This window comes from Arachis stenosperma, chromosome 1, assembly GCF_014773155.1.
Source record: "Arachis stenosperma cultivar V10309 chromosome 1, arast.V10309.gnm1.PFL2, whole genome shotgun sequence".
Taxonomy (NCBI): Eukaryota; Viridiplantae; Streptophyta; class Magnoliopsida; order Fabales; family Fabaceae; genus Arachis; species Arachis stenosperma.
In genome coordinates, this window is record NC_080377.1 from 110,280,289 (window position 1) to 110,352,377 (window position 72,089).

At 36.7% G+C, this 72,089-nt stretch overlaps 1 protein-coding gene and 1 non-coding gene across 2 annotated transcripts; one reads left to right on the forward strand and one right to left on the reverse strand.

Moving 5' to 3' along the window:
• The first annotated feature begins 9,667 nt into the window (after positions 1–9,667).
• LOC130982817 (uncharacterized) lies at positions 9,668–11,406 on the forward strand. The gene is made up of 3 exons (XM_057906960.1): positions 9,668–10,206; positions 10,326–10,468; positions 10,982–11,406. The coding sequence occupies exons 1-3, from the start codon at positions 9,903–9,905 to the stop codon at positions 11,114–11,116; spliced, it is 582 nt and encodes a 193-aa protein (XP_057762943.1). The 5' UTR covers positions 9,668–9,902; the 3' UTR covers positions 11,117–11,406.
• A 5,915-nt stretch (positions 11,407–17,321) lies between these two features.
• Positions 17,322–17,405, reverse strand: TRNAY-GUA (transfer RNA tyrosine (anticodon GUA)). Its single transcript is given in 2 exon segments — positions 17,322–17,357; positions 17,369–17,405. It is a non-coding gene; the product is annotated as a tRNA-Tyr (tRNA).
• Positions 17,406–72,089: the final 54,684 nt, after the last annotated feature.

Here is a 72,089-nt window from a genome sequence, read left to right on the forward strand (position 1 = left end):
GGCCACCGAAAATTGGTGTTGAATAGTAACACTCTCTTCTCCTCTCTTCTCACTTGCAGCTGTGTGTATGTTGTTTTGTGTAGTGACTGAGCTGAATGGGTTCATTTTAAGTGTATTTATATGTTGGGCTTGAGCCCAACTTGGGCCTGATCCGACTCGTTAACGTTTTTGGCCTATTTGTCCCAAAGTTGGGCCAAACCTTTAAAATTAGCGCCTGGTTTTTAACTTTAATTATTTTCCTAAGTTTTCCTACTATTTTTATTTGTTTTGAATAGTACCGGACAGATTGAAGCCGATATTGTCGGCTAACTTACCGGTACGCATTTTTACGCAATTTTCTGTAGAAAATTTCATTTTTCAACTCAGAAAAATATATTGAGTTCAAATATCATATTCAAATTTTCTAATTAACATTATAAATTTTTGGATCCTATTTTTGGCAATTAATTTAATTAATTAGGCGGTTAATTAGTTGCGATTCTTACAAATGGTTAATTTTTATTTTTTATTTAAATTTATTTTTCACACAATTAATGGTCAATTCATAAATAATAGAAATTTATTATTCAAAATAAATATTACAATATTCAAATAAATTAAAATTCAAGTACATCAAATAAATACAATGAACCAATAAAATGAAACACTAATAACCATAGATCCAGGTAGTCCTTATCGTCGTCATCATCAGTCTTGCGGCCCTGAGTCAACGGCACAAAAGGCGGTGTTGTCCATGTACCACTAGCAGGGTTGGTGCCAACGGTGCGCATCTGGGCCTGGTATACCTCCGTCTAAGCCTCCACATGCCGAAGCCAGTCCAACGACTCCCTCCACTCCAGCCTGAGCTCATCTGTAGATGTCGCATGGGTGAGGATCTCCTGATACCTCTCCCGATAATCGTTCACCTCCAGAGTTTAGTTCCTGAGCCTACTGGTGAAGGCTACGCTGGAGCTCCTACACATGCAGCCTTAAATCGATGCCTTCCTTGGGCTCGACATCTCGACCAGTGGCAGAGCCTGACGATGGTCTCAACGTGGAGGTGCGAAGGCTGCTGGCGAAGAACGAGCCCAGTCCGTATACGCAATTCTTATACGGTGCTAAAGCGGTCTCACGCCAAACCGCATCGGGATCGACAACTGAAGCTGCAAAACCATCGGCGGCGTCCTCTCACTTTGTTGAGACTATTGAGTTGCGGCTTCTAGTCTCTGTATAACACAAGTTATTATAATTAGTACGACAGATATACAGTTAATCTCTAATAATTTTATAGCAGAAGATTAGATGTATGTTAACTCACATAATGGTCCTGAGACCATTGATAATAAAATATCTATTTGTTCTTCTTCAGCGTGTGAGTATAGTTGAACGTCTTTGCCAATGTCGCATCTCGATCCAACAACTTTGACTACACATGTTGCATTGAAACAATATTATTAGGATGCCTAGTAATGATATGTAAAAAATATAACTAAGTTATTAACAAAATTAGAGATACTATATACCATCTTGGTCTTAGTCTTCATGAAGGTCGATGAGCCGCCGATATACTTGGATGACTTGGCCGATGCCATGTTAGCTCTGTTGGTAAGGCACTGATACCTAAACCCCTCGTTGGACTCCCAATGAACTAACAGAGCCTTCTTTATATTTGGTCTGAGCCAGGTCATCTAGTGGTCCCATCCATGACGAACATCATCCAGTATTTACTGGAGCCGCTGACCCATTCTATGGTCGAATATTTTCCTAATTGTAAGATTGTGCTCAATGTCCCATAGAAAGTGCAGCTGCATAAAGAAAGAACAAAGTTAGTTACTGAAAATAGAGGATATAATTAAACTAGCTAAAATGGTTTGAAACTTAAAAAATAAAAAACAAATTTAATTACCGCCCATAACTCAAACCATCACTGTCTGGTCTTAGCGGGGATCTTCTTGTAGCTGGGCCAGGGGTGGTTGTACATCAGCTTGATGACGTTAGTCATCTTCTGAGTACATGCGTTGTTGTTCAGCGCGAACCTATCAATAATCCACAGAAAATCCATAATATATAAAGATTTTTATGGATATTTTGGCAGAGTTTTATCTATAACTGGAATAAGCCATAATCAATGAAATAGGAAACATATTTAGGCAATGAAACCTAAATCTACTAAATAAGAATCAATAACCAGGAACTGAACTTTCAGCAATTGGACACTCAACGAAATAGGAAACACATTCAGGAAATCATACCTAATTCCACTAAACAACAATCAATAACCAGGAACTGAACTTTCAGCAATTCCACAATCAATGAAATAGGAAACACATTTAGGCAATGAAACCAAAAGCCACTGAACAAGAATCAATAACTAGGAATTAAACTTTCAGTAATTCCATAATTGGGAAATAGGAAACACTTTCAGGCAATCAAACTTAAATCCACTAAATAAGAATCAATAACCAGGAATTGAACTTTTAGCAATAACAATAATTAAGAAATATATAAGACTCAAAATGATACTTATCCCATGCTACCATCAGGACAAATAGTCAACTGTATGATGGGAGAGTGTGGAGAGGCATTAACTGCTTCACTTTCATGAGAGGACTCTGGGGCCGCAGCTTCTGTCGCTAAAGGCAGCATCGCCGTGGCAGCGGGCTGCCAAGCGGATGGAGGTGGCATTGCTGCCATAGATGGAGGCACATAGTTGGGGTTAGGGATCATGATGAACGGCTGGTCTACTAAATCCGCAACCTGTGACGTCACCAGAGTGGTCAAAGTAAAGGGAGAGGATCCAGAATTCCTCGGGGTACTGAAAGAAACCCTCCCTCTACTATAACCACAACTACGACCACGACTGGAAGCTTGATCTGGCAGAGCTCTACCGGTCGTCATATCTGAAAATAGTATACTAATTAACAAAAATTTAGAACAACAAATGAAGAATAAATTATAATAATACCAATACAGAAATTCATATCATCAAACATTTGGTGTGCAGAAACATGAAAAATATAAAATAGCACTAACAACCATATAATATTTATAAATATTAATCTTAAATAATAGCAAGCTATTTATTTTTTGTTTCTTAAACAATTTTTTTCGGTCTATTGCATTTATAACAAGATATAATTCATAAGAGAAAGTATAACTTGTTCTTAAAATGGTATGTAAGTCATTATATATTATAATAACACCAACACAGAAATTCATATCATCGAACACTTGGCGTGAAAAAATATAAGCAACACAAAATAGCACTCACAAGCATTCGTTTAACATCAACTCGTAAAATTCAGCATCAACATCACAAAATTTAGTATTATATTGCAGTGTTTAGCAGAATATCAGTCAATGAACCCTAAACAAATTCAAAATTACAAATCCAAGAATCACAATAGCATGCTTAATTACCTATGAATCAAGAGAAATCCTAGTAAAAAATTATAATTTTACTCTAAATCAACCTAACAGCAAAAAGGAGTTTAACTAAATTAAATTACTAACAAAAAATTAAAATCTAATTAAACCCTAATGAATTTAAAGCAGAGAAGATTAATAGAAAAATTCACAAAATTCCAAAGCCAACTTCAAAGCAAAAAGAGTGTAACGACAGTAGAGGTGGAGGTTCCAGCGATGGAGGTGGCTTGCCGGAGTGCACCTCGCAGGAGAGAGCGAAGGACGTCGCGGTGGTAGAGGCGTGGCTCGCGGTGGAGGTTCTGCTTCCCCGTATCCACGTGGAGCATTGAGTGCAACTAGTGGCAGAGGTTCTAGCTTGTCAAAAATAGTGGAGCGGTGGCGGTGGGAAGGGCAAAGAACGGAGGTGGAGGCAGTGATGAGAGAGAGAGAGGGTGGTGATGAAGAGAGAGAAAGGAGAAATTCGAAATGGGGGGAGACAGCAGTCGTGCTTTGATTAAGGACATAGTTACCATTGGATTTATTGTCTGAAACCTCCAATGGTTACATTTTCCGTGTGCCTAAAATGACGTTTCACTAAACAAGGTTACCGTCGGATTTACCCACCGGTAAATCCGACGATAGTGAGTGCATCAAAATTTTTTTCCTCCAAATATTACCATGGACGTTAGCATCGAAACATTAATTCTGACGGTAATATTTTAGGGTGACGAATTTATTGCCAAATCCAATGGTAAATTTGATGAAAAACTCGCCGTTAATGTCCGATGCTAAATCTGACAGTACTTAGCATTTTTTTTTGTGGTGAAATTTCATCTTCAATTCTCAAGAACAGAAGTCCTTATCTCAAGAAATTAACCCAACTAAACAACTCCTCTCATCTTTATCTTCATTCTCATATCAAAATCCTCAAGATTAGTGAAGAGAATTTTTCTTTTCTTTCCTTCATCAAATTCGATTATCCGTGCATATCTATTGCAAAATCATGTTTGTTTCTTTTCTTGTATAGAAAGTTATCTCTAGAGCTTCTAAAAGAGTAAGAGAGAATGTCACTTCAAGTTCAAGGTGAGAAGAATTTCTTCTTCTCTTCTTCTTTCTATTTGGTTGTAACTTCTTGTAAAACAAGAAATTATTGTTGATAATGTTTGTTCATAATATACGTCTTAGGAAATTCTAAAAAATTTCACATTAAACTCTAAGCTTTAAGGGTGAGAAATCTCTTCTTTTCTCTTCTATGACAATTCAGTCATAAGGTCTAACAATGATTAAAAGTTGTTTTAAATTTTGATTTAGGATATTTTGGTAATCACAAGGATTAAAGAAGTGATTTGAAAGGTCTAATAAGAAAGGTAAGGGTTAGAATAGTTTACAATGACTCATGTATGTTAATATGCTCTTATTGATACTTGATGATGATTGATGACTATGAATGTTTATATTGATGATTTAATGATGAATGAGCCATTTATATGATTTATAAATGCTTGATATGAATTTTGGATGGATATAAATGTATGTCGATGAAGATTGAATGTAAAAGGGTTCTTAGGGCTAAAATATAATTTTATAAAAGTTAAAAATGAAGTAAAAGAACTCATAGAATGATGTTTATTAAAGTTACGTATGTAAAAATTTGAAAGATTTCAAGAAAAGTGAGTAAAGAGCTTGAAAAGTGTCATAAATAAAAGTTTGAAGAATATGAAATTTGTATGATGCACCAAAATATGAGAATTAAGTAATTTAGAGTAAAAAGTGAATCAAAGTGTAAATAATAAAAGATTAGAATAAAAAATATGAACATAGAATGCTTAAGGGTAAAAATATAATTACATAAAAGATTCCGGATAAAAATATAATTATGATAAATTTTCAGGCATAAATAATAATTTTAGTGAAATTTAAGGATAAAATTATAAATTTAAAATACTAAAATAAGGATGAAAGAATAAGAGCAAAATAATAATTATGATTAACAAAGAGTAAAATAGCCATTAAAAATATTAAAGATAAATTCATAACTTAAAAGTTATAAGGGATAAAATTGTTATTTTAATAAAGGATAAAGTTAAAATATGTGAACATGACAACTTAGGGGTAAATGGTCATTTTGAAAAAATAATTCAGTAAGAATTAAATGTTAAAGGACAAAACTATCATATTATGGAGAATTGAAGGTAAAAAGGTAATTATGAGAAAGAGGAACATAAAAGTTCTTTTAAAAAAATTAAAAGATAAAATAGTAATTAAAATTTAAAACCAAGGGTAAAAATAATTTTAAGAGACTAAGAACATAAAAGTTATTATGTGAAAAAATAATATTAAAAGGATAAATTAAAAGGTTAAGGGACATAATAGTCATTTTGAAAGATTAAAAGATACACAGGTTAACTTAAAAGAGCATAAAGATATAATAGTTAATATGTAAAAAGACTAAGGACAAAAAGGTTCTTTAGAGAAAGAAGGTCAAATGGTTAATATGTAAAAGATCAAGGACAAAAGAGACCTTTAAAAGATAAGAGGACATAACGGTTAATATGAAAAAAGACCAAAGATAAAAGAGTAACTCACAAACAAAGAGAGAATTCATTGTAAAACTATCATGTTATAAGTTAGACAGAAATAGTGAATAAAATTTGTTTGGAATGTACACTTTATTTTGAGTATAGGCCTAGTAATGGTAGTGGTTCGGTCCTACTTGTTCAGTGCAATGAAGTGGGGACGGCCACTTATGTGATATTATGTTTCTCAACTGAGAGCATATTATAGTATAAAACTTTGTGATGATTGCTGAGTGTACATGGTTCTGCCTATGAGACACGTATGCTAAATGTATGCAGTTTAGAAACCATATCTGGGCTTGGTCTCGGGTAACGTCAGGTTGCAGGTAGTCAACCAATGCGTGAGCTCATGGTCTGTGTAGGACAGACATGCATCATATTATTTGTTATCTTTTCTCTGTGTTTATGCTTTGTGCATATTTTTTGTGATTATATTTTATGCATGTTTTATTTTTTTCTGTGTTCTGTGATAAATTTGTGCTTGTTTTTCATTATTGTTGCTTGGTTACTGATATAGATTGTGGTATAGTTAATGAAAGACTAATATTGTGCCAAATGAGTCATGCCTAAGATTTTGAACCTAGGGTTAACATGATAAAACACATGACTATCTAAAACACTAGAGCTTAGGCCCGATATACGAATCGTTTCTTTTGTTACTATCCTACTGAGAATCGTAGGTTTTCACCCTCATTTCCTTCATTGTTTCTACAGATAGAGCTGATAGTGATGTTCGTTGGTATGGGAGTGTTGTTCTTTGAGGTACTGATGCTATATACTTATGAGGACCCAATATTGGAGAGTACTATCATCTGGGGAGAGCCTTGTACACAGATGTACATATTTTGCAATCATCCTTTTTTGTAACCGCTTTATAGCCCATACTTCGACCCAAATAACCCCTATGACTTTCTGTTTATTGTCTTGCACCCTAGAGGCACTCACCATGACTTTCCACCACAGTATTATTAGGAAGAATTTCATCTTGCGAAACCTCAGCCTGACCCTCAACCAGATGCACCATTAGAGCCTCAGTTGGATCTCCATCCTATTGATCCATTGGTAGCACAATTCGACCTCTTAACGCACTTGCCTTAATGATGACCAACGGATTTCTAACCATCTCATTTGAGGAAGAGGACCCTAAGAAGGACCCTGGTTAGGAGGCCCAGACAGCAGTAGAGGTGACTTTCGATTCTTCATCTAGAAGTGGAGCTTCAGAAGGTGAGACAGTGATATGTCTAACGGCCCTTCATGGTGTGGCAGCAGACAGAATCTCCTTTTTTATGATACCCGATAATGAGGGTATTTTTTGAATTTGTTCTCCTCTCTTTTGATAGTATTTTTCTAAGGGTAGGATTTTACTATCTCTAGTCTAGTATAGGTTTCAGATTAGGAGCTCCTATGTGAGCCAGGTCTTGGAGTGTCGTATGTATTATATTATATGTATATAAGTCTATTCTATACTAACTGTTGAGATGTATGTATATAGGTCTGAGTATTTTTTATGATTTGCATTTTTTATGTTGATGTTCAAACTGAGCTCTTGAAGCGCTTATGTATGATATATATTCTTTCGTATGAATGTATGATTTGATTCATATCTGTTTTCAATTTTAAATACAAAATTATAAAATTTGGCTAACTTACGCAATTCCGATAAGTGCAACAACCTCATATCTATATCCGTAATATAGATTCTAGAGTCTCATAGGCCGACAAAATGGTAACGCCTGACGATTAGTATTTGTCATGACATACTGAGAATTGGATCATTACATCTTACAACCTACTTCCAAGATGGTTCATGGGAGTTCATATGTATATGTCTGGTAGAAAAGTTTTACATAATTTTATTTATTTGTTCTAGAAATTTGTGAGATGAATATAATATATTTTCGAAGGGAATGGTGATAATGCCCTAAATAATCAACTTTAATTTCTTGTTGTTCAATTCTATTGGACAGACGTGATTGATTTCCAAAATGGCAATGAAGTTCGCTGTTTGGATGATACCACAATTCTTCGCTTACACCATAAATTTTCTAATCTAGAAGTTTGTACCTATACAAAATAAGATCGTAGTAATGGTATGGATAATGGCGGGACAAATTTCTTTAAATGATCTTATTTATTTATTTATTTGACAAAAATTTTTATTTACAGAATAGTCAAATGATAGTTACTAATTGTAGAAAATATTGGTTCTACTTTAAAAAAAAAAGATAAATATCCTCTATGTTGAATTATAAACTGAGAGGACCCATAATATTCTATTGCAAAGATTCTTAATGAGTAGAAATAGAGATAAATCTAAGTCTCTTTTATTTCTAAAACTACACAGATGTGTTGCAAGTCACTAGAATACATTTTTTTTTTGTCAGATAAATCTAAACACTTTTATACTATAAAATATTTCTATGGACAAAAAGCTCTCCTTAAAGTATCTTTTTTTTTCTAGATATGGAGAGTTTGTTCTATTAAATATAAACACATAAAAAAATTATTATACTACAAAAGGAGAGAAATTAACTACAAAGGGAGCTATTAATATATATCTAAATTTCAAAAGAAAAATCAAAAATAAAAATAATTAATCAAAGAAAGAAATAGGGGAAGAAGGAAAAAATAAGAGAAAGGAAAGAGTAAGCGAAAAACAAGAGAAAAGAAGGCATATGAAAGGAATGAGTAGTTGAAAAAATGAGTGAGAGAGGGTGGCTGCTACCTTAAACGATCCAGCAAATTCATTCTCTTTTTTATTGAAAGATAATTCTTTTGTCTTTATCTTTGTATTTTCACATCGAAAATTCTCTGTGATAGGATCAACATATCCTAACATGTTGCTGCTAGAAGTAAAATCCCGTATTTTTTTAAAAAATTTCTTAATTATTCAGAATAACTAAAAAAAATATTTTTTAACTAAAAAAAATTCACTTCAAATGTAGGATGTATATTCAAAAATTTTTATAACTCAATTATGTAGGATGAAATTATTAAAAATTTGACTTTTTTAAAGTCCGTAATTTTTTCTCATACTCAAGAAACAAAAAGATGAATATGAATGAGATATTCAACAATAACAAAAAATTAAATAGAAAAACCTCAACATTTTTAGAGATTTCAGATGTATCCATATAACAATAACTTATTAACAACAACTCTTCACCTAAACTTTGAAAAAGAAAAGAAAAATTGAATAAATACGTACTTTTTTGAGGGGATAAGCTCCATATGTTCTCTGGTTGTATATATTTTGTTATAAGGATGTGTCACTTCATATTTTTACCATTTATTTTGATTGATTTAGTATATGATCTAAAATTTAGTGAATTGCCAATCCCCTTTATTTTTCCTTGAAGAACAATTTTCTTGGTAAGGTCCCCCCTTTATTTTGGTCATGTTTCCTCAACCCCCCAATCCGTAGCTTCCACGTGTCCCCATGTTGGATAACACTCGCCCATTACCCTACTAGTCACCCTTGTCTTTCATCTTTACCTGTCTTGGTCTAAACTGGCGCACCCCTGTTGGGTTCCATTTACCATTACCATTACCATATCTTTTTGCACACAAAAATGTTCCTTTCTATACTCCTCCCTTTTTCAATTCCACAAAATTATTTACTTTGGTACCATAAAGTTATTTTTACGTTAACAAATAATTATAATAAACCACTGCCTATCTACTATATATATAATATGCCCCTTCCCTTCCATTTGTCCACACAGTCCATTCCGTATAGGATTATATATTTTTACATGTAAGTGTGCGCACATCACCTGTTTGTGTTTTTGCCCCTTTGAAAAACAAACAACTAGTGGTTGTATTCAGTGGCTATTATGCTATATATATTGTAGTAAGGTCTTCAACATTCCCTTCTCAGCTTCTTCCTCGTTATTATCCTCTTACCCTGTTCTTGCTGTGTGTGAGAGAGAGATCAAGATCATGGGGAATTGCCAAGCCATTGATACAGCAACACTAGTGATACAGCAACCAAATGGGAAAGTAGAAAGGTTATATTGGCCTGTGAGTGCTAGTGAAGTGATGAAGGGTAACCCTGGTCACTATGTTGCTCTTCTCATCTCTTCCACCACATTGTGCACTTCCAAAGACAACAATAACAATAACCAAAATGCCCCAAACAACAATAACAACAACAACCACCCTGTTAGGTTAACACGGATCAAGCTTCTCAAGCCAACAGATACCCTTGTTCTTGGACAAGTTTATAGACTCATCTCAGCTCAAGGTTTCACCTTGACCCTTTTCTTTTTCTTTTCTTATGTTGGTCATATAAGGTTTTATGCTTTAATTTGTTCCAAAATTTAAGCCTTTTTATTTTTGTCCTTCTTGGGTTTTTCTCTTCAGAGGTTATGAAGGGTCTGTGGGCAAAGAAACAAGCAAAGATGAAGAAAAACTTACTATCAGAATCAGATCAAGTGGTGAAGTTGAAACCTGGGTTTGACATGAACAAGGCAGCAAGGAGCCTTGTTGAGCAGGAGGACAAACAAGTAAATAAACCTCACTTAAAATTTTATTTATTTTACTTTTGTTCCTATAAGTTTTGTTTTCGGCCACAGGATTAAATCTTAATCTTACTACAAGAGTAGCTTGATTGATTCTATCTACTTATTATATATATGTATGAACAGGAAATTTAATTATTGAACTATTATATATATATATAAGATTATCGATTCTGCATATTGATTTAGATTTAGTTGTACTACTAGTAGTACTAATTAATAATTAGCATGCTTTTTTTGAGAACTCGCTGCCTTCATAAATTTTCCTTTTCTTGACCCAATCGCCCTCCAGAAACATGCATCAGAAAACCTCACATGAACTAAAATACTAAATACTTTTTTAGGTTTTTCAATCTAATATAAACTAAAGGAACTATATATAGGATCCTGGATTAGGATTTAATTTCTTTACAAAATTAGTTATTGTTATCTGTAATATGTGATTTTGAAATAACCATTTAATTCTGATTTTTTAATATATTTATATAATATTTTCAGGAAAGTAATAAAGGTGAAAGACATGGGTCAAGGACAACAACATCAAGTAGTAATGGTGGTAGTGGCACAACAACAGCTAAGTCATCAAGAACATGGCAACCCTCTTTACAAAGCATCTCTGAGGCAACAACCTGATCTATCTGTTCTTTGAATCTTGCTCACATGCAGTGAGGGACAGACAGAGGAGCAATTTCAGGACTCAAACCAACCAAAGAGACAAATCTTGTTTAGTACCTCCATGATTGCTTAGATCTGTTCATAATTTAAATATATAGTACATTCAGGGAGAGGAGGGTCCAAGAATCAACTCAGAGATAATGCGAAATTCTCTTGCTCTTGGTTCATGCACAATAATATTAATATTAATATTAATATTAATGATGATAATAATTGTGTATAATAAAGGTTGACATATGGAACATCAATTAGTGTATTCAGATATATATATTAATCTTTGGTGAATTCAGGCTTCATCACCATTAATTCACCCTTTAATTTATTATTCTGATGTCACATTTTTTCTTTTTATGGCTCACAATTATTAAAGCATTGACATCATCAGAGATATAATTTACCAAAGATATCGAAAGTATATGTATGGTCATGAATTGATCAAACTGAAAATTGTATATTTATGAGAACACTGTGACACAAGAGACTTTTAATCATGTATACTAAAGATATTTGCAGCTTTTTAAGAAAAATATTATATAGGCCTTAAAAACCGGAACAAGAAATGGTGGTTTTCTCAAGAACTGTGTGAGGTGGGTCTTAGTTATTTATTTCAAGAAGACAACAAGTTGCATAGCAGAATAGAACAGAATGTAAGATCAATTTTCAAATGCAAATCATTTGGTTGTGTTTTTTCAGATCTACGATCCGTTAAATATATATTAAAAAACTAAAAACCTGAGACATTAAAAATTAAAGCACAAATTATGGCATTTGTATATCACATCATAATCATTTTAGAGGAATGCTAGGGGGCCAGCATTTTTTATGTTTTTTAACCATCAAGTAGCCATCAAGAGTGTTTTTAATGGTGTGAGATTAAATCCAATGGTGTGGGATCATTCAATTTTCTCTTGATGGTTAAATACTGGCCAACTTTTCAAAAAACTGCTGGCCCCCAAGACTTTCCCATCATTTTACGCTACCAACAACTAATTATATTTGATTTTGTTGGTGTATGATATGATATTTGCAGTAGTGATTATCTATAGTTTTTCACTAAAACAAAAAAGAAAATGTTGTTTTAATTTCCAAGTAATAAATACTAGGTTTATTATAACGATGGTATAAGCGGCCTTGTTTATTTATTGTGGTCAAAGGATACTATTCTTTCCTAAGGTGCAGACAAAGTTATTCAAACCATTTTTGTCAAATAATAATAGTAAATAATATTTCAAACATATTATGTGAAAAATATTACATAATTCCTTTAGTTGAATCATTGTTGTACTACAAGGTTATATATATATAAAGAAAATTCCACTACTGAAACAGTAATAATTAGCGTATCAACAAATAATTTAGAGAGGCCAAGGTATATTAACAAGTTGTCCTAGAATATTTGTGTATTTGTAGAGAATGAGTATGAAGAAGCAAGTGGGTAAGATATAAAAAGAATAATAATAATAAAAAAAGGATTAATGAGAAGGAATTGAAGATGGGACAGAAGGGGCATAGTAGTTACTTTAAACACAAAATGCAATCAATGGGTTTTTATCACTTTAGACATGCATGACACCCTACGGATACATTTTGTTGCATTAGAAGCAGAAGAATTTTCATCCATGGCCCATGCAATTATTCCTTCCCTCCCTCTCTCACTACTTTCTTTCTGTCTTTCTCCCCTTTCCTCTCTTCTATTTTCTGTTATTTTTTATTTCTCCACTGGCAGATAATTAATAATTTCATCATTCAGATTCAACTTGAGACACATACTTACAATAAAGTTTGGATATTGATAATAACAAATTAATAAAATTCGATCCAGTTGGTACATAATTGAATTGAATATTATATATAATCATCTAACGTACGAATTTGATTCTTGAAAGTGTATATATATAATTGAGAAAAACAACATTTTGTTAACAAAGACATATCTATTTTAAATTTTAATAAAGCCTAGATTACAAAAAGTAATAAAGTTACAAAATATTTTAGATATTTAATTAGAGATTTTCAATTCAAGTTACATAAATGGAAAAAAAGGTTATGAAAAATCGAAAAGGAGAATTAGAAGCTTAAAATTTTAAAGATTCAATAGAAATTTATTTGAAATTGAATAAGATATAATAAAAAAATATATTTATATATAAAATATATCTTTTAAAATATAATTTATTTTATTTTATTATGTTAAACTGATTAACTACAAAAAAATATATTGATTCAATTTATTTTATGGTTTTTGAATGATTTTTCAGTTTTAACTGATTTAATTTATTTATAATCAATTTTATCTTAAACTTGATTAATATAATGACTGATTAATTATTAATTATATTGATTAATTTTATAACGAATTAATTATAACTCAAATGATATAATTTTTTTATAATTATTTAGAGATTACAGATTTAAATCTCACTCCTAACTTAAAAAAAAAACTCCATAAATGATAATGTCCTAATCTGTTTATGAATAGTTTTTGGGAGTCCAAATCCAAGTTAAATTAATGAAGGGCAGGACACAATAAGAATTTGAAAAATGTGAAAGAATTGAAGGAATATAGGAAAAGACAATTGAAAGGAAGTGAGCACTCGTGCATGAAAGTTAGTTAGTTGGAGTGCACGAGGGACGAGGGGTCTCTACAGACACAGTACATAGAATTCTTTCCTTCACTCTTTTGCTTTTTCAGCCATCATATCTATCAATGTGCTTTCTTTTTTCTGTTTAAAAAAAACACGACATCCACCACTGTTCTCTTTCCCTTCATTTCTTTCTTTTTCTTTGTCCCTTCTCCTCTCTTTCAATATCATCATCATATCCATCATGCACCATACGCATAGGTATTCGTGCATTAACCCCCATGCTTTTAGTAATTCTACTTTTTCCATCTTAATTACTAGCTATCTTACTATTTTCTAAGCGATTAACTCTTTTTATTAACATTTATAGAATAATCTCCAACATTAAACATTCAAATCAGGAACTATCAAAGTTAGTAAACATAGTAGTCATTTGATTTGTTTAAACAATCCCGCCAAATAATTAACAAAGTGCAGCCAATTAAAAAAAATTTCTTTAGAGGAAACGTAAACTTAAATTATTATGAGAAATGCATCTAAAACTTAATGAAAAAATTCAAAATCTTAAAAAAATCATCTAAAATCAAATAATAACAAACATCCAAAATCGTTTTAAGAATTTATTTTAAAAATTTTTAATAAAAGGATTCTAAAACGTAAAAAAAAAAAAACGTTAAAGACCTAACAAAAATGAAATATTTAATTTTTTTTAAATTCTAAAACCTAACAAAATAAGACATTCAATAAAATATTAAAAAAGAACATTCGAAAATTAAGAAAAAAAACATATAAAATTATTAAAAAATAATCCAAAATCCAAAAAAAGAAACATCCAAAACATAAAAAAATATCTAAAACTTAGAACACTACAAGAAAAACATTGAATATCGCGGATTTACCGACGAATTTACTAAAAAATTTCGCCGGTAATATGTTTACCGTCAGAATAAATCTGACGGTATAAATCTCGCCGGTAATTATTTACTGATAGTTTTTTTGTCCACGGCTAATTATCATCAAAAAATTTCTGTTGATAATTTTTACCTTCGAATTTTTCTCCCAACAAATTCGACGGTAATATATTATTAATTAATAATCAAATTAATAATTACCGATAGATTTATTCAATAGCAAATCTGATGGTGGTAAACTTAAATTTTTAAATTTTTAAAAAATTTGTTAATCTTAATGTATTAAAATATGCTCATCAACTAAAAGCATAGCTTCTAGTGAAATATAAGACGATAACAAGATAAATAACAACAATCCTAAATTCCTAGTTATCCCCATATGCGCAGAAAAGCACAAACACTAACAGATAACAATAATTAGAGTGTAATAATGGAATTTATACTAAAATTTCAAATATAGAAAAGATAGAACAATTTCTCAAAAGCAGAAATCTAATTTCAAACATAAGAAATTAAAGCAAGAAAAACTACTAAAGATGCGAATACATCAAACATGAATCAAACCAGTCCAAACAATTGATATTTCAAATACAAGAATTACAATAACATACTTAATTGTATATGAACTAACACTATTCCTAATAAAAAAAATCCTAATTCGACTCTAAATTCAACTAACAGCAGCAAATCATCCTAAACAATTCATATACCTAAAAATTAACATAAGACTAATCCTAAATTAACGAAAAAATAAGGGGAGAGGTGAAATTGTAATGGAAGCCACTGCTAAAGGCGGCGCCATTAGCTTCATTCTCGCTGAAAAAATTAAAACAAGAAAAACTACTAAAATCAAAAACAGAAAAAATTAAGAATAAATCAAAACAAAAATAAAAAAATGAATTCATAAATCACAAAATCAAAATAAAACAAGAACATAGGCATACATTATAAATTAAGGTTTAGAGTTAGGGTTCAAAAAGGGGGTTAGGGATTTTTTATTTAAAATGAAGTAAAAATGAAGAAGAAATAAGAAGAGGGATAATGACAACCTACTTAGAGGAGGCAGGAGAGAGATAGGTTGGAGATTAATTGAGTAACAACGGTGGCAGTAGTGGCGAGGGAAAGAAAATGGCAGTGACAGAGCAACCAACGTGTCGCAAGGAACATCTAACTGAGTTCACGCAGTCTTTGGACTCAGTTGGTGGTGGCCGAAATTGGCGAAGGAGTTGTCGGAGGTGGTTTGGGAAGAGAGAGAGTGAGAGAGAGAGAAAGAGAGAGAGTAGTTCGAAAATAAAGGAAAAAAGGGTTCGGGTTCAAATTTAAAGCAAGATTATTGTCAGATTTACAGGCGAAAAAATCTGACAGTAACGCTTTGAAAGTAACTAAAATGCAGCGTTGCACTAATCAGAGAAACGGTAATCTCAGTACCAATTTTTCTTCCAATTATTACCAGCGAATTTACTGGAGAAAATTAAATCTGACGGTAACCTTTTTATCCGATGAATTAATTGCCAAATTCGCCGCTAGCGTCTGACGTTAAATCTGATGACATTTAGCGTTTTTTATAGTAAAAAAAACATCTAAAAATAACAAACATTCAAAATAATTGTAAAATCATTTTAAAAATTCCAAATATCATTTTAAAAAATTCTAAAATCATTTCATTAAAAAAATTTTTAATAAAAAAAACATACAAAATTTCACAAAAAGAAACATAAAACAGCTGATGAAAACAAGATATCCAATTTTTTTTTTTATTTCAAAACATAACAAAGAGACATTTAAGAAAATATTGAAAAAAGAATATCCAAAAATTAAGAAAAAATTTAAAACTATTAAAAAATTATCCAAATTCCATAAAAGAAAAAACATTCAAAACATAAGAAAGAGAAACATCCGAAACTTAGAAAAAAGAAACATCCAAAATTAATAAAAAAAAATTCAAAGCTAAAAAGAAGAATAATAATAAAGAGGAGGAAGAGAAGAAGAATGAGAAGTGAAAGAAGAAAAGAAGATGATCTTTTAGAAAGAGGCTGGCAACATGAGGATTTTGCATGGTAAAACCAGCAGTTCAGTAAGAAGTGTTACAAAGATACGCTTTCCATCGTGGTGTATATAAAATAATTAGTATATTAGATCAAAATATCTAAATCTTAATTAATAGAGTAGTATGAGAAAAGAAATAAATAGAAAAAAGCATGTATCAATATTTTGGTCCCTTTATATCATTTCTTAGGATAACAAACAGCAACAGCTAATAATAACCAAAAGAATATCATGACAGCCTTCAAAGCTGACTAAAGGGTCATACATAGAGTATATATTTGTATACATGTACCACTAATAAAGTATTCAAATTGTATCATCACCCCATTAATGTTTAATGATTCATCATATGAAAGCCTCCTTGATTGTCCGTGGCAAAATCAAAAGAGAGTATGTAATCTTGTTTCCTGTATGTTAGACACGTCTGCATGCATTGGTCCTCTTAACTCTAAGCAACACATAAATGGCTAAACATGATTATGTAGAGAGATGAAAATTGACTTCAAAACAGTTCAAATTGGAGGAATAACTTTTCTAAACTGTGGGTGGCTGGGTGATCATGACATAACAGAATAATTATTGATTATTAGTGGTTAGAGAATGTAGAACAAAAAAGAAATCAATTCCGACCTGCCGGATTCGAACCAGCGACCTAAGGATTGCTACACCAACTACAGTCCTCCGCTCTACCAACTGAGCTAAGGTCGGATGTTGAGTTTAGTGCGATGTTGCATATATAATGTACTTTTTATTCAATAGCCTTCATATGAAGATAAAAGTTAAAAGTCGTTATGTTAATAATTTAGTTAAACATGTTAAATTATTGAGTATTTATTCATTTTGGTTCTTAAAAAGTTTTAGATCAAATACTTTAGTCTCTAAATAAAATTAATTATTCGATTGGTCCCTAACAATTAACTCCGTCAATTATTTAGGTCCTTTGCTCCGTCAACTTTAACAGAGGAGAAAATAGTCTATGAGAATTCTAACAGGAGACAAAATGGTCCCTGACCTCCTCTGTTCGGAAATAACACTGTTCTCTCCTAATTCCATCATATTTCACATAACACTTACAATCTAACACTGTAACTTCAAGCTACACAATGCACACTCTACAAATTCAATATTCACAAGAAGAAAAATCCTCAATTTGTTCTCAACCAATTCATACTCAGAAAACTAATGACTATGTCTCTCAAGTACTTGTCGTCTTTGATAGATCCCATGAATTTAGACAGGAAGTTTGATTTGTTAAGACCAGTCGTCGTCGCCATCTCCCTCCTCCTCTGCTCTATCATCTTCATGACCACATTGTCTACTACTCCGATTGCTTTCTTCATCTTCTTCTCCGAACCTGTTCAGTAATCGCTTCAGTTTTCATATGAGCGGCAATGGCGACATTGCTCGTTGTACTGATAGTTTGGATACGAGGTCGAAGCAGTTTGTCAACGTGGACTCCAGAAAAGAAAGAATGAAGTACTCGAAGTCAATTTCAAATGAGAATTTGCATATGATGTCGAAGAAGAATATCTTCTCATGATGTCCTAATATACAACAATCTATATTACTTGCCGGATAGTGAAGAAAGGCGTGCCCTTGGGGTAGTTATGAAACTTGGTCTTGAGGATATGGTGGACGTTGTCAGGGTTGGAGGTGATGCTGTTATCGAGGACGTGGAAGTGGATGCTTCTGGGGGTGAAGTATGAAGGAGGTGGGTGTACTGAAGAACTGAAGATTGATGGTTTAGAATTTATAATAAATTCGTGTTGCAAGTATAGTTTCTAAACCAAGCAATCAACCTTTCTTACAAAAGTTTTGGTTGTCACAATTAACAAACCCTTTGGAATTGATAACCGAAGTATTTAAACCTCGGGTCGTCTTCTCAAGGAATTGCAGGGAAGTATATTCTTATTATTGGTTATGAGTCTTGTAAATTGGGAATTTTGAAAGTAAGGAAGAAGTATGTTAATTGATAAAAAAAGTAAAATAGTAATAATAAAATAAACTTTTGGCAAGGTATTAGAACTGGAAGTCCTATCCTTATCAATTGTGATGAGAATTAGATTTTAATCCCACTTAGTTAACCTTTACTAAAGCAAAGGAAAGTCAAGTGGAATAATTAGTTTGATTCTCAAGTCCTAGTCAATCCCTGTGGGAAGAGTAGTTTTAGAGCAATTTGCCAATTTCAACCACTGCTTTATTTGATAACTCAAGCGTCACCAATTACTTAACCAAAGCCAATAGTAAATAATCTAAATAAAAATCATGTTTGAAATACCTCAAATTATATTTAATAAAAGAAATCAAATCTAACATAGAAAAGTTCATAAACAAATAAAAGAGAAAATAAATAAAAAAGGAATATTGAACCTGTGATGGAGAAGAAAAATTAGAAGTTGAAATAATAATAAATCCAAAATCCTTTAAGAGGAATCCTAATCCTAAATCCTAAGAGAGAGGAGAGAACCTCTCTCTGAAAACTACATCTAAAATTATAAAAAGTGTGTTATGAATGAATGATCTGATTCTGCTCCACTCCAAGCCTCTAATTTGTGTTTTCTGGGCCGAGAACTGGGTCAAAAACAGCCCAGAAGTCACTCCCAGCGCTTTTTGGTCCGTATAGGTCACGGCAAAGTGACGCGGAGGCGTCGTCCACCGTTTGTGTGGATTGAAGTTTGCAGATGCGACGCGTCCACGTAGAGCGCGTGTTCGCGTCACTTATCTGTATGGCCACTATGGCGAATTATATATCAAATCGAAGCCCCGGACTTTAGCTTTCCAACACAAGTGGAACTGCACCATTTAGACCTCTGTAGCTCACGTTATGATCGTTTTAATGTGAGAGGGTCAGGCTGACAACTTTGCAGTTCTTTCAACTTCTTGTATTCCTTCCACTTTTGCATGCTTCCTTTCCATCCTCTGAGACATTCCTGCCCTGTAATCTCTGAAATCACTTAACACACAGATCAAGGCATCTAATGGTAATAAGAGAGGATTAATATTAGCAAATATAAGGCCAAAGAAGCATGTTTTCAGTCATAGCACAAAATCAGGAAGGAGAATGTAAAACCATGCAAATCATATGAATAAGTGGGCAAAGGTTTGATAAAAACTACTCAATTGAGCACAAGATAAACCATAAAATAGTGATTTATCAACCTCCCCACACTTAAACATTAGCATGTCCTCATGCTAAGCTCAAGAGAAGCTATAAAGGAGTGAAGACAGAATGGTAGGATGTATGAAATGCAACCTATCTATATGAATGCAACTACATGCAAAATGTTTATACCTACTTGGGTAAAAGTAAATAAGTTCTCCAAGACAAAAATAATTCAAATTCCACTAATTCAAATCGTATAATGAAAACAAGTAAACTTGTAAGAAGATAGCTCATGAAAGCAGGGAACATAGAATCAAGCATTAAACCCTCACTGGTAGTGTATGTCTCACTCTAGTCTCTCTAGTGTATAGGGTAATCACTCTATTCTTCTCTAATCATGCTTTCTAAACTTTGTTCTTCATCTAACCAATCAACAAATATTTAATGTATACATACAAACATCATGAGGTCTTTTTCAAGGTTGTAATGGGGCTAAGGTAAGGGTAATGGTATATATATAAGGCTAAGTGAGCTAATAATTGAACCCTTGATTAGTCTAAGATGTCACCTAACATATGCATACTCTATATAATCTAGAAATCTTGCCTAGCTGCCCAATTTTTTCACTTGTGTGTTACATACTCATGCACCAATTTTATTTTTGATTTTATCCCATGTGCATTGATTCTTTAATTTTTGCATTGGGGTAATTTTTGTCCCCTTATTTAATTTCTTAATGAATTTCTTTTTTCTTTTTTTCTTTTTTTCTTTTTTTTCTCTTTTTTTTGAAACATAAGAATAATATATCAATGCACATGGTGTTTTAATTATTTTGATTTCACATGAGCATGCTCCCAAATTTTAAATAATTTATTCACTTCAATTCCCTACTTTTTTCTATCATCCCATGTTCCCATAAAATTTCCCACACTTAAATTATACACAATATCTATCTTAAGCTAACCAAGAATTCAACTTGGGATTTTTATTTTGTTTTTCTGCTTAAGGCTAGTAATGTGGTTATAAAACAAAAGGGGAGTAAAAAGCTCAAGGTGGCTAACAAGGGTGACATAAAAGGGTAGGCTTTATTTGGGATAAGTGAGTTAATAATCAAATATGGCCTCAATCATATGCAAGCATGTACATACACTAAATAATGGACATATAGAATGGAACAAAGCAACGATTGCAATCATAGAGAAGAAAACATACAAGAATAAAAATTTATGGTTAGATAATGTAACCATGCATGTAAATAAGCTCAAATCTCACAGGTTGTGTATTCTTTGGCTCAAAAACCATGTTCCAAATACAACTTCAAACAAATTTAACACATAAAAAATTTTAATTTTTAATTTAAATTAGTGAAATATTATAAAATAAAGTCTTGAAAAGAAATTTATTACTTCAACCAAGTGGTGGTAAAATATGCACAAAATCTAACTATAATGCAATCAAACATGCAAATGCAAGAACTAACTACAGAGAAGTTTAGACATTGGGGTTGAGTCAGAAATAACTAACCCATGGAGATCGGTATCGACCTCCCCACACTTAAAGATTGCACCGTCCTCGGTGCATGCTAAGATGTATAAGTGGACTGCTGCTCCAATTGATGCCTTTAGCTATAGATTGTGCAGATTGATTTGTTTGTCTCCCCATTTAGAAGCTTTCCCTTTCCCTTCCTCGGTGGCCATCCTGAAAGAAGAGGAAAAGAAGGAAAGTAACCCAGAAGTAGAGATAAGAACATAAATGAAATATGGGTGTTAATGCCAAATAATAAAGGTCTCAATTACATGGTAGCTACAACATGCAAGGGAGAAAATAGTGAAAGCAAATGGCATATCAAGAGTGCAAAAATTGCAACAATGGGAAAGAGAGTGGGTAAAGAAAGATAATATAAATTCATGTCAATGCAAAAGTAATATAGGTATAAAAGATAGGCATTGATTTAATTAATATTACCTAACAAGAATAAAACAAGTCACTAAGCACCAAGATAATACCAGAAAAGATACAACAGTTGAATAAGAAAATTTAACACCAATGGAAAAGAAAAAGAAAGTAAGAAAGGAGGAAGAAAGAAGAAAAGATAGAAGAAATTAGGATTAGAAAAGAAAAGATAAGATAATTGGCGCTGGTCTGGATAAGCTGTGCGTCGCATATGACGCGGCCGCGTGGTGCACGCGATCGCGTGGGGTGTGATAAATTCAAGTGACGCGGACGCGTGGGGCACGCGGACGCGTGACTTGATTTGTGCTAGTGGTGTGAGTGCAGCCTCGCGTTCGCACAACTCTCTGTGTAAATGCATTTTGCCAAAAATCTGGGTGACGCAGTCGCGTGGGGGACGCGATCGCGTGGATGGCCTATTTTAAAAAATGACGCGGACGCGTGGGGCACGCGTTCGTGTGGTAGGACTTGTGCTTCTAGCACGAGTTCAGCCCAATTCCAGCTCAACTTTCGGCCATACACTCTTTTTACATCGATTTACAGGGCACGCGTTCGCGTGGGCCCACGCAGACGCGTGGGAGGCATTTTTCCCACATGACGCGACGCGTCAGCGACGCGGTCGCGTGGATCAATTTGTGCCAAAGGCACGCCTCCATCCACGCTCTCGCGTGACTCTCTGTGCAATTTTGTTTTCTTCTCAACGCACCTATGACGCGGACGCATCGGCAACGCTGTCGCGTCGCGTGCGTGAATTTTTTTTATAATGCAGTATGCAGAATGCAATGCTTAATATGAATGCTATGCATGATTCTAGGTTCAATCAAAACTCAAAAACAGACTAAAATTAAAATAGAAAAAGGAACGGTCATACCATGGTGGGTTGTCTCCCACCCAGCACTTTTAGTTATAGTCCTTAAGTTGGACATTTGGCGAGCTCCTTGTCATGGTGGCTTGTGCTTGAACTCATCTTGAAACTTCCACCAATGCTTGGACTTCCAATAAGCTCTATCAATACCAAGTAAATTTACCAAGCGTTGATGAAGTTCTCCACAAGCTTCGAGCTCCTAAAGTTGATCCTCATATATTCCTGGATCCCAAATCTTGTTTCTACACCTATCTTCAAGTTGATTATCATGATTCCATCATGGTGGCAAGCAGTCTGAATTCTCACTGAAGCGGCTAAACAACTTCTTAGACCCATTCAGTTGAGCTCTATAGCAACCTTTGCGTTTAAACTTAAAACTTCCAACCATAATGAACCTTGCAGGGCAATTCTTACCACTGGCCATCTTCCTCTTACTCTTAATGCCACAAAGAGCTCTAAGTTGACCATCCGTCTCCAGTAGCCCATATTCAAGTGGAATTAGAAAGCTAAGGGATATGAATTTTACCCACTTGAATGTTGTGAAGGGTGATGGCAACTTAGGGGGAGGGGTTTCTAATGAACTTGCAAGCTCCACTCCTTTGTGCTCTTTGACATCTTCCACCTCTTTGCAAGCTTCTTCAATTTCAACCTCTTCCTCTTGGTAGCTTTCTTCTTATTCAATTTCTTCTTTATTGTTCACCAAGGGCATGGGAGGTTGTGCTTCTTCTTCTTTAATCTCCATGTCAAGTTCAATGGGAGAGGATGCAATTGTAGATAAGAATTCATTAATGATTGAATCCATCTCTTGATCGTCTCCTTCAAAGTCTTCAACCATGATATGCTTTGGAGGTTGTACACCCTCTTCAACATCAGTTTCAAACGTCTTTGAAGGAGGCTCTATAACTTGACTTTCCCATGGAGGTTCAGCATCTCCTAAGTCTTCAACCACTTCTTCTTCTTCAATAATTCTGGCTTCCTCCACTTGTTCCAATACCAAATTGTGCTGCTCACTATCCACCGGAGTGCCTAACTTCTCCTTCCTGCTACGTTCTTCAATAAATTCTCCACATGAAGCCATGGGGGTTCCTTGAATGCCCGAACTTCAGAAAGGTAATCGATTTATTGCTTGATCCAGGTGTTTAAGTATGAAATTGTATTCATCCTTGATGATTTCCTGTTCAACTATTTTTTCACCTTCAAGTACAAAATCCTCCTTGTTGTCTTCCTTCACTAGTTCTTCAACCGCGCTGTCAACTTTAAGGGTCTCTACTACCTTCACCTTTAGTGCCTCCTCTAGGTCTTTAAGAAGTATGGATTCGCGAAGATGATCTTCTCTCTCTTGTTCCATGTTAATCGTATCATTGTGATCATGTTGCTCTTGGATTGATAGATGTGGGTGCTCTTCCATGGATGGTGGTGATGGGATGGAGAGATCATTTTGTGGTTGAAAAGAAAGTGCACTAGAGTTTGAGGGTTGATTGTTAAAGGTATTTGGTGGTCCGATTTGGGCGGCGAGAGCTTGTATAGTAGAGTTTAGATCGGCAAATGCTTTCTCCATGGAGGTTTGGGGTGGATAGGAGGGTTCATTTGTTGGGAGAAAGGGTTCATGGTAGGAAGGTGGTTCATCTTGATAATGATAAGGAGATGGTGTATATTGAGGTGGTGGTTCTGTGTATGGTTCATTTGGTGGTTGGTGTGGTGAATAAGGATTGGGGTCATATGGAGGTGAATGGTGGAAAGGGGCTTGTGAGTGTGGTGGTTCAAAGCTATGTTGAGGAGGTGGTTCATTGGCATATGATGGGCTTGTTGGTAACTACAAGGGGGTCCAACATATCTATCAGCTTGGTATGCATTATAGAATGGTCTTTGTCCATGATATCTTGGAATGTGTTGTCGCCTAAAGGGTTGATCAGCTCCTCTTGGCTCCGTCCATCTTCGATTGCTTTGACCTTGATGCATATTCCTGTTATAACTTCCTCTTCCTGCAACATAGTTGTAACCAGACTCATAGCCAAAGGGGTGAGAGTTCATAGTAGTAGAAGAAAATAAAAACAAAAACTAACAAAAAGAAAATATTTTGAAAAAAATTTGATTTTTTTTGAAAAAAATAAGATAAGATATTTTTGAAAAAAAAATAAGATAAGATCTTTTTTTTTGAAAAATATTTACAATAACCAATAATAAGGCACACGTTTACAATTCCCCAGCAACGGCGCCATTTTGAAGAACTGAACATTGATGGTTTAGAAGTTATAATAAATTCTCGTTGCAAGTATAGTTTCTAAACCAAGCAATCAACCTTTCTTACAAAAGTTTTGGTTGTCACAATTAACAAACCCCTTTGGAATTGATAACCGAAGTATTTAAACCTCGGGTCGTCTTCTCAAGGAATTGCAGGGAAGTATGTTCTTATTATTGGTTATGAGTCTTGTAAATTGGGGATTTTGAAAGTAAGGAAGAAGTATGTTAATTGATAAAAAAAAGTAAAATAGTAATAATAAAATAAACTTTTGGCAAGGTATTAGAACTGGAAGTCCTATCCTTATCAATTGTGAGGAGAATTGGATTTAAATCACACTTAGTTAACCTTTACTAAAGCAAAGGAAAGTCAAGTGGAATAATTAGTTTGATTCTCAAATCCTAGTCAATCCCTGTGGGAAGACTAGTTTTAGAGCGATCTGCCAATTTCAACCACTGCTTTATTTGATAACTCAAGCGTCACCAATTACTTAACCAAAGCCAATAGTAAATAATCTAAATAAAAATCATGTCTGAAATACCTCAAATTATATTTAATAAAAGAAATCAAATCTAATATAGAAAAGTTCATAAACAAATAAAAGAGAAAATAAATAAAAAAGGAATATTGAACATGTGATGGAGAAGAAAAATTGGAAGTTGAAATAATAATAAATCCTAAATCCTTTAAGAGGAATCCTAATCCTAAATCCTAAGAGAGAGGAGAGAACCTCTCTCTCTGAAAACTACATCTAAAATTATAAAAAGTGTGTTATGAATGAATGATCTGATTCTGCTCCACTCCCAGCCTCTAATCTGTGTTTTCTGGGCCGAGAACTGGGTCAAAAACAGCCCAGAAGTCACTCCCAGCACTTTCTGGTCTGTACAGGTCGCGGCAAAGTGACGCGGAGGCGTCGTCCACGCGTTTGCGTGTATTGAAGTTCGCAGATGCGACGCGTCCGCGTGGAGCGTGCGTTCGCGTCGCTTCTCAATATGGCCACTATGGCAAATTATATATCAAATCGAAGCCCCGAAAGTTAGCTTTCCAACGCAAGTAGAACCACATCATTTAGACCTCTGTAGATCAAGTTATGATCGTTTTAATGCGAGAGGGTCAGGCTGACAGCTTTGCAGTTCCTTCAACTTCTTGTATTCCTTCCACTTTTGCATGCTTCCTTTCCATCCTTTGAGCCATTCCTGTCCTGTAATCTCTGAAATCACTTAACACACATATCAAGGCATCTAATGGTAATAAGAGAGGATTAATATTAGCAAATATAAGGCCAAAGAAGCATGTTTTCAATCATAGCACAAAATCAGGAAGGAGAATGTAAAACCATGCAAATCATATGAATAAGTGGGCAAAGGTTTGATAAAAACCACTCAATTGAGCACAAGATAAACCATAAAATAGTGGTTTATCATGTACCAATCACAAAAATTTAGAAAGTGTGTGGTCCATGACATGTTGAGGTAGGTGCGACACGCGTGGCAGTTATACAATGGCTTGATCTTGAAGCTGAAGAGGAGGAAGGAAAAGATGGAAAAGAAGACTGTGAAGGTGAAGAAGGAAAGTATGAATGTTAGGGTTATACGAGATATGATGGAAATTGGAGAAGAACAATGTCATTTTCGGACAAAGGGGTTAGGGATAATTTTGTCCCATGTTAGAGTTGTCAGTGATCATTTTGTCCCCTGTTAGAGTTGTCACTTCCGTTAGAGTTGACGGAGCCAAGGACCTAAGTAACTAACGGAATTAATTGTTAGGGACTAATCGAGTAATTAATTTTAGTTGAGGACTAAAATGTCTGATTCAAAATTCTTGAGGGCCAAAATGGGTAAATATTTTAAATTATTTATTTTTTTTAACTAACAATTTCATCTAGAAACATATAAACATGAAAAATTGCATATTTTATAAAAATTCTAAAAATCGAATCGATTATTGAACTATTTTAATTACTAATTTACTGGTTTATTGCTTCAACCAATTTAATCGAAATTCAATAAAAAAAAGCTATTTTATAATAAAATAATAAATAAACACAAAAGAATACAAATAATCAAGTTATATTCTTGTTGTATTAATGAGCATGTTAAATTATAATTTTGACTATAGATTTTATATTAGTATTGTGTTATAATTATAATCATTTGAGTAAAATTTATTAGCAGTTTTTAATTTTTAAATTTAATTTAAATTTATTAAGAATTTTGAAATTTTAGTCATTTTAAAGATATTTTTTTCTTTTAAACATAATTTATTTTATAGCATATATTTATTTTAGATTATATTATAATTAATCTACATTAGTATTTAAATATACGTGTAACTTATCATAAGAATAAAAAATTAATTATTTTTGGTATGTAAACTATTTTACCTTATAACAATCTATATAAATCAACTAGATGATAGAATTTTGATTCTAATATTTAAACTAATTTTTATCATGATGGCAAGTAATCAATAATCTGAATATTCATAAAATCTAATCCAAATTGAATTTTAATTTTTCTTGGCATAATACTACAACAAAAATATTCATTTAACTATACTTTTTTAAGCTATATTTAAAAAGTGTAGTCTATTCACATTTTTTTGTATTATTATTTTATAAGCAGGTAAAAAATATAGTTGTAGCATCATTTAAAAAATGTCTCCTTAGATATTGTAAATATCACTTATAAAATATAGTCTTATTTTAAATTCTTAATATCTAAAGTTGCACTTTTCTTACCAAAGAGTACATTTTAAAGAATAATCTGTTCGTTATGTTTTGGTGCGCTTTTAAAAGTGTTGCCTAATATAAAAACACCAAATAAGACAATAAATCAGAAAGGGGGAGCATGGGAAGAAGACGAGAGGAGAGGGGAAGGAAAGAAAGAAAGGACGACGCCGGCTAGAGCTCCGCTGCTGTCACTGTTGTCGTTGAGCGCCAGTGACAGAGAGCTCGAGGAAGAGAGAAAACATGATGGAAGAGAGAAGAAGGGGTGCTCCGTTGCTGCTGAAGCTCCACCGCCACTGCTAGGGGTTGTTGCCGTTGCTGTTTTGCCACCGTCGGGCTGCTGTGCCGCCGCCAAAGAGCTCGAAGGGAGTACTCTCTGTCACCAGGTAACCATTCTCTGTTCTGTATCCTCTCTTTCTTGCTCATTCTCTAACTTGCTCCCACTTTTGAGTTCGAAGGTGTGTATGGTTTTGATAGTGATGATGAACTACAATGGCTAATTGAGATAGAGAAGGTATATATTAATTTTCAATTGGTTCTGTGAATTTTTGGGAGTTTTGGGTTCTAATTTTAGGTTTTCTAATTTTCTAATTAGTTGTTGTTCTTATATTGTTCCATGTTTTTACTATCGTAATTTTGGCATCAAGCAAAGGATAGATTAAATGGACTTTTCATCTGATTACCCCAAATAATAAAGGGGTCTACTCTTCTCTCTAATTGATCTCATTGTAATTGATTGGTGTCATTTCAGGCCACAAGCAGAACTAGATCGCTATTTGAAAGCTTCACAAATTAGGGAGAGAGCAGTTGACAAGATTAATAATGTTATTTGAACGTATGAATCAATTGTTTGTACCTTATATTTCTTCAGGGTTTTATTGTTAGATCATTTCTCTTGGTATATAGCTTCAATCTATTGTGCTTTATTGATTATAATCCTTTTTCTCTTTTAATTTGTATAGTTCCTATTACTTCCAGATACAATGATTTGAGGCTCAGAATATTTTCCAAACACCCAAATTTGTTCCCTGAAGAGGTGAGTATCATTCACTAGAAGAAATCAGACTTTTAAAGAAAGTATTGATGTCTCAGAGGAAGTGGTATTCTTTTTCTCCTTACCACTGAATCAAAATTCTTATTTCTTAATTAATTAGTGGATTCCTTATTGCGTGCAATGATGGTATTAGGGGTAGTGCTAATAAATTTTTAATAAACCTAAACAATAAAAGATATGTTTATAATCATCGAAACAAAACATGTATATAGGTGAATTCTAATATGTCTATGCTTATGGTGTCTATGTAATATAATCTTGATTTGTAGGGACAATGTTGCTGTGTTGGGTCTCGAATCTTTGTACATGAGTGTATCTATGATGAGTTCTTAGAGAAGTCAAAGAAACGTGGTTTGAGACACATTGTTGGTGATCCATTCAAGAAGGGTGTTGAACAAAGCCCTCAAGTGCTGCATGCTCTCTATTCTAATCCATTCACTGCTCGGTTTTTAGAATAGCTGACTTTGATGCATGCAATTAACCGAGGGAAATTGAAATCTCAGATTGACACATAACAATTTGAGAAAGTGATTAGGTACATAAGATCTGGAATTGAAAACAATGCTACCCTTGAATGTGAGGGTCAGCGATTGGGCTTAAAAGGCTTCTTCATCGAGCCAACTGTTTTCTCCAATGTTAAGGTATTCATTTATTTCATTTTGTATTGGCACAAGTGGCTTGCACATTAAGATTCATAACCTAAATATGCTAACAACTCCCCTAAGGAGACAATGAAGAATCTTGACAATGTGTACAATGGGCTGGTTATTTAGCCCAATAAGGATAAAAAATGAAAACCACCGCACAAATTACCCTAATTCCAAAAATCCCCATTCAGTTACTTTATCAAAACAACCATCCAAACCCTAATTGCAAACAGATTTCACCCAAATCTTTCTTCTTCTTTAGCTGGCACCCCCCACCCCGTGCTCCAAATTCTTCACTAACCATCCTACCTCAGCAGCGTCGGAGACACACCTGACCATCCAACACCGGTGACCGCAGTGCACCCCCTCTGGCGTGTGTCTGTCCCCGTCACCGGCAGCCAACAGCTCAGACGGTGCCTGCTTCCGATTGCGGGTCTCTTGTGTCATCCGCAGGACGCCTTCTTCGTCATTCCAATCGCACGTCGATGCAGCCTGGGTCGCCGCTCTCTCGCGCACCGGCACCCATCTTGAGGTCCGTGTCCTGCATCCGCCACCCTAGCCTCCCAGTTCATCGAAGCCGTGATCGCTGAACAGGTTTCCCTCCTTGCTGCTACGACACACACGACCAGCCATACCTGCTACCAAAGGTTAGTTGATTAATATGGTTAGTTGATGTTAATGGTTTTACTTATAACTAGATGTTCATGGTATGAATCTTGCTGAGTTAGTTGGTTGTTCATAATTAAGAACTCCATGGTTAGAATTTGAATGTATTAGAACGTATCAAAAAAGTTGTTGCTATTGATGGTTGCATTTGATTTAATTAAGAACACCATACTGATTGTTATTTGTTTTGGATTGTGAATTTATTGAACACTTGAGCACATTTAGTTGCACACATTTTACTGATTGTATTCTTAATTTGCTTAGTGGTGGTTGGAACTTTTTATACTTGTTAACTAAGGGTTCAGCTGATAACATGATATTTATGCAATGAATTTAGCTGAGTTACTTTTTATACGCTCCTTGCTTTGGCCAGGGAAGAATAAGTTGAGTTATCGGTTAAAAAGCACTTTAATTTTGCAAGAATCACACTTTTTCTTGTTCTCACTTTGGTAAGTTTTTATTGGAATCTTTCCAATTTTACCTACCTAGTTTGGCGGCTTTAATAGTATCATTGATAATGTTTTCTGAGTATGAATGTCATGCTGTTCTATTGCTCGCTACATGCTTGTTTGGTAATCAGATTATGATTTTCGGATTGAGGATAACCCAATTATTTCTCAGTTCTTAATAGTATACCAACTGACAAAAATTACGGGTAAGGAGGTCGAAACACCGTTCACATCACCAAGCACAAAAACCCTGGTACAAATGGCTGAAGTGTTACTGACGAACAGATTAATTGATGGTAAAGAAATTCACAAATATGATCGCGTTGTAAGTACAGCTTCTAAACTAACAGAAAATCCTTTCGTACAAACGTTTGGTTGTCACAGGTAACAAACCCAATAAAATTTATAAACTGAAGTATTCAAACCTCGGATCATCTTCTCAAGGAATTGCAGGGAAGTGTGAATTATTATTGATTATGGAAAACAGTATTTTTGGGTTTTAAAAAGGTTTGAACCAGAGAAATAAAATGCGGGAATTAATAAATTAATAACTAATAAAACTCTTGGCAAGGTATGAAAGCTGGAAGTCCTATCCTAGTTATCCTTATCAATGGTGATGAGAATTATATTTTTGCTCCCACTAAGTCAACCTCTAACTATGAAGGTAAGTCAAGTGGACAAATCAATTTAACACCTAAAGTCCTCGTCAACTCCTGAGGAAAGACTAGAGTTATAGGAATCTAAATCAATCAGCAAAGATATCAATTATCAATCACGATGAGTTTGACAACTCAAGAGTTACCAATTAATCAACCAAAGCCAAAAGGGAAAAAATCTAAATTATTTATATAAATAAAAGAAAGCAATCATAAATCTGAAATACCTCAAATTATATTAAATAGAAATTCAATCCTAACATGGAGTTCATAAACCAATATTAACAAACTAAAATAATAGAATAAATAAAAGTAGAAGAGAAATTAAAATAAAGGAACATTGAACCTGGAAAGTGAGAAGAAAAAATCCTAAATCCTTTAAGAGGAATCCTAATCCTAAATCCTAAGAGAGAGGAGAGAGCCTCTCTCTCTAAAAACTACATCTAAACCTAAAATTGTGTGTATGATCTGATATGTTGAGTCTTTGCATGTTCCCTGACTTTAATCTGTGTTTCTGGGCCAAAATCTGGGTCAAAATGCGACCCAAAATCATCTCTAGCATTTCCTGAATTTTCTGCAGATCGCGCATGTCACGCGTACGCGTCAGTCACGCATACGCATCATTTGACGATTTTTCCCTCCACGCGTGCGCGTCAGGCATGCGCTTGCATCATTTACGCGAACTCCAATCCACGCGTACGCGTCATGCACGCGTACACGTTGCTGTGATTTTGTCCAAATCGCGTGCACGCGTCAGCCATGCGTGCGCGTCACTATCCGCTGGTTGTCTCATTTATTTCTTGTGCTCCTTCCCTTTTTGCAAGCTTCCTCTCTATTCTCTAAGCCATTCCTGCCCTATGAAGCCTGAAACACTTAACACACAGATCACAGCTTCGAATGGTATAAAGGAGAAAAATATACAATTAAAAGATCTTTAGGAAGCAAGTTTTCAATCATAGAGCAATTTGGGAAGGAATTGTAAATACATGCTAATCATATGAATAAGTGGGTAAATACTTGATAACCATTCAATTAAACAAAATATGAATCATAAAATAATGGTTTATCAACCTCCCCACACTTAAACATTAGCATGTCCTCATGCTTAGCTTAAGGAGATAAAATAAATGAGTAGGGACAAGTGGTGCACGAAATTGTGATCATCAATGGCACCATCAACATGGTACGCTCAATTGCAATCTCAACTCTTTATCACAACTTCGCACAACTAACCAGCAAGTGCACTGGGTCGTCCAAGTAATAAACCTTACGCGAGTAAGGGTCGATCCCACGAAGATTGTTGGTATGAAGCAAGCTATGGTCATCTTGTAAATCTCAGTCAGGCGGATTCAAATGGTTATGGAGGATTAATGACTAAAAGATGAATAAAACTTAAAATAAAGATAGTGATACTTATGTAGTTCATTGGTGAGAATTTCAGATAAGCGTATGAAGATGTTTTGTCCCTTCCGTCTCTCTGCTTTCCTACTGTCTTCATCTAATCCTTCTTACTCCTTTCCATGGCAAGCTGTATGTTGGGCATCACCGTTGTCAATGGCTACAGTCCCGTCCTCTCAATGAAAATGTTCAACGCACTCTGTCACAGCACGGCTATTCAGCTGTCGGTTCTCGATCATGTCGGAATAGAATCGAGTGATTCTTTTGCGTCTGTCACTAATGCCCCACAATCGCGAGTTTGAAGCTTGTCACAGTCATTCAATCCTTGAATCCTACTCAGAATACCACAGACAAGGTTTAGACCTTCCGGATTCTCTTGAATGCCGCCATCAATTCTAGCTTATACCACGAAGATTCTGATTAAGGAATCCAAGAGATAAACATTCAAGCCTTGTTTGCTTGTAGAACGGAAGAGGTTGTCAGGCACGCGTTCATAAGTGAGAATGATGATGAGCGTCACATAATCATCACATTCATCATGTTCTTGGGTACGAACGAATATCTTAGAACAAGAATAAGCTGAATTGAATAGAAGAACAATAGTAATTGCATTAATACTCGAGGTACAGCAGAGCTCCACACCTTAATCTATGGTGTGTAGAAACTCCACCGTTGAAAATACATAAGTGATAATAGTGATCATTGGCTTCGGCCCCAGAGAGGGAACCAGAAGAACCAAGAGCAAAAGGTCCTATTTTATAGAGAACTAGTAGCTTAGGGTTTACAGAAATGAGTAAATGACATAAAAATCCACTTCTGGGCCCACTTGGTGTGTGCTTGGGCTGAGCATTGAAGCTTTCATGTGTAGAGACTTTTCTTGGAGTTAAACGCCAGCTTTTGTGCCAGTTTGGGCATTTAACTCCCATTCTTGTGCCAGTTCCGGCGTTAAACGCCAGAATTCTTGAGCTGACTTGGAACGCCTGTTTAGGCCATCAAATCTCGGGCAAAGTATAAACTATTATACATTGCTGGAAAGCCCAGGATGTCTACTTTCCAACGCAAATAAGAGCGCGCCAATTGGGCTTCTGTAGCTCCAGAAAATCTACTTCGAGTTCAGAGAGGTCAGAATCCAACAGCATCTGCAGTCCTTTTCAGCTTCTAAATCAGATTTTTGCTCAGGTCCCTCAATTTCAGCCAGAAAATACCTGAAATCATAGAAAAACACACAAACTCATAGTAAAGTCCAGAAAAGTGAATTTTAACTAAAAACTAATAAAAATATAATAAAAACTAACAAAAACATATTAAAAACATACTAAAAACAATGCCAAAAAGTGTACAAATTATCCGCTCATCACAACACCAAACTTAAATTGTTGCTTGTCCCCAAGCAACTGAAAATCAAATAAGATAAAAAGAAGAGAATATGCAATGAATTCCAAAAACATCTATGAAGATCAGTATTAATTAGATGAGCGGGGCTTTTAGCTTTTTGCCTCTGAACAATTTTGGCATCTCACTCTATCCTTTGAAATTCAAAATGATTGGCTTCTATAGGAACTTAGAATCCAGATAGTGTTATTGATTCTCCTAGTTAAGTATGATGATTCTTGAACACAACTATTTTATGAGTCTTGGCCGTGGCCTAAAGCACTCTGTCTTCCAGTATTACCACCGAATACATACATGCCACAGACACATAACTGGGTGAACCTTTTCAGATTGTGACTCAGCTTTGCTAGAGTCCCCAATTAGAGGTGTCCAGGGTTCTTAAGCACACTCTTTTTGCCTTGGATTATGACTTTATTATTTTTTTTCAAAAATTATTTTTATGATTTTTCAGATCCTCAGTAACATGTCTTCTTTTTTTTCATCATTCTTTCAAGAGCCAACATTCATGAACAACAAATTCAAAAGACATATGCACTGTTCAAGCATACATTCAGAAGTCAAAGTATTGCCACCACATCAAAATAATTAATCTGTTATAAAATTTGAAATTCATGCAATTCTTCTCTTTTTCAAAAGAACATTTTTCATTCAAGAAAGGTGATGGATTCATAGGACATTCATAACTTTAAGGCATAGACACTAAGACACTAATAATCATGAGACACAAACATAAATAAACAGAAGCATAAAAATTTGAAAAAAAGAAAAATAAAGAACAAGGAGATTAAAGAACGGGTCCACCTTAGTGATGGCGGCTTGTTCTTCCTCTTGAAGATCTTATGGAGTGCTTGAGCTCTTTAATGTCTCTTTCTTGCCTTTGTTGCTCCTCTCTCATGATTCTTTGATCTTCTCTAATTTCATGGAGGAGGATGGAATGTTCTTGGTGCTCCACCCTTAGTTGTCCCATGTTGGAACTCAATTCTCCTAGGGAGGTGTTGATTTTCCCCCAATAGTTTTGTGGAGGAAAGTGCATCCCTTGAGGCATCTCAGGGATTTCATGATGAGTGGGATCTCTTGTTTGCTCCATCCTTTTCTTAGTGATGGGCTTGTCCTCATCAATGAGGATGTCTCTCTCTATGTTAATTTCAACTGAATAACAGAGGTGACAAATGAGATGAGGAAAGGCTAACCTTGCCAAGGTAGAGGACTTGTCCGCCACCTTATAAAGTTCTTGGGCTATAACCTCATGAACTTCTACTTCCTCTCCAATCATGATGCTATGAATCATGATAGCCCGGTCTATAGTAACTTCGGACTGGTTGCTAGTGGGAATGATTGACCGTTGGATAAACTCCAACCATCCCCTAGCCACGGGCTTTAGGTCATGCCTTCTCAAATCTCTATGAGGACTTGGTCCAACCTTTGATCAAAGTTGACCCTTCTAGTGTAAGGGTATTCATCTCCTTGCATCATGGGCAAGTTGAATGCCAACCTTACATTTTCTGGACTAAAATCTAAGCATTTCCCCCGAACTATTGTAAGCCAATTCTTTGGGTCCGGGTTCACACTTTGATCATGGTTCTTGGTGATCCATGCATTGGCATAGAACTCTTGAACCATTAAGATTCCGACTTGTTGAATGGGGTTGGTAAGAACTTCCCAACCTCTTCTTTGAATCTCATGTCGGATCTCCAGATATTCACTCTTTTTGAGTTTGAAAGGGACCTCTGAATCACCTTCTTCATGGCCACAACTTCATAGAAGTGGTCTTGATGCACCCTTGAGATGAATCTCTCCATCTCCCATGACTCGGAGGTGGAAGCTTTTGCCTTCCCTTTCCTCTTTCTAGAGGTTTCTCCGACCTTAGGTGCCATAAATGGTTATGAAAAAACAAAAAGCAATGCTTTTACCACACCAAACTTAGAAGGTTTGCTCGTCCTCGAGCAAAAGAAGAAAGAAGAGAGTAGAAGAAGAAGAAAATAGAGGAGATGGAGGTGGCTTTGTTTTTCGTCCAAGGGGGAGAAGTAGTGTGTAGGTTGTGTGAAAATGAAAGAGTGAATATGGGTTTATATAGGAGTGGAGAGGGGGTGTATGGTTCGGTCATTATGGGTGGGTTGGGAGGGAAAGTGGTTTGAATTTGAATGGTGAGGTAGGTGGGATTTTATGAAGGATGGATGTGAGTGGTGAAGAGAATGGTGGGATTTGATAGGTGAGGGGTTTTTGGGGAAGAGGTGTTGAGGTGATTGGTGAATAGGTGAAGAAGAGAGAGAGAGTGGTGGGGTAGGTGGGGATCCTGTGGGGTTCACAGATCCTGAGGTGTCAAGGATAATTCATCCCTGCACCAAGTGGCGAGCAAAAATGCTCTTTTCGCCAATCCTGGCATTAAACGCCGGGCTGGTGCCTATTTCTGGTGTTTAACGCCAGCTTCTTGCCCATTCCTGGCGTTAAACGCTAGTCTGGTGCCCCTTTCTGGCGTTAAACGCCCAGAATAGTGCCAGATTGGGCGTTAAACGCCTATTTTGCTGTCTTCACTGGCGTTTAAACGCCAGTAAGTTTTCCTCCAGGGTGTGCTATTTTTCTTTCTGTTTTTCATTCTGTTTTTGCTTTTTCAATTGATTTTGTGACTTCCCATGATCATCAACCTATAAAAAACATAAAATAACAAAGGAAAATAGATAAATATAACATTGGATTGCCTCCCAACAAGCGCTTCTTTAACGTCAGTAGCTTGACAGTGGGCTCTCATGGAGCCTCACAGATGTTCAGAGCAATGTTCGAACCTCCCAACACCAAACTTAGAGTTTGAATGTGGGGGTTCAACACCAAACTTAGAAGTTGGTTGTGGCCTCCCAACACCAAACTTAGAGTTTGACTGTGGGGGCTCTGTTTGACTCTGTTTTGAGAGAAACTCTTCATGCTTCCTCTCCATGGTAACAGAGGGATATCATTGAGCCTTAAACACAAAGGATTCTTCATTCACTTGAATGATCAATTCTCCTTTGTCAACATCAATCACAGCCTTTGCTGTGGCTAGGAAGGGTCTGCCAAGTATGATGGATTCATCCATGCACTTCCCAGTCTCTAGGACTATGAAATCAGCAGGGATGTAATGGTATTCAACCTTTACCAGAACATCCTCTACAAGTCCATAAGCTTGTTTTCTTGAATTGTCTGCCATCTCTAGTGAGATTCTTGCAGCTTGCACCTCAAAGATCCCTAGCTTCTCCATTACAGAGAGAGGCATGAGATTTATGCTTGACCCTAGGTCACACAGAGCCTTCTCAAAGGTCATGGTGCCTATGGTACAAGGTATTGAGAACTTCCCAGGGTCCTGTCTCTTTTGAGGTAATCTCTGCCTAGTCAAGTCATCCAGTTCTTTAGTGAGCAAAGGGGGTTCATCCTCCCAAGTCTCATTACCAAATAACTTGTCATTTAGCTTCATGATTGCTCCAAGGTACTTAGCGACTTGCTCTTCAGTTACATCTTCGTCCTCTTCTGAGGAAGAATACTCATCAGAGCTCATGAATGGCAGAAGTAACTCCAATGGAATCTCTATGGTCTCAGTGTGAGCCTCAGATTCCCACGGTTCCTCATTAGGGAACTCATTGGAGGCCAGTGGACGTCCATTGAGGTCTTCCTCAGTGGCGCTCACTGCCTCTTTCTCCTCTCCAAATTCGGCCATGTTGATGGCCTTACACTCTCCTTTTGGATTCTCTTCTGTATTGCTTGGAAGAGTACTAGGAGGGAGTTCAGTAACCTTCTTACTCAGCTGACCCACTTGTGCCTCCAAGTTTCTAATGGAGGACCTTGTTTCAGTCATGAAACTTTGAGTGGTTTTGATTAGATCAGAGACCCTGGTTGCTAAGTCAGAGTGGCTTTGCTTAGAATTCTCTGTCTGTTGCTGAGAAGATGATGAAAAAGGCTTGCCATTGCCAAACCTGTTTCTTCCACCATTATTGTTGTTGAAACCTTGTTGAGGTCTCTGTTGATCCTTCCATGAGAGATTTGGATGATTTCTCCATGAAGGATTATAGGTGTTTCCATAGGGTTCTCCCATGTAATTCACTGATGAGCGGATAATTTGTACGCTTTTTGGCATTGTTTTTAGTATGTTTTTAGTACCTTTTAGTTAGTTTTTAGTATATTTTTATTAGTTTTTAATTAAAATTCACTTTTCTGGACTTTACTATGAGTTTGTGTGTTTTTCTGTGATTTCAGGTATTTTCTGACTGAAATTGAAGGTTCTGAGCAAAAATCTGATCCAGAGACTGAAAAGGACTGCAGATGCTGTTGGATTCTGACCTCCCTGCACTCGAAGTGAATTTTCTGGAGCTACAGAAGCCCAATTGGCGCGCTCTCAACGGCATTGGAAAGTAGACATCCTGGGCTTTCCAGCAATATATAATAGTCCATACTTTGCCCATGATTTGATGGCCCAAACCTGCGTAGCAATCCGGCCTCAGAAATTCCAGCGTTAAACGCCGGAACTGGCATAAAACTTGGAGTTAAACGCCCAAACTGGCATGAAAGCTGGCGTTTAACTCCAGAAAAGGTCTCTACACGAAATTACTTCATTGCTCAGCCCAAGCACACACCAAGTGGGCCCGGAAGTGGATTTTTCTGTCATTTACTCATTTCTGTAAACCTTAGGATACTAGTTTACTATTTATAGGATCTTTTGACATTGTATCCGTACCTGATGACCTCATAACATTTTAGACGTTTCATTGTGTACCTTCCACAGCATGAGCCTCTAAACCCCATGGTTGGGGGTGAGGAGCTCTGCTGTGTCTTGATGGATTAATGCAATTACTACTGTTTCTTATTCAATCATGCTTGCTTCCATTCTAAGATATCACTTGCTCTTAACCCGGATGAATGTGATAATCCGTGACACTCATCATATTCTCAACTATGAACGTGTGACTGACAACCACCTCCGTTCTGTTTTAGATTAAGTAGATATCTCTTGGGTTCTTTAATCGGAATCTTCGTGGTATAAGCTAGAACTGATGGCGGCATTCAAGAGAATCCGGAAGGTCTAAACCTTGTCTGTGGTATTCTGAGTAGGATTCAATGACTGGATGACTGTGACGTGCTTCAAACTCCTAAAGGCGGGGCGTTAGTGACAGACGCAAAAGAATCACTGGATTCTATTCCGGCCTGATTGAGAACCGACAGATGATTAGCCTATGCTGTGACAGAGCATCAGGGACGTATTTTCACAAAGAGGATGGGAGGTAGCCACTGACAATGGTGAAACCCTACATACAGCTTGCCATGGAAGGAGCCTTGCGTGTTTGATGAAGAAGACAGTAGGAAAGCAGAGATTCGGAAGATGGAGCATCTCCAAAGCCTCAGCCTATTCTCCATTACTGCAAAACAAGTACCTTTTCATGTTCTTTTGCTTTTTACAATCAATCCTGATAATTTCTGATATCCTGACTAAGATTTACAAGATAACCATAGCTTGCTTCAAGCCGACAATCTCCGTGGGATCGACCCTTGCTCACGCAAGGTATTACTTGGACGACCCAGTGCACTTGCTGGTTAGTTGTGCGGGATTGCAAAAGTGTTATTGCAATTTCGTGCACCAAGTTTTTGGCGCCGTTGCCGGGGATTGTTCGAGTTTGGACAACTGACGGCTTATCTTGTTGCTTAGATTAGGACTGTTTTATTTTTGTTGGTTTAGAGTCTTTTAGTTGAGTCTAGTTTCATATTCTAAGTTTGGTGTCAATTGCATGCTTTTGTTTTTCTTTTAATTTTCGATTTTTGCATGTTCTTAGTCCCTATTTGATTTCTAAAAATTTTAAGTTTGGTGTCTTTTTGTGTTTTTCTCTTTCCTCTTTTTAAAAATCAAATCTTTTTCATAAAAATTTTTCAATCATATCTTTTTAATTGCTGTTTTCAAAATCTTTTCTTTTACTAATTGATTCAGTTCTCAATTCGCTTTAATTTCATTTCCCTTTTTGATTTTCGAATTTTTTTTATTTTTATTTTATTTCATTTTAATTTTTTCGGATATTTCAAAAAAATTTAAAAATAAACAAAATTCATCTCTTTGCAATTATTATCATTTCCCTTTTGTCCATCATGGACTTAAGTGGAATTAATCAGTCCAAAAGGACTCTGGGGTCTTATGCTAACCCCATTACAGCTGCATATGGGAGTAGCATCTGTATACCCCCCATCAAAGCTAGCAGCTTTGAGCTAAACCCTCAACTCATTATCATAGTGCAGTAAAATTGCCAGTATTCTGGTCTTCCACAGGAAGAACCTACTGAGTTTCTGGCACACTTCTTACAAATTGCTGACACAGTACATGATAAAGAGGTAGATCAGGATGTCTACAGACTGTTACTGTTTCCATTTGCTGTAAAAGATCAAGCTAAAAGGTGGTTAAATAATCAACCTACAGCAAGCATAAAGACATGGAAATAGTTGTCAGATAAATTCCTGAATCATTTTTACCCTCCAAAGAGGATGACACAGCTAAGGCTGGACATCCAAGGCTTTAAACAAGAGGATAATGAATCCCTTTACAATGCCTGGGAGAGGTATAGAGGTATGCTAAGGAAATGTCCCTCTGAAATGTTTTCAGAGTGGGTACAGTTAGACATTTTCTACTATGGGCTTACAGAAAAAGCTCAGATGTCTTTAGACCACTCAGTTGGTGGATCTATACACATGAGGAAGACAATTGAAGAAGCTCAAGAGCTTATAGACACTGTTGCTAGAAACCAATACTTATATTCTAGCAATGAGTTCGTTCCAAAAGAGGAAGTCATGGCATTAGTCACTAATCCTAATCCTCAATAACAGATGAATGAGCTTAATCAACAATTGCTCCTGATGACAGAACAGTTAGCAGAATTTAAAGAGATGCTCCATGAAACTAAAATTGCTAATAAGAGCATAGAACTACAGTTGAATCAAGCAAAACAGCAAATATCTAAACAAATAACAGAGGAGTGTCAAGCAGTTCAATTGAGGAGTGGGAAGACCTTGAATAACACTGCTCAAAAGAGCAAAAAGCCAAACAAGGAACAATTGACAGAGGACAACCAAACCACTGTTCAAAATCCCTCTGAGGACAGTAAGAGCCCAGAGAGAAATATTGGCGTTCAAACGCCAGAAAGGGAAGGAAAGTTGGCGTTAAACGCCCATTCCTTGCCCAGTTCTGGCGTTCAAACGCCAGAAAAGGGGAAGAAGTTGGCGTTTAACGCCCAATCTTCACCCATTCCTGGCGTCCAAACGCCCAAGGAGGATCAGGCACCTGAGAGTGCTGATAATTATCCCTCTAACAAGGCTTCTTCAACCACTTCTGTAAGGAATAAACCTGCAGCATCTAAGGTTGAGGAATATCAAGCCAAGATGCCTTATCCTCAGAAACTCCGTAAAGCGGAACAGGATAAGCAATTTGCCCGCTTTGCAGACTATCTAAGGACTCTTGAAATAAAGATTCCGTTTGCAGAGGCACTTGAGCAAATACCTTCTTATGCTAAGTTCATGAAAGAGATCTTAAGTCATAAGAAGGATTGGAGAGAAACTGAAAAAGTATTTCTCACTGAAGAATGCAGTGCAGTCATTCTGAAAAGCTTACCAGAAAAGCTTCAAGATCCTGGAAGCTTTATGATACCATGCACACTAGAAGGTGTTTGCACCAAGACAGCTCTATGTGATCTTGGAGCAAGCATCAATCTAATACCTGCATCCACTATCAGAAAGCTTGGGTTGGCTGGAGAAGTCAAACCAACTAGGATATGCCTCCAACTTGCTGATGGCTCCATTAAACACCCATCAGGCATAATAGAGGACATGATTGTCAAGGTGGGGCCATTCGCCTTTCCAACTGACTTTGTGGTACTGGAAATGGAGGAGCACAAAAGTGCAACTCTCATTCTAGGAAGACCTTTCCTAGCAACTGGACGAACTCTCATTGATGTACACAAAGGGGAAGTAACCCTGAGAGTCAATGAGGATGAGTTCAAGTTGAATGCTGTGAAAGCTATGCAGCATCCAGACACACCAGATGACTGCATGGACGTTGACATTATTGATTCTCTGGTAGAAGAAATCAATATGACTGAAAGCCTAGAATCAGAGCTTGAGGACATCTTCAAAGATGCTCAACCTGATCAAGAAGAACTAGAGGAAGTAAAGGAATTTTCGAAAATTCCTCAGGAGGAGGATAAACCTCCCAAACCTGAACTCAAACCTCTACCACCATCTCTGAAATATGCATTTCTAGGACAGGGTGACACTTTTCCAGTGATTATAAGCTCTGCTTTAGATCCACAGGAAGAGGAAGCACTGATTCAAGTGCTAAGGACGCACAAGACAGCTCTTGGGTGGTCCATAAGTGATCTTAAGGGCATTAGCCCAGCTAGATGCATGCACAAGATCTTATTGGAGGATAACGCCAAACCAGTGGTCCAACCACAGAGGCGGCTAAATCCAGCCATGAAGGAGGTGGTGCAGAAAGAGGTCACTAAATTACTAGAGGCTGGGATTATTTATCCTATTTCTGATAGCCCCTGGGTGAGTCCTGTCCAAGTTGTTCCCAAAAAGGGGGGCATGACAGTGGTTCATAATGAAAAAAATGAACTGGTTCCTACAAGGACAGTCACAGGGTGGCGCATGTGTATTGACTACAGAAGGCTCAATACAGCCACCAGAAAGGATCATTTTCCGTTACCATTCATAGACCAAATGCTAGAAAGACTGGCTGGTCATGACTATTACTGCTTTTTGGATGGCTATTCAGGCTATAACCAAATTGCAGTAGATCCCCAGGACCAAGAGAAAATAGCATTTACCTGCCCTTCTGGCGTGTTTGCCTATAGGAGGATGCCTTTTGGTCTGTGCAATGCACCTGCAACCTTTCAGAGGTGCATGCTCTCTATCTTCTCAGACATGGTAGAGAAATTTCTGGAAGTCTTCATGGATGACTTTTCAGTATATGGAGACTCATTTAGCTCCTGTCTTAACCACCTATCACTTGTCCTGAAAAGGTGCCAAGAAACTAACCTGGTTTTAAACTGGGAGAAATGTCACTTCATGGTGACTGAAGGAATTGTCCTTGGGCACAAAATTTCAAGCAGGGGAATAGAGGTGGATAAGGCAAAGGTAGAGGTAATTGAAAAATTACCACCACCTGCCAATGTTAAGGCAATCAGAAGCTTTCTGGGGCATGCAGGATTCTACAGAAGGTTTATAAAGGATTTTTCAAAAACTGCCAAACCTTTGAGTAATCTGCTAGCTGCTGACACTCCATTTATCTTTGATAATGAGTGTCTGCAGGCATTTGAGACCCTGAAAGCTAAGCTGGTCACAGCACCAGTTATCTCTGCACCAGATTGGACATTGCCATTTGAATTAATGTGTGATGCCAGTGATCATGCCATTGGTGCAGTGTTGGGGCAGAGGCATAACAAGCTTTTGCACGTCATTTATTATGCTAGCCGTGTTCTAAATGACGCACAAAAGAACTACACAACCACAGAGAAAGAGTTACTTGCAGTGGTTTATGCTATTGACAAGTTTAGATCCTACCTAGTGGGATCAAAGGTGATTGTGTACACTGACCATGCTGCTCTTAAATACTTACTCACAAAGCAGGATTCAAAACCCAGGCTTATCAGATGGGTATTGCTTCTGCAAGAGTTTGATATAGAAATAAGAGACAGAAAAGGGACAGAGAATCAAGTAGCTGATCATCTGTCCAGAATAGAACCAGTAGCTGGAGCGTCCCTCCCTTCTACTGAGATCTCTGAGACTTTCCCAGATGAGCAACTCTTTGCCATCCAGGAAGCTCCATGGTTTGCAGACATTGCAAATTATAAAGCTGTAAGGTTCATACCCAAGGAGTACAACAGTGTGCAAAGAAAGAAATTAATTTCAGATGCCAAGTACTACCTTTGGGATGAACCATATCTCTTTAAGAGATGTGCTGACGGAGTGATCCGCAGATGTGTACCCAGAGAAGAAGCACAAAGGATCCTATGGCACTGCCATGGATCACACTATGGAGGACATTTTGGAAGTGAGCGAACAGCCACTAAAGTCCTCCAGTGTGGATTCTACTGGCCTACTCTCTATAAAGATTCCCGAGAGTTTGTGCGTAACTGTGACAGTTGCCAAAGAGCTGGTAACCTGCCTCACGGATATGCCATGCCTCAACAAGGGATATTAGAGATAGAATTGTTTGATGTATGGGGAATTGACTTCATGGGGCCATTCCCACCATCATACTCAAACACTTACATTCTGGTGGCAGTGGACTATGTATCTAAATGGGTAGAAGCAATTGCTACACCCACTAATGATACCAAGACCGTGCTGAAATTCCTCCAGAAAAACATTTTCAGCAGGTTTGGCGTTCCCAGAGTGCTAATCAGTGACGGGGGCACTCATTTCTGCAATAAACAGCTATACTCTGCTATGGTTAGATATGGAATTAGCCATAAAGTGGCAACTCCGTATCATCCACAGACAAATGGGCAAGCAGAAGTCTCTAACAGAGAGCTAAAAAGAATCCTAGAACGGACTGTGATAGCCCGAAGAAAGGATTGGGCAAAGAGCTTGGATGATGCTCTGTGGGCATACAGAACAGCATTCAAGACTCCTATAGGCACCTCTCCATACCAACTGGTGTATGGGAAGGCCTGTCATTTGCCTGTGAAACTGGAACATAAAGCCTACTGGGCAACCAGATTCCTAAACATGGATGCTCAGTTAGCTGGTGAGAAAAGACTGCTCCAGCTAAATGAACTAGAGGAGTTCAGACTCAATGCCTTTGAAAATGCAAAAATTTATAAGGAAAAGGCAAAGAAGTGGCATGACAAGAGATTGTCAACCAGAGTCTTTGAGCCAGGACAAAGAGTTCTGCTCTTCAACTCCAGGCTCAAATTGTTTCCAGGAAAACTCAAATCCTGGTGGAGGGGTCCGTATGTGATTACAGGAGTATCACCATATGGATATGTTGAGCTTCAGGATATTGATTCTGACAAGAAGTTCATTGTTAATGGACAAAGAATCAAGCATTATCTTGAAAGCAATTTTGAGCAGGAATGCTCAAGACTGAGACTTGAGTGATTCTTAGCAGAAGTCCAGCTAAAGACAGTAAAGAAGCGCTTGCTGGGAGGCAACCCAGTCATTAGGAAGGTATATGATTAGTTCTTACAGAGGCAAGTATCAAAAATGAAGGAATTCACAGAGTTACAGAAGGATTCAGCTCAAAAAGCAGAGAAAATGAGCTTACTGGCAAAAAAACGCCAGTAAGGGGCATTTTGGGCGTTAAACGCCAGAATGGGTACCATTCTGGGCGTTTAACGCCAGGAATGGTGCCATTTTGGGCGTTAAACGCCAGAATGGGCACCATTCTGGGCGTTTAACGCCAGGTGTGCAGCATCCTGGGCGTTTTGGAAAAACGCCCAGTGATAAAGGATTTCTGGCGTTTAACGCCAGCCAGGGCACCTGGCTGGGCGTTAAACGCCCAAAAAAGGGTAGCAAATGGGCGTTAAACGCCAGAATGGGTGCCATTCTGGGCGTTTAACGCCAGAAAGGTGGGGGTACCACATTTTTGTTTTCAACTCAATTTTTTTCAAACTTTCCTCTTTTTAACCATACTCTTATACATAAATGCACTTCAACCTTTCATCATTCACTTTCTAATCTTCACAAATCAAAACCATTCTTCAAATCTATTTCAAATTAATCCCAAATCTTCTTCAAAAACTCACCCTTTTCTCAATTTCTCTCCATATCTTCTCAAATTTTCTTTCAAATTCTTATTTTTTTTCGAAATCTCTTCTCCCTCCCCTTATAAATTCACGTTTGGAACCCCCTTTACCCACACCATTCGAATTTCCTCTTTCTCTCTCTCTCTTCTTTCTTTTCTTTTGCTTGAGGACAAGCAAACCTCTAAGTTTGGTGTGCTTTTCCGTGATCACTAAGCCAAGATTCATCAATATCATGGCTCCTAAGGGAAAACAAACCAATTTAAGAGGCAAGAAAGAGAATAATCCAAAGAATCTTTGGAATCAAGAGAAGTTCTTAACCAAAGAACATGAAGACCATTATCACAAAATAATGGGTCTGAAGTCAGTGATCCCGGAAGTGAAATTTGATCTGAAAGAAGATGAATATCCGGGGATCCAAGAGCAAATTCGAAACAGAGGATGGGAAGTTCTAACCAATCCTGAGACAAAGGTTGGAAGGAACATGGTTCAGGAATTCTTCTCAAATCTGTGGCTAACAGATAAGCAGAGAATGACTGGAACTGCTTACCATACCTATAGAACCATGGTCAGAGGGAAAGTTATGTACTTCCATCTGGACAAAATAAGAGAAATCTTCAAGCTGCCTCAACTGCAAGATGATCCTGATTCCTTTAATAGGAGGATGGTGAGAGTAGATAAGGGGTTGGATCAAGTTCTAGAGGACATATGCCTCCCTGGAACTAAGTGGATAACCAATTCTAAGGGTGTCCCAAACCAACTCAAGAGGGGAGACCTCAAACCAATTGCAAGAGGTTGGCTAGACTTTATTGGGCGTTCCATATTGCCCACTAGCAACCGTTCTGAGGTCACCATCAAGAGAGCAGTGATGATTCATTGCATTATGCTTGGAAGAGAAGTGGAGGTGCATCATGTGATTGCTTGTGAGATCTACACAATTGCAAATAAGAATTCCACTGAAGCCAAATTGGCTTACCCAAGCTTGATCTCCTTGCTCTGTAGAGAGGCTGGGGTGAAGATGGGAGTAGATGAGTTCATACCCATTGAGCATCCAATCACCAAGAAGTCAATGGAAGGACAAGTGCAAGACAACTCTATCAAAAGGAGGGCGCATGAGTTCCTCCCTGAATTCCCTGAAATTGGCTACTGGGCCAACCTAGAAGCATCTATTAACAAGTTGCAAGAGACTATGGAGCAACTGAAGGAAGAACAGCAGAATCAAAACTGCATGCTCTGCAAATTGCTGAAGGAACAAGAGAAGCAGGGGCGTGAAATTCAAGAGATGAAACGCCAAAAGCTCTCCTCTCAAGCTGAGGGAGCATCCACTTCTCAAAATCAAGGTTGTTGAGTCCTAACTCTGTGAAAACCTCTATCATTAGGAGCCTATTCTTTTTCGTTTTTTTTATATTACTTCGTTTTTTTTATTTTTAGTTTCATCTTATGTTTAATTTCTGAGTCTTGTTCTTAATTCATAATTAATAAAATTTAAGTTTATGCCTTAAAGCTATGAATGTCCTATGAATCCATCACCTCTCTTAAAAGAAAAATGCTTTAATCACAAAAGAACAAGAAGTACAGGGTTTCGAAATTTATCTCTGAAACTAGTTGAATTAGTTTGATGTGGTGACAATACTTTTTGTTTTCTGAATGAATGCTTGAACAGTGCATATGTCTTTTGAATTTGTTGCTTTGAGAATGTTAAAATTGTTGGCTCTTGAAAGAATGAGGAGAAAGAGAACTGTTATTGAGGATCTGAAAAATCATCAAATTGATTCTTGAAGCAAGAAAAAGCAGTGAAAAAAAAAATTTCGAAAAAAAAAGGAGAAGAAAAGAAAAAGAAAGAAATAAAGTGGTGATCCAAAGCAATAAGAGTGTGCTTAAGAACCCTGGACACCTCTAATTGGGGACTTTAGCAAAGCTGAGTCACAATCTAAAAAGGTTCACCCAATTATGTGTCTGTGGCATGTAGAAGACAGAGTGCTTTGGGCCACAGCCAAGACTCATACACTAGCTATGTTCAAGAATCATTATACTTAACTAGGAGAATCAATAACACTATCTGAGTTCTGAGTTCTCATAGATGCCAATCATTCTGAACTTCAAAGGATAGAGTGAGATGCCAAAACTGTTCGGAGGCAAAAAGCTACTAGTCCCGCTCATCTAATTGGAGCTATGTTTCTTTGATATTTTGGAATCTATAGTATATTCTCTTCTTTTTATCCTATTTTGATTTTCAGTTGCTTGGGGACAAGCAACAATTTAAGTTTGGTGTTGTGATGAGCGGATAATTTGTACGCTTTTTGGCATTGTTTTTAGTACCTTTTAGTTAGTTTTTAGTATATTTTTATTAGTTTTTAATTAAAATTCACTTTTCTGGACTTTACTATGAGTTTGTGTGTTTTTCTGTGATTTCAGGTATTTTCTGACTGAAATTGAAGGTTCTGAGCAAAAATCTGATCCAGAGACTGAAAAGGACTGCAGATGCTGTTGGATTCTGACCTCCCTGCACTCGAAGTGAATTTTCTGGAGCTACAGAAGCCCAATTGGCGCGCTCTCAACGGCATTGGAAAGTAGACATCCTGGGCTTTCCAGAAATATATAATAGTCCATACTTTGCCCAAGATTTGATGGCCCAAACCTGCGTAGCAATCCGGCCTCAGAAATTCCAGCGTTAAACGCCGGAACTGGCATAAAACTTGGAGTTAAACGCCCAAACTGGCATGAAAGCTGGCGTTTAACTCCAGAAAAGGTCTCTACACGAAATTACTTCATTGCTCAGCCCAAGCACACACCAAGTGGGCCCGGAAGTGGATTTTTCTGTCATTTACTCATTTCTGTAAACCTTAGGATACTAGTTTACTATTTATAGGATCTTTTGACATTGTATCCGTACCTGATGACCTCATAACATTTTAGACGTTTCATTGTGTACCTTCCACAGCATGAGCCTCTAAACCCCATGGTTGGGGGTGAGGAGCTCTGCTGTGTCTTGATGGATTAATGCAATTACTACTGTTTCTTATTCAATCATGCTTGCTTCCATTCTAAGATATCACTTGCTCTTAACCCGGATGAATGTGATGATCCGTGACACTCATCATATTCTCAACTATGAACGTGTGACTGACAACCACCTCCGTTCTATTTTAGATTAAGTAGATATCTCTTGGGTTCTTTAATCAGAATCTTCGTGGTATAAGCTAGAACTGATGGCGGCATTCAAGAGAATCCGGAAGGTCTAAACCTTGTCTGTGGTATTCTGAGTAGGATTCAATGACTGGATGACTGTGACGTGCTTCAAACTCCTGAAGGCGGGGCGTTAGTGACAGACGCAAAAGAATCACTGGATTCTATTCCGGCCTGATTGAGAACCGACAGATGATTAGCCTATGCTGTGACAGAGCATCAGGGACGTATTTTCACTGAGAGGATGGGAGGTAGCCACTGACAATGGTGAAACCCTACATACAGCTTGCCATGGAAGGAGCCTTACGTGTTTGATGAAGAAGACAGTAGGAAAGCAGAGATACGGAAGATGGAGCATCTCCAAAGCCTCAGCCTATTCTCCATTACTGCAAAACAAGTACCTTTTCATGTTCTTTTGCTTTTTACAATCAATCCTGATAATTTCTGATATCCTGACTAAGATTTACAAGATAACCATAGCTTACTTCAAGCCGACAATCTCCGTGGGATCGACCCTTGCTCACGCAAGGTATTACTTGGACGACCCAGTGCACTTGCTGGTTAGTTGTGCGTTATTGCAAAAGTGTTATTGCAATTTCGTGCACCATTCACCTCTTCCATTGAAGGGTTCTCAGGATCATAAGCTTCTTCTTCAGATGAAGCATCCTTAGTACTGCCTGGTGCAGCTTGCATTCCATACAGACTTTGAGAAATCATATTGACTTGCTGAGTCAATATTTTGTTCTGAGCCAGTATGGCATTTAGAGTATCAATCTCAAGAACTCCTTTCTTCTGATTCGTCCCATTGTTCACAGGATTCCTTTCAGAAGTGTACATGAATTGGTTATTTGCAACCATTTCAATGAGTTCTTGAGCTTCTGCAGGCGTCTTCTTCAGATGAAGAGATCCTCCAGCAGAGCTGTCCAATGACATCTTGGACAGTTCAGACAGACCATCATAGAAGATACCTATGATGCTCCATTCAGAAAGCATGTCAGAGGGACACTTTCTGATCAATTCTTGTATCTTTCCCAAGCTTCATAGAGGGATTCACCTTCCTTCTATCTGAAGGTTTGGACTTTCACTCTAAGCTTACTCAATTTTTGAGGTGGAAAGAACTTTGCCAAGAAGGCATTGACTAGCTTTTCCCAAGACTTCAGGCTTTCTTTAGGTTGTGAGTCCAACCATATCCTAGCTCTGTCTCTTACAGCAAAAGGGAATAGCATAAGTCTGTAGACCTCAGGGTCAACCCCATTAGTCTTGACAGTGTCACAGATTTGCAAGAACTCAGCTAAAAACTGATGAGGATCTTTCAATGGAAGTCCATGGAACTTGCAATTCTATTGCATTAGAGAAACTAATTGAGGCTTAAGCTCAAAGTTGTTTGCTCCAATGGCAGGGATAGAGATGTTTCTCCCAAAGAAGTCGGGAGTAGGTACAGTAAAGTCACCCAACACCTTCCTTGCATTGTTGGCATTGTTGTTGTTTTTGGCTGCCATGTCTTCTTCTTTGAAGATTTCTGTTAGGTCCTCTACAGAGAGTAATGCTTTAGCTTGTCTTAGCTTTCGCTTCAAGGTCCTTTCAGGTTCAGGGTCAGCCTCAACAAGAATGCTTTTGTCTTTGCTCTTGCTCATATGAAAGAGAAGAGAACAAGAAAATATGGAATCCTCTATGTCATAGTATAGAGATTCCTCGAGGTGTCAGAGGAAAAGAAGAATAGAAGGAGAGGTAAAAGAACTCGAACTTATCAAGAGAGATGGAGTTCGAATTGTGCATTGAGGAGGAGTGTTAGTCTATAAAAAGAAGGATGTGAGAAGATGGGAAGAAATTTTCGAAAATTTAAGTGAATTAATTAAAAGAAATTTTGAAAAAAAAGTAATTGATTTTCGAAAACTAAGATTGGGAAAGAAATAAAGTGAAATTGAAAAAGATTTTGAAATTAGAAATCAAAAAGATATGATTGAAAAATTAATTTTGAAAAAAAAAATGTGATAAAAAGATATGATTGAAAAGACATAGTTTTAAAAAGATATGATTGAGAAGATATGATTTGAAAAACAATTTAAAAAGATTTGATTTTGAAAATTAATGACTTGGCTAACAAGAAATTTAAAAGATATGATTCAGACATTAAACCTTTCTCAACAGAAAAGGTAACATAATTGAAATGTTGAATCAAATCATTAATTGTTAGCAAGTATTTTTGAAAATGGAAAGAAATTGATTTTGAAAATATATGATTGAAAAGATATGGTTTGAAAAAGATTTGATTTTGAAAAATTATGAAAACTTGAAAAAAATTTGAATTAAAAACAAAATCTTCCCTCTTGTGCCATCCTGGCGTTAAGCGCCCAGAATGGTATCCATTCTGGTGTTTAACGCCCAAAATGCTACCCTTTTGGGCGTTAAACGCCCAGCCAGGTACACTGGCTGGCGTTTACACGCCAGTTTTCCTTCTTCACTGAGCGTTTTGAACGCCCAACTTTTTCTGCGTAATTCCTTCGCTGTATGTTCTGAATCTTCAATTCTCTGTATTATTGACTTGAAAAGACACAAATTAAAATTTTTTTTTTGAAATTTTAATGATGAAGAATAATCAAAATGCCACTAAGATCAAATAAACAATGCATGCGAGACACCAAACTTAGAAGTTTGTATACTACTGACACTAACAAATTGAGAATGTATATGAGAAACAACAAAACACTCAAGACAAGAGAATTTAAAGATCAGAGCAAGGAAATCATCAAGAACAACTTGAAGATCAATGAAGACACATGATTGAATTTGAAAAAAATGCAAGAAGAATAGAAACATGCAATTGACACCAAACTTAAAATGAGACACTAGACTCAACAAGAAACAAAAAATATTTTTGGTTTTAAGATTTTATAATTTTTTTTTGGATTTTTTTTTGAAAATTGAGTGAAAAAGAAAATAAAGATATCAAAATTCTTAATGAGAATTCCAAGAATCATGCAATGTTAGTCTAAAGCTTTAGTATAAAGAAATTAGACATGGCTAGCCAAGCTTCAGCAGGACATTACATTCAAGAGCTAAATTGATGAGAATCAATCAGCTTTGGTGATGATAAGAACATCACCTTGAAACTCTAGAATTCATTCTTAAAAATTCTGAAGAAAAATACCTAATCTAAGCAACAAGATGAACCGTCAGTTGTCCAAACTCAAACGATCCCCGGCAACGGCGCCAAAAACTTGGTGCACGAAATTGTGATCATCAACGGCGCCATCAACATGGTACGCTTAATTGCAAACTCAACTCTTTATCACAACTTCGCACAACTAACCAGCAAGTGCACTGGGTCGTCCAAGTAATAAACCTTACGCGAGTAAGGGTCGATCCCATGGAGATTGTTGGTATGAAGCAAGCTATGGTCATCTTGTAAATCTCAGTCATGCGAATTCAAATGGTTATGGAGGATTAATGACTAAAAGATGAATAAAACTTAAAATAAAGATAGAGATACATATGTAATTCATTGGTGAGAATTTCAGATAAGCGCTTTGTCCCTTCCGTCTCTCTGCTTTCCTACTGTCTTCATCCAATCCTTCTTACTCCTTTCCATGGCAAGCTGTATGTTGGGCATCACCGTTGTCAATGGCTACAGTCCCGTCCTCTCAGTGAAAATGTTCAACGCGCTCTGTCACAGCACGGCTATTCAGCTGTCGGTTCTCGATCATGTCGGAATAGAATCCAGTGATTCTTTTGCGTCTGTCACTAACGCACCACAATCGCAAGTTTGAAGCTCGTCATAGTCATTCAATCCTTGAATCCTACTCAGAATACCACAGACAAGGTTTAGACCTTCCGGATTCTCTTGAATGCCGCCATCAATTCTAGCTTATACCACGAAGATTTTGATTAAGAAATCCAAGAGATAAACATTCAAGTCTTGTTTGCTTGTAGAACGGAAGTGGTTGTTAGGCACGCGTTCATAAGTGAGAATGATGATGAGCATCACATAATCATCACATTCATCATGTTCTTGGGTACGAATGAATATCTTAGAACAAGAATAAGCTGAATTGAATAGAAGAACAATAGTAATTGCATTAATACTCGAGGTACAGCAGAGCTCCACACCTTAATCTATGGTGTGTAGAAACTCCACCGTTGAAAATACATAAGTGATAATAGTTATCATTGGCTTCGGCCCCAGAGAGGGAACCAGAAGAACCAAGATGAAAATACAATAGCAAAAGGTCCTATTTTATAGAGAACTAGTAGCTTAGGGTTTACAGAAATGAGTAAATGACATAAAAATCCACTTCCGGGCCCACTTGGTGTGTGCTTGGGCTGAGCATTGAAGCTTTCATGTGTAGAGACTTTTCTTGGAGTTAAACGCCAGCTTTTGTGCCAGTTTGGGCGTTTAACTCCCATTCTTGTGCCAGTTCCGGCGTTAAACGCCAGAATTCTTGAGCTAACTTGGAACGCCTGTTTGGGCCATCGGGCAAAGTATGGACTATTACACATTGCCGGAAAGCCCAGGATGTCTACTTTCCAACGCAATTGAGAGCGTGCCAATTGGGCTTCTGTAGCTCCAGAAAATCTACTTCGAGTGCAGGGAGGTCAGAATCCAACAGCATCTGCAGTCCTTTTCAGCCTCTAAATCAGATTTTTGCTCAGGTCCCTCAATTTCAGTCAGAAAATACCTGAAATCACAGGAAAACACACAAACTCATAGTAAAGTCCATAAAAGTGAATTTTAACTAAAAACTAATAAATATATAATAAAAACTAACTAAAACATATTAAAAACATACTAAAAACAATGCTAAAAAGCGTATAAATTATCCGCTCATCAAAAAGCATGATTCATGCAATGCAACTTATGAATGTGAATACAACTACATGCTAAAATGATTCTACCTACTTGGTGAAAAGAAGTAGATAAATCTTTCAAGAACAAATATGAACTGGATTTCACTAATTCAAATCACAAGATAAAGGACAAATAACTTGCAAGAAGAGAATAGTTCATGAAGGCATGGAACAAGGAATCGAGCATCGAACCCTTACTAGAAGTGTATGCACGCTAATCGCTCAGGTGTTTAAGGTTCGATTCTCTCAATTCTCTACTAACCTTGCTTTCTAAGGCTTGCTCTTCTTCTACCAATCAACAAAAGTTTAATGCACAAATACACAAATCAAGAGGTCTTTTAAGGGTTGTAATGGGGTTAGGGTCAAGGTAGGATTGTAATTGGCCAAGTGGACTAAAATCTGAATCCTTAATTAACATAAACTTTTCCCACCTAACTTAAGACAATCCATATAATCACAATACAAGATCTAATTGCCCATTAACTATGTTTACCACATATTCATGCATCCTAAATTTGAGTACAACTCATATGCATTAATTTCACCATTCACTTTGGGGCATTTTGTCTCCTTTTTATTTTTCTGCTCTTTTTCTTTTCTTTTTCTCTCCTTTTTTTATTTTTATTTTTCTTTTTATTTTTCTTTTCTTTTGTTTTTCTCAATGCATACGATTAAGGTATTGAATGCATAAACATGTTCTCAACATTTTTCACATTTTCACAGAAAGTCTAACATACTTAATTCTCAAACCAAACATTTTCAAACCTACTTTTCCCACACTTAAATCATAAGCACTCTCACTTAGTCTAAGCTAACCAAGGATTCAAATTCAGGACATTATTATTTTTCACTTAGAGTTAATGATGTGCTAAAGTAAAGTATAAAAGGGTAAAATAGTCTCAAATTGGTTTGCAAGGGGTAATGAAGGGTTAAGGCCATATGGGTATGTAAGCTCAATGAAACAAGGCCTCAATCATATAAGTGTATGCATACATTAAACAATGAAAATATAGGATCAAGCAAGATAAAGATCACAATTTTAGAGAGAAAAAACACACAGAAATAAAATATATTGGTTGAGAAAATGCAACCAATCAAATAGGCTCAAAATCTCACTGGTTTTGTGTGTTCAAGCTCTAAATCATGTTTCAATGTAATATTTCTTCAAACAAGTTTTTTGAAAAGTTTAATTCAAATTAGTGAAATGCTATAGAAAGTTTTCTTGAAAAAGAAAATATTACTTCAACCAAGTGGTAAAATATGCACAAAATCAAACAAACATGCAAATGCAACAACTAATTTAAACATTGGTGTTGAGACAGGAAGGTACTAACCCATGAAGATCGGTATCGACCTCCCCACACTTAGAGATTGCACCGTCCTCGGTGCATGCAAAGATGTGCAGGTGGGTGGGGGTTGTGGTTCCTCAGCTGGTGCTCGTTGTAGAGTCTTTCTCTTTACCCTTCCTGGTGGCCATCCTGAAAAGGGAGAAGAGAAAGGGACATGAAGTCAAAGGGATAGAGCAAGGGAGAGGGCAGTACGAGTGATAATCATGCCAAAGTAAAGAAGAATGTCGTTAATACATGGTCGCGACTCCATGAAATTAGGACATCAATGGAAATATAGCATGATAAATTGAGGCAATTAAATGCAAGATGTTTATTGGCATGCGGGAAAAGGCATGAGTAGCATAGATCAAGCATTAAAAGCCAAAATGTATTATCAGTCGTAAGAAACTAACAATAATATTTGTATTGACAATTATATTTAATTAATAAAATATTGGAAGAGTATGGTGAAAAACAGGCATTAGAGTAGAAGGATAGAATAATTAAGAATTCACAATGCCATACGGGCTTTTCACAAACACGTAGTATGCATGTTTAATATGATAGGGGGAGAATAAAATTGGAACATGCAAGCATTCCGAAAACAATTAATATGAACTGTCAAACAACTCCATAATAATCCACAAGTAATAGTGGAAGACCTAAATAAAGTTCCAACACCAACATAAAAATGCATGAAGAAGAAAGAGGAAGAGACCCTAAATAATTATACTAAAGAGAAAATTAAGAAAAAATAATTAAATGCAATAATTAAAAGATGAATGAAAGTATGCAAATAAATTAAGTAAAAGAAAGTGAAAGAGAATAGGGGTGAGAAGGGAGGGGAGAAAAGTGCAAAAGGTAGAAGAAGAATGAAGAAGAGAAGAGGGACGAATAGAAGAAAGAAATAGGATTTGAAAAGAGAAGAAAAGAAAACTGATTAGGCAATGCGCTGCGTGCAAGGTGCACGGCTCTAACGGCGTGAACGCGTCACACACGCGGACGCGTGGGTGAGCGTATAGGGGAGGGACGCGAGAGCGTCCATCACGCGTACGCGCGATTAGGGATTGTGCAAAACGCACGAGGCCATCCGCACTCCTGCACAACTTTCTGTGTGAAACCCCAATAAGGCCGATTGACACACCCACGCGAACGCGTCGGTGACGCTTTCGCGTGGGTTGGACTTTTTTTCAGGGGGCGCATATGTGTGTGGCACGTGTCCGCGTGGTATGGCTTGTGCGCCACGCACCACTCCCGCGCGTCTCTCGCGCAACTCTCTGTTCAGTTTCATGATACAGACGGCGCGTGCGCGTCGTAGATGCTTGCACGTCGTTCACCCCCCTTTTTTATGCAAAATGCAGAATGCAGTATGCAGATGCTAATATGAATGTTATGCATGATTCCAGGTCCAATCAAAACTCAAAAACAAAGAAAACAGACTAGAATTAAAACTGAAAAGAGGAACGATCATACCATGGTGAGTTGTCTCCCACCTAGCACTTTTAGTTAAAGTCCTTAAGTTGGACATTTGGTGAGCTCCCTGTTATGGTGGCTTATGCTTGTACTGATCCAGGAATCCCTACCAATGTTTATACTTCCAATAGCCTTCGGGATCCCAAACTAGGCGCAGAAAGCCTTCAAGCAAGTTAAAGCAAGTGACAAGGCCCCACGAGTGTTGATTGTTGGAATGAATTCCGGGGTCCCAAACCTTGCTTTTGCACCTGTCTTTGTTTAGATCATCATGATTCCATCCAGGTGGCACGCAATTAAAATTCTTACTACCGCTTCCAAATAACTTCCAAGACCCATTCAATTGAGCTTCACACCAAACCTTGCATTTCAACTTGGAGCATACAACCATGTTGAACCTTGCTGGACAACTCCAACCACTAACCATCTTCTTCTTGCTCGTAATGTCACAAAGAGCTCTAAGTTGACCATCCGTCTCTAGAAGCCCATATTCAAGTGGGAAAGTAAAGGTTAAGGAAGAGAATTTTACCCACTTGAATGTTGTATTGGACGGTAATGGCTTCGGGAGAGGTGTTTCTAAGGATCTTGCAAGCTCCACTCCCTTGTGCTCTTCTTTGACAACTTCCACCTCTTTGCAATCTTCTTCAATATCAACCTCTTCCTCTTGGTAGCTTTCTTCCAATTTAATCTCTTCTTCATTGCTCACCAAGGTCTTGGGAGGTTGTGCTTCTTCTTCTTTAATCTCCATGTCAAGTCCAATGGGAGAGGATTCAAATGTAGATAAGAATTCTTAAATGATTGAATCCATCTCTTGATCGTCCCCTTCAAAGTCTTCAACCATGATATGCTTTGGAGGTTGTACACCCCCCTCAACCTCATTTTCAAACATCTTTGAAGGAGGCTCTATGACTTGAGTTTCCCATGGAGGTTCTGCATCTTCTAAGTCTTCAACCACTTCTTCCTCTTTAATGGCAGGCGTAGCTTCTTCCAATTGTTCCAATACAAAATCGTGCTGCTCACTGTCCACCGGAGTTTCTAACTTCTCCTGCATGCCACGTTCTTCAGTAGATTCTCCACATAAAGCCATGGGGGTTCGTTGAATGTCCGAACATCGGGAAGGTAATTGATTTATCGCTTGATCCAGTTGGTGAAGGGTTGCATGAAATTTTTCCACTGTTTCCTTGAGACGATCCCTTGATTCTTGTTGCGCTCGGCTATCATAAGTAGGATCATAGTGCTCTTGGATTGATGGATATGGAGATGGTGAGTACTGAGGTGGTGGTTCTTGGGAGTAATTGGGTTGGAATTGGGGTGGTTCTATATAATGTTCATATGGCTCATAAGGTGGTTGGTATGGTGGTTGAGGGTTAGGGTCATATGGAGGTGAATGGTGAAAAAGGGCCTGTGAGTATGGTGGTCCAAAGCTATGTTGAAGAGGGAGTTCATAGGTGTATGGTGGTGGTTGTTGATAATCAAAAGAGTGCTCACCATAGCCATTACCTTGATATGTATCACAGAATGGTTGTTGATAGTCCATTGGAGGTGGTTGTTTCCATGAGGGTTGATCAAATCCTTGTGGCTCCTCCCATCTTTGATTGTTCCATCCTTGATGCATGTTGTCATTATAATCTCCTCTTCCTGCAACATAATTGTAACCAGACTCATAGCCAAAGTTGTGAGAGTTCATAGTAGTAGGAGAAAATAAAAACAAAAACTAACAAAAGAAAATATTTCGAAAAAGATATGATTTTTTGAAAAAAAAGACAAGATAAGATAAAAAAATTTAAAAAAATTTACAATAACCAATAATAAGGCACACGTTTGCAATTCCCCGGCAACGGCGCCATTTTGATGAACGGATTAATTGATGGTAAAGAAATTCACAAATATGACCGCGTTGTAAGTACAGCTTCTAAACCAACAGAAAATCCTTTCGTATAAACGTTTGGTTGTCACAAGTAACAAACCCAATAAAATTAATAAACCGAAGTATTCAAACCTCGGGTCATCTTCTCAAGGAATTGCAGGGAATTGTGAATTATTATTGATTATGGAAAACAGTATTTTTGGGTTTTAAAAAGGTTTGAACCAGAGAAATAAAATGCGGGAATTAATAAATTAATAACTAATAAAATTCTTGGCAAGGTATGAAAGCTGGAAGTTCTATCCTAGTTATCCTTATCAATGGTGATGAGAATTATATTTTTGCTCCCACTAAGTCAACCTCTAATTATGAAGGTAAGTCAAGTGGACAAATCAATTTAACACCTAAAGTCCTAGTCAACTCTTGAGGAAAGACTAGAGTTATAGGAATCTAAATCAATCAGCAAAGATATCAATTATCAATCATGATGAGTTTGACAACTCAAGCGTTACCAATTAATAAACCAAAGCCAAAGGGGGAAAATCTAAATTATTTATATAAATAAATGAAAGCAATCATAAATTTGAAATACCTCAAATTATATTAAATAGAAATTCAAATCCTAACATGGAGTTCATAAACCAATATTAACAAACTAAAATAATAGAATAAATAAAAGTAGAAGAGAAATTAAAGTAAAGGAACATTGAACCTGGAAAGTGAGAAGAAGAAATCCTAAATCCTTTAAAAGGAATCCTCTTAAATCCTAAGAGAGAGGAGAGAGCCCCTCTCTCTCTAAAAACTACATCTAAACCTAAAATTGTGTGTATGATATGATATGTTGAGTCTCTGCATGTTCCCTGACTTTAATATGTGTTTCTGGGCCAAAATCTGGGTCAAAACGCGGCCAAAAATCATCTCCAGCGTTTCCTGAATTTTCTGTAGATCGCGCATGTCACGCGTACGCGTCGTTTGACGATTTTTCCCTCCATGCGTGCGCGTTAGGCACGCGCTCGCGTCGTTTGTGCGAACTCCAATCCACGCGTACGTGTCAAGCACGCATATGCGTCGCTATGATTTTGTCCAAATCGCGCACACGCGTCAGCCATGCGTGCGCGTCACTCTCTGCTGGTTGTCTCCTTTATTTCTTGTGCTCCTTCCCTTTTTGCAAGCTTCCACTCCATTCTCTAAGCCATTCCTGCCCTATGAAGCCTGAAACACTTAACACATAGATCACGGCCTCGAATGGTATAAAGGAGAAAAAATATACAATTAAAAGATCTTTAGGAAGCAAGTTTTCAATCATAGAGCAATTTGGGAAGGAATTGTAAATACATGCTAATCATATGAATAAGTGGGTAAAGACTTGATAAAAACCACTCAATTAAACACAATATGAATCATAAAATAATGGTTTATCAGTTACCCATGAAGAGGACTGACAAACGGAGGAAAAAAATAGACGGATGAATTTGAACAGTACAATTTACTTTGCCACATTTCATTTTCTTGAATATAGGGATTTTTCTTTTGTAAGACGCATGGTGATGTTTTGCTAGTCACAATTACGTATATACTCTGTTCTTTTTGTAAAACTCCGTGATTCTGTTGCAATTCCTGATAAGTTTGAGAGAGTCCCAATTCCAACAAAACAACCGTCCACGTAGCATGTAAAATAACCATCCGGCTACATAGAGAACTGAACATCCCGCATTTGTTAACTGTTTATACTTAAACCGAATCTAACCATCCAATTACTAATTAAAACAACCATCTGCACACCTAGTGAATTGAGCATTTAGTATATTTAACATGTGATTACTTAAGTAACCATCCACGTATGAATAAAAATAACCATCTGCCAACACAGTAAAATGAACATCTGGAATATTCGTCATTGACCAAAACTTATAACACTTTTGGGTTAAACTTCTCCTTAATCACATATTCATCATACTAACGACATATGTTTTATAATTGAAAAAATTTACACTTTGTGATAAATTTACATTATGGAATATAACATAATTAAGTAGGATTTAACAATGTAATAACATGTCTATTATAACTTAATCACTTATATCTAACTGCAACAACTCCAAGCATATTTGTATTCAGTGAATCGTAAACTAAATCCATTAACAATATGACCACGTTCCGTCTCATCAGTTTTTAACTCAGTCACGTCTGTCACTCCCACGACCTGCAATCGAACACAATAAAAAAATCAACCAAAGGAATTAAGTGACATATGGTACTATGACATAAATATCAACAATATGAACCACCAAGAAAATGACTAACTTAAACCGGATTAAGTATGTTAGTAAAATTTCAGTTTATAATAGGCACCATACTCACAATATTTTTTAACAAATTCTTCTAAACAGGAAAAATTATATTAAATTCAATCCAAATCAAATAATCATATAAATTAAAATAAAAATAACTATCGGCCTACCTAGTAAAATTAACATCCGGCCTATTTTAGTTTTTCTTTTAATTTTTTTGTTTACATCAACACAACAGGATAATAAATTGTACTACAAATAATATGCCCAAAAACCATCACTTCAAAATGGAAAGAACCATCCACAATTATAGTAAAACGAACATCTGATTTAGTTTAAATGTCTTAAAAGAAAATACAATTTAGTATTTGTTTCACAAACTTAAATGTCACAAAACCCTGTTATTTATATCATTGTCTCAACCGACATAAAAGGAAGGAGCCAGTCAGGATCAAATAAGTATTTAGCATGAATCAACATCAATATCACGGTGCAAAATTAGAAAATGTTGAATAAATAAGATTAGGCAAAAAAGAGTAGCCAAAGATAGTTAGCAATAAATACAATAGGCACACTGATGCGTGAGCATCCTTTCTATCTTTTCCTAGTGAATTTGCATCTAAATTACTAAGTTTAATCAATATTTAATTAATTTTAGCTACTATGAATGCTACTGTGATTTCAGCGACATTGGAAAGCTAACTTCCAGAGCTTTCCAACTATATATAATAGTATACCCTTTTTTTCCATTTTATACGGATAACTTCACGCCAAACTTGAAGTTCTTCATGTTCGGTGCCAGCTCAAAGCCTCCAAAGAGAAATCACACTGCCATCTCCACGCAGAACTTGAGTTTTCTCAAGTTCGGCGTCAACTCAAGGAAAGCAAGAGAAAGCAATGTTGCCTCCTCCGCGCCGAACTTAAAGTTCTTCAAGTTTGGCGCCAACCTTCAACGAACAAGTGGTCCCCAATTCGTCCACACAAGGCTACGAGAAGCAATGAATAAATTTTGATTTAAACTTTATTTCTTTTATAATTAGGAAAAGATATTATTTAGTTTAGGAAATATATTTTACATTTATTATGATTAGATATAAAAGGAAAAAGAATAAGTCCTTTGAGCTCTTCTCTTCTCTACGACCTCATTCTGCAATTTATGGTTTTTACCTGAATCCTAGTTTTCTCTCTGAACTATGAGCAACTAAACCTCCACTGTTAAGGTTAAGAGCTCTGTCTATTGTATGGATTGAAAATATTAGTTTTCTATTTTGATTCATGTACTGATTTATAATTCAAGAATTATTTTCGTTCTTTATTTTTTGAATCTAGGTGGAACGAAAGTATGACCTTGGTTCTAATTGAGTTCTTATATAACTTGGAAAATCTCTTTACTTGAAAAACAGCTTGAAAACATATTCTCCTAAATTTCTAATTATTTGGACTTAGTAGGATACGTGACATATAATCCTCTTATATTTGGATAATTAGGGGTTTTGTAGCATATAAACTAGAATTGAACTTCACCCTCTAATTGGAATTAAGTGACCAAGAAATTGGCGGTTGATGAATTTTAGAGGAGACTAAAAAGGTCTAAGGAATTAAGATTTAGTCACATATAGTTTGCCATGAATTAAATCTTGCATGATTAAAATAGTTAGTAAGAAAAGTCAATCCGAAAGATAGATATCTCTGACGCCTTAACTGTTTCTCCATATATTATTCACTACTTGTTTACTGCTTGCTTTCTAATATTCTGAATTTACTGTTAATGCTTTTGAACTCTCTAAACAACATTTTCTGTTTGCCTAGCTAAGTAAATCAATTAACCATTGTTGCTTAGTCCATCAATCCTCGTGGGATCGACCCTCATTCACTTGAGGTACTACTTGGTACGACCTAGTGCTCTTGCCGGTTAGTTTGTGGGTTATAAATTTCGCACCAAGTTTTTGGCGACGTCGCCGGGGATTGACTGTGATTGACAACTACTGGTTGTTTGATTTCTTAGATTAGGCGTTTTTGCTTTAATTTCATTTGACTTATTTCTTTAAAATAAAAAATATTTTGATTTATTTTCTTTAAATTTTTTTCTCTTAATTTCTGAAATTAAGTTTGGTGTCTGGTGCACGGAATTGTGATCACACATTCCACAACTCTGGTACAACTATCCAGCAAGTGCACTGGGTCGTCCAAGTAATAAATCCTTACGTGAGTAAGGGTCGATCCCACGGAGATTGCCGGCTTGAAGCAAGCTATGGTCATCCTGTAAATCTTAGTCAGGCGAATTCAAATGGTTATGAGGTTTTGATAATTAAAAGATAAATAAAACGTAAATTAAAATAAAGATACTTATGTAATTCATTGGTGGGAATTTCAGATAAGCGTTTGGAGATGCTTTGTTGCTTCTGAACCTCTGCTTTCCTATTGTCTTCATCCAATCATGCGTGCTCCCTTCCATGGCAAGCTGTATGTTGGTGGATCACCGTTGTCAATGGCTACCATCCGTCCTCTCAGTGAAAATGGTCCAGGCTACGGTTTTTGTACGGCTAATCAACTGTCGGATCTCTCGTCTCGGATGAAAAATACCAGGCACAGCTACCGCACGGCTAATCAGCTGTCGGTTCTCACTTGTGTCGGAATAGGATCTCGCTATCCTTTTTGGATATTGTCATTGTGTCCAACATTCATGATTTTGAAGCTCATCACAGTCATCCCCTCCCAGATCCTATTCGGAATACCACAGACAAGGTTTAGACTTTTCGGATCTTAGAAATGCTATCAATTGGTTCTAGTCTATACCACAAAGGTTCTAATCTCACGGATCCAAATGCTCTGTTGTCAGGAGAGACATGTCAGATCTGTGGATCAGAGACCCAAGAGACTATACTCCGGCTGTCGTCCAATGACTACGTTGAACATCATGTAGACTGCTTATGGTTGTCAGGCACGCGGATCTTGGCAAAGCGAGTAACGAAGATAGTGGGTGATTGTCATGGGTCACCCCTTCATTCTGACTTAACTGAATTAAGTACGAGAGTATATCTTGGAGAAGAAGTAGGCGTGAATTGAAAGAAAAACAATAGTACTTGCATTAATTCATGAAGAATAGTAGAGCTCCGCACCTTAATCTATGAGGTGTAGTAACTCCACCGTTAGAAAATACATAAGAAAGAAAGGTCTTGGCATGGCCGAATGGCCAGCCTCCCTCAAAGTGATCAAAAGATCAAAAGATGATCCAAAGATATCCCAGTCTAAAAGATAAAGATACAATAGGAAAAAGTGCTATTTATACTAAACTTAAGTTTACAGAAAATAAGTAACTAAGTGCAGATAGTGCAGAAATCCACTTCCGGGGCCCACTTGGTGTGTGCTTGGGCTGAGCATTGAGATTTACACGTGCATAGGCCTTTTCTAGAGTTAAACGCCAGCTTGGATACCAGTTTGGGTGTTTAACTAGTTCTGGTGCCAGTTCTGGCGTTTTACGCCAGAAAAGAGTCTCTGGTGAGCGTTTGGACGCCTGTTTGGGCCATCAAATCTCGAACAAAGTATGGACTATTATACATTTCTGGAAAGCCCAGGATGTCTACTTTCCAACGCAATTGAGAGCACCAATTGAGCTTCTGTAGCGCTAGAAAATCCACTTCGAGTGCAGGAGGGTCAGAATCCAACAAAATCTGCAGTTCTTTCTTTGCCTCTGAATCAGACTTTTGCTCAGGTCCCTCAATTTCAGCCAGAAAATACCTGAAATTACAGAAAAACACACAAACTCATAGTAAAGTCCAGAAATGTGATTTTTGCATAAAAACTAATAAAAATATAATAAAAAGTAACTAAAACATACTAAAAACTATGTAAAAACAATGCCAAAAAGCGTATAAATTATTTGCTCATCACAACACCAAACTTAAATTGTTGCTTGTCCCCACGCAACTAAAAACAAAATAGGATAAAAGAAGAGAAAATACAATAAATTTTAAAATATTAATGAAGCTTAATTCCAATTAGATGAGCGGGACTAGTAGCTTTTTGCTTCTGAACAGTTTTGGCATCTTACTTTATCCTTTGAAGTTCAGAATGATTGGCATCTATAGGAACTCGGAATTCAGATAGTGTTATTGATTCTCCTAGTTTAGTATGTTGATTCTTGAACACAGCTACTTATGAGTCTTGGCCATGACCCTAAGTATCTTGTTTTCCAGTATTACCACCGGATACATAAATGCCACAGACACATAACTTGGTGAACCTTTTCAGATTGTGACTCAGCTTTGCTAGAGTCCCCAGTTAGAGGTGCCCAGAGTTCTTAAGCACACTCTTTTGCTTTGGATCACGACTTTAACCACTCAATCCCATGCTTTTCACTTGGACCTTCATGACACAAGCACATGGTTAGGGACAGCTTGATTTAGCCGCTTAGGCCAGGATTTTGTTCCTTTGGGCCCTCGTATCCATTAATGCTCAAAGCCTTGGATCCTTTTTACCCTTGCCTTTTAGTTTAAAGGGTTATTGGCTTTTTGCTCTTGCCTTTTGGTTTAAAGAGCTATTGGCTTTTTCTGCTTGCTTTTTCTTTTTCTTTCTTTTTCTTTATTTTTTGCCATTTTTTTTCGCAAGCTTTGTGTTTTTCACTGCTTTTTCTTACTTCAAGAATCAAATTTATAATTTTTCAAATTATCAATAACATTTTTCTTTTTTCATTATTCTTTCAAGAGCCAACAATTTTAAAATTCATAAACTTCAACATAAAAATATACATTGTTCAAGCATTCATTCAGAAAAAAAAGTATTGTCACCCCATCAAAATATACAAACTATTTTCAAGATAGAATTCAAAATTCATGTACTTCTTGTTCTTTTGCAAATAGAAACATTTTTTTCATTTAAGAAAGGTGAAAGATTCATGGAACATTCATAGCTTTAAGACATAGACACTAAACACTAATGATCATGTAATAAAGACACAAACATAGACAAAACATAAAGCATAAAACAAAAAAAATAGAAAAATAAGAACAAAAAAATTAAAAAACGGGTCCACCTTAGTGACGGCAACTAGTTCTTCCTCTTGAAGATCCTATGGAGTGCTTGAGCTCCTCAATATCTCTTCCTTGCCTTTGTTGCTCCTCTCTCATGGCTCTTTGGTCCTCTCTAATTTCATGGAGGATAATGGAGTGCTCTTGGTGCTCCATTCTTAGTTGCTCCATGTTGGAACTCAAATCTCCTAAAGAGGTGTTTAGTTGCTCCCAATAGTTGTGTGGAGGAAAATGCATCCCGTGAGGCATCTTAAGGATTTTTTGATGAGGGACTTCCTCATGCTCTTGTTGAGGTCCATGAGTGGGCTCTCTTGTTTGCTCCATCCTCTTTTTAGTAATGGGCTTGTCTGCTTCAATAGGGATGTCTTCCTTTATGACCATTCCAGCTGAATTGCATAGGAGACAGATGAGATGAGGAAAGACTAACCTTGCCAAAGTGGAGGGCTTGTCAGCCACCTTGTATAGTTCTAGAGGTATGATCTCATGAACTTCCACTTCCTCTCCAATCATGATACTATGGATCATGATAGCCCGATCCACAGTTACTTCAAACCGGTTGCTAGTAGGAATGATAGAGCGTTGGATGAACTCCAACCATCCTCTAGCCACGGGTTTGAGGTCAGGCCTTCTTAGTTGAACCAGCTTGCCTTTGGAGTCTCTTTTCCATTGGGCTCTTTCCACATAGATGTCCATGAGGACTTGGTCCAACCTTTGATCAAAGTTGACCCTTCTAGTGAAAGGATGAGGATCTCCTTGCATCATTGGCAAGTTGAATGCCAACCTTACGGTTTTCGGACTGAAATACAAGTATTTTCCCCGAACCATTGTGAGCCAATTCTTTTGGTTCGGGTTTACACTTTGATCATGGTTCTTAGTGATCCATGCATTAGCATAGAACTCTTGAACCATTAAGATTCTGACTTGTTGGATGGGGTTGGTGAGAACTTCCCAACCTCTTCTCTGAACCTCACGTCGGATCTTCGGATATTCACTCTTTTTGAGCCTGAAGGAGACCTCGGGGAGCACCTTTTTCTTGGCCACAACTTCATAGAAGTGGTCTTGATGGACCTTTGAGATGAATCTCTCCATCTCCCATGACTCAGAGGTGGAAGCAACTGCCTTCCCTTTCCTCTTTCTAGAGGTTTCTCTGGCCTCAGGTGCCATTAATGGTTATGGAAAAACAAAAAGCAGAGCTTTTTCCCACACCAAACTTAAAAGGTTTGCTCGTCCTCGAGCAAAAGAAGAAAAAAAAGGAGTAGAAGAAGAAGAAATGGAGAGATGGAAGTGAATGCGTGGTTCGGCCAAGGGGGGTGAAGAAGTGTTTGTGATGTGTGAAGTTGACAGTGGTAAGGAGGGGTGTTTATTGGGTAAGGGAGAGAGGGAATCCGTGTGAGAATGGGTAGGTTTGGGAGGAAAATGTTTTGAATTTGAATGGTGAGGTAGGTGGGGTTTTATGAGGGGTTTTGGGGAAGAGTGGATGGATGTGAGTGGTTGAGAGATTATGGGGAAAAGGGTAGGATTTGATAGGTGAATGGTGTTTGGGGAAGAGTGTTATGGAAAGGTGTGAAGAGGAGAGAGAGTGAGTTGGGGTAGGTAGGGATCCTGTGGGGTCCACATATCCTGAGGTGTCAAGGTTTTCTCATCTCTACACCTTTCTGGCGTTTAAACGCCCTCTGTGTGCCATTTCTGGCATTTAACGCCAGCTCTGCTGCCTTTCCTGGCGTTAAATGCCGGTCTGGCTGCTATTTCTGGCGTTTAATGCCCAGAATGTTGCCAGACTGGGCGTTAAACGCCCATTCTGCTATCCTTACTGGCGTTTAATGCCAACCAGATACCAGACACCCTTTTCTGGCATTAAACGCCAGTCTGCTGCCCATTTTGGCGTTTAACGCCCATTTTGCTATCCATACTGTCGTTTAAACGCCAGTAAGCCTGTCCTCCAGGGTGTACTGCTTTTGATGCTATTTTTAATTCCGCTTTAATTCTGCAGCTATTTTTGTTACTCCACATGATCATCAACCTAAAGAAAACATAAACTAACAATGGAAAATAAAATGAAAAAGTAAGTAACATAGATAAATAAAATTGGGCTGCCTCCCAATAAGGGCTTCTTTAATGTCAATAGCTTGACAGGAAGCTCTTACAGAGCTTTACAAATGCTCAGAGCATGATTGTGGCCTCCTAACACTAAACTTAGAGTTTGAATGTGGGAACTCTGTTTGACTCTATATGGAGAGAATTGGACGAAGCTTTTCATGCTTCTTCTCCATGTTTACAGAAGAAGATCCTTGAGCCTTGAACACAAGGTAGTCCTTATTCAATTGAAGGACTAACTCTCCTCTGTCCACATCAATTACAGCCCTTGCTGTGGCTAGGAAGGGTCTTCCAAGGATGAAGGATTCATCCTCCTCCTTTCCAGTGTCTAGGATTATGAAGTCAGCAGGGATGTAGAGGCCTTCAACCTTCACTAAGACATCCTCTACAAGTCCATAAGCCTTTTTTATTGATTTGTCTGCCATCTCTAGTGGGATTTTTATAGCTTGTACCTCAAAGATTCTTAGTTTTTCCATTACAGAGAGTGGCATGAGGTTTATACCTGACCCCAGGTCACACAGAGCCTTCTCAAAGGTCATGGTGCCTATAGTACAAGGTATTAAGAACCTTCTGGGATTCGGTTTCTTCTGAGGTATTTTCAGTTGAACTAAGGCATTCAGTTCATTGATGAGCAATGGAGGTTCATCCTTCCAAGTCTCATTACCAAATAACTTGGTATTCAGCTTCATGATTGCTCCTAGATACCGAGCAACTTGCTCTTCAACAATATCTTCATCTTTTTCAGAGGAAGAATACTCATCAGAGCTCATGAATGGTAATAGGAAGTTCAGTGAAATCTCTATGGTCTCTGTATGAGCCTCAGATTCCTTTGGTTCCTCATTAGGGACTTCCTTATTAGCTAGTGGGCGTCCATTGAGGTCTTCCTCACTGGAAATCACTGCCTCTTTCTCCTCTATAGGTTCGACCATTTTGGTTATATTGATGGCCTTGCACTCTCTCTTTGGATTCTCTTCTGTATTGCTTGGGAGAGTACTAGGAGGAGTTTCAGCAACTCTTTTACTCAGCTGACCCACTTGTGCCTCCAAATTTTTGATGGAGGACCTTATTTCAGTCATAAAACCGAGAGTGGCATTAGATAGATCAGAGACTATATTTGCTAAGTAAGAGGGGCTCTGCTCAGAATTCTCTGTCTGTTGCTGAGAAGTTGATGGAAAAGACTTGCTATTGCCAAACCTATTTCTCCCACCATTATTATTATTGAAGCCTTGTTGAGGCTTCTGTTGATCCTTCCATGAGAAATTTGGATGATTTCTCCATGAAGGATTATAGGTGTTTCCATAGGATTCTCCCATGTAATTCACCTCTTCCATTGCAGGATTCTCAGGGTCATAAGCTTCTCCATCAGAGGAGGCTTCTTTAGTACTACCATATGCAGCTTGCAATCCAGTCAAATTTTGAGAAATCATATTGACTTGCTGAGTCAATATTTTGTTCTGAGCCAATATGGCATTCAGAGTATCAACCTTAAGAACTCCTTTCTTCTGAGTCATCCCATTACTCACAGGATTTCCTTCAGAAGTGTACATAAACTGGTTATTTGCAACCACTTCAATGAGTTTCTGAAGAGATCCACCAGAAGAGTGGTCCAATGACATCTTGGACAATTCAAACAGACCATCATAAAATATATCCAAGATGCTCCATTTTAAAATCATGTCAGAAGGACACCTTCTGGTCAATTGCTTGTATCTTTCCCAAGCTTCATAGAGGGATTCACATTCTTTCTGTCTGAAGGTTTGGACATCCACTCTAAGCTTGCTCAACTTTTGAGGTGGAAAGAATTCGGCCAAGAAAGCAGTGACCAACTTATCCCAAGAGTTCAAGCTTTTTCTAGGTTGTGAGTCCAACTATGTCCTAGCTTTGTCTCTTACAGCAAAGGGGAAAAGTATAAGTCTCCAGACCTCGGGATCAACCCCATTGGTCTTAATAGTATCATAGATTTGCAAGAATTTAGTTAAGAACTGATAAGGATCTTCCGATGGAAGTCCATAAAACTTGCAATTCTGCTGCATTAGAGAAATTAATTGAGGCTTAAACTCAAAGTTGTTTGCTCCAATGGTAGGAATTAAGATGCTTCTTCCATAGAAGTTGGACGTTGGTGCAGTATAGTCCCCAAGCATCTTGCTTGTATATCTAGCATTGTTGTTGGGTTCGGATGCCATGTCTGCTTCTTTTTCGAGATTTTCTATAAGATTCTCTTCGCAGTGTTGTGCTTTAGCTTCTCTTAGCTTCCTCTTCAGAGTCCTTTCAGGTTCAGGATCAGCTTCAATAAGAATGTCCTTATCCTTGTTCCTGCTCATATGAAAAAGAAGAGAACAAAGAGGGTAGGATCTGGAATCCTCTATGTCACAGTATAGAGATTCCTTTACGTGAGTATAAGAATAGAAGAGAAGAATGAGAAGAGAGAAGAGATTAGTAATTTCGAACAGAGAGAAGAGAAAGGGGTTCGAATTATGAGTAGAAGAGAAGTGTTAGCAAATAAATAGAAAGAGATAAGAGAGAGAGAGTATTCAAATTTTTAAAAGAGGGATAAGAAAAATATTTTTATTTTTATTTAATTAATTAAGTTAGTTTCGAAAATTTGAAAAAGAAATAGAAGAAACTTGAAAACTAAAACAATGAGTTAATTAAAAAGAATTTTGAAAAAGTGGAGAGTGATTTTCGAAACTAGAAGTGAAAAAAATAGTTAGGTGGTTTTGAAAAAGATAAGAATAGTATGCTCCTTTAAAAACAAACAAGTCAAGTAGCTAATTGAAAAAGATTTGAAAATAAATTTTGAAAAAGATAAGAAGTTAGAAAAAGATTTTGAAATTGAAATTTTAAAATGATATGATTGAAATTTATTTTGAAAAGGAATTGAAAAAGAAAGAAATTAAAAAGATTTGATTTTTAGAATTAAAGTTGATGACTTGACTAATAAGAAACTAAAAGATATGATTCTAAAATTCAAAAGATTGAACCTTTCTTAACAAGAAAGTAACAAACTTGAAATTTTGAATCAAAACATTCATTGTTAGCAAGGATTTTCGAAAATGTGAGATGAAATTAAGAAAAGGATTTTTGAAAAATTAGTTTGAAAATTTTCAAAATCATAAAAAGAAAAATGAAAAAGATAAGATAGAAAGATATGATTGATAAAAGATAAACATGATTTGAAAAAGATAATATTTTGAATATTTTTATGCAGAAAATTATGAATTAAAACATGAAAATTCAAAAAAAGTTGAATTGGAAATGAACTTACCTCCTTTGTGTTATCCTGGCGTTAAACGCCCAGAATGCTATCCATTCTAGCGTTTAACGCCCACTTGACTGCCTTTTTGGGCGTTTAACGCCCAGCCAGATACCCTGGCTGCCGTTAAACGCCAGAAATCCTTCTTTACTAGGCATTTTTCTAAACACCCAGAATGCTGCCATTTCTAGCGTTAAACGCCCAGAATGCTGCCCATTCTGGCGTTTAACGCCAAGAATGATATCTTTATTGGCGTTAAACGCCTAAAATGCCTCTTTATGCCAGTGAGCTCTTTTTCTTTCTGATTCCTCTGCTTTATGTTTTGATCCTTCATTTCTTGTATTATTTACTGAAAAGATATATTTTCATTTTTTATTTTGAAATTTTGACTTGACTAACAAGAAACAACTAAATTTTAAAATTTTTTGAACAAGTCAACTCAAAATTTTGAAAATTATGAGAAGAAAAAGGAAAAGATATTTTTTGACTTTTGAATTTTTAATGAGCAGAGAGAAAACAACAAAATGAAACAAAACATAAAATTTTAAGATCAAAACAAATAATTCATGCAAGAACACTTTGAATTTCAAGATGAACACTAAGAACACTTTGAAGATCATGATGAACATCAAGAACATATTTTTGAAAATTTTTAAGAAAAGAAAGGCATTCAAGACACCAAACTTAGAAATTTTGAATGTTTAGACACTATGGATTCGAAAATACATATGAAAAACAAGAAAAGACACAAAACAAGAAAAATTAAAGATCAAACAAGAAAATCATCAAGAACAACTTGAAGATCAAAGAAGAACACAATGCATGAATTTTCGAAAATCTAAGAAAGATTAAAGACATGCAAGACACCAAACTTAAAATTTGACACTAGACTCAAACAAGAAACACAAAATTTTTTGGTTTTTATAATTTTATTAATTTTTTTGTATTCTTCGAAAATAAAATAAAAGCGTAAATAAAATAAAATTACCTAATCTAAGCAATAAGATGAACCGTCAATTGTCCAAACTCGAACAATCCTCGGCAACGGCGCCAAAACATGGTGCACGGAATTGTGATCACACTTTCCACAACTCCGGTACAACTATCCAACAAGTGCACTGGGTCGTCCAAGTAATAAATCCTTAC

What these genes read in the sequence shown, in the direction of transcription:
- LOC130982817 (XM_057906960.1), top strand. Translation starts at nt 9,903, where the DNA reads ATGGGGAATTGCCAAGCCATTGATACAGCAACACTAGTGATACAGCAA. An exon ending in TAGACTCATCTCAGCTCAAG is followed by an intron (nt 10,207 to 10,325) that starts GTTTCACCTTGA and finishes TTTTCTCTTCAG; the next exon opens with AGGTTATGAAGGGTCTGTGG. An exon ending in TTGAGCAGGAGGACAAACAA is followed by an intron (nt 10,469 to 10,981) that starts GTAAATAAACCT and finishes TAATATTTTCAG; the next exon opens with GAAAGTAATAAAGGTGAAAG.